This window comes from Danio aesculapii, chromosome 8 (genome assembly GCF_903798145.1).
Source record: "Danio aesculapii chromosome 8, fDanAes4.1, whole genome shotgun sequence".
Lineage (NCBI taxonomy): Eukaryota > Metazoa > Chordata > Actinopteri > Cypriniformes > Danionidae > Danio > Danio aesculapii.
The window spans coordinates 4353519-4425607 of record NC_079442.1 but is presented as its reverse complement, the minus strand read 5'-3'; the positions used below and the strand labels follow the sequence as shown (position 1 = coordinate 4425607).

General features: G+C 36.5%; 1 protein-coding gene across 1 annotated transcript; it reads right to left on the bottom strand.

Moving 5' to 3' along the window:
* Positions 1 to 20942: 20942 nt before the first annotated feature.
* stc1 (stanniocalcin 1) lies at positions 20943 to 50032 on the bottom strand. Its single transcript, XM_056463041.1, has 4 exons — positions 49775 to 50032; positions 31719 to 31861; positions 30492 to 30703; positions 20943 to 28746 (listed from the first exon to the last, which is right to left on the bottom strand). The coding sequence occupies exons 1-4, from the start codon at positions 49887 to 49889 to the stop codon at positions 28464 to 28466; spliced, it is 753 nt and encodes a 250-aa protein (XP_056319016.1). The 5' UTR covers positions 49890 to 50032; the 3' UTR covers positions 20943 to 28463.
* Positions 50033 to 72089: the final 22057 nt, after the last annotated feature.

Below are 72089 nucleotides of genomic sequence, written 5' to 3'. Positions count from 1 at the left end.
AGCGCTACTTCAGTTAAGATGCTTTTGGGAAACACATTGTAACATTAAGGTCAGTTGTACAACCACGCTTACAGTCTACTAAGGCTTACAATGAGTGCGATTGCTAATGTTGCTAGAGTTTAAAGGGCACCTATTATGCAAAAAACACTTTTATAAAGGGTTTAAACCAGTTGTATGGCAACAGTCTGTGAATATATCCAGCCTTTAGTTGGTAAATATTTATTAATTATTTTTTAGATTGCTGTAAATTTCTTTGCATATAACAGAAACTCCCTGGCAAGTTTATATTCCAATTCACTTGATGGAAAATCAGCTGAACTCTGTTGCTGTTCGTGTATCAGCCACTAGATGTCCCTGTAAGGCTTGGTAAAGTATATCACTATAAAACAGAACCTGATCCTGATCAAGCCGCACAGAACATGCTTATGAAATGTGTACAAATACTATAACTTGGCTTACTTCGATGGATAATTATTATTTTGGTAACTGCTGTTTTTAATTATATTTAACAGGATCCTTTGACTTACTCTTTGGAAACAGGTGGAATGGCTTCACAAAACACTGACCTCTGCTGGTAAACCTGTGTGTTTTACTTCTAAATAAGTACATATATTGGGCGGTACGGTGGCTCAGTGGTTAGCACTGTCGCCTCACAGCAATAAGGTCACTGGTTCGAGCCTCGGCGGGGTCAGTTGGCATTTCTGTGTGGAGTTTGCATGCTCTCCCTATGTTCGTGTGGGTTTCCCCCACAAGTCCAAAGACATGCGCTATAGGTGTATTGGGTAAGCTATAATTGTCCGTAGTGTATGTTTGTGAATGTAAGTGTATGGGTGTTTCCCACTGGTGGGTTGCAGATGGAAGGGCATCTGCTGTGTAAAACCTATGCTGGATGAATTGGCGGATCCTAAAATTAGCATTTTTGTCAGCCTCCTATGTTTATGTTGTTATTTCACCTTGAGGGCAATAAAAGAACGTATCCGTAACTATTAAGGTAAAATTATTGAGCATACACACAGGAGTCGGAGAAAAAAGCTAATTTTAGAAGAAAATATCAATTGGCATTTAGAGGTTTTTGCATCTAAACTCTTCATATATATTAGCCCCCCTGAATTATTACCCCCCCTGTTTATTTTTTCCCCCAATTTCTGTTTAACGGAGAGATTTTTTTCAACTAATTTCTAAACATAATAATTTTAATAACTCATGTCTAATAACTAAATAATTAATAATTAAAATAATAATTTTCTCTTTGCAATGATGACAGTACATATTATTTTACTAGATATTTTGCAAGACACTTCTATACAGCTTAAAGAGACATTTAAAGGCTTAACTAGGTTAATTAGGTTAACTAGACAGGTTAGGGTAATTAAGCAAGTTATTGTATAACAGTGGTCTGTTCTGTAGACTATCAAAAATTTAAAACTGCTTTCTTTCATTCTAGCCGAAATAAAACAAATAAGACTTTCTCCAGAAGAAAAAATATGATCAGACATACTGTGAAAATTTCCTTGCTCTGTTAAACATAATTTGGGAAATATTTAAAAAAGAAAAAAAAAAAAACATTCAAAGAGGGGCTAATAATTCTGACTTCAACTGTGTGTGTGTGTGTGTGTGTGTGTGTGTGTGTGTGTGTGTGTGTGTGTGTGTGTGTGTGTAGTAATTTATATATTTATTTATTTATTTCAATGTTGCAAAAAATAATGCAATTTTCTTAACAAAATGGTCATAAACAGAAGATTTTCCTTGATCTTGTGAAATATAATAAGAAGTAATATATATATATATATATATATATATATATATATATATATATATATATATATATATATATATATATATATATATATATATATCGTCTCCTTAGAATTATAAAGTTCTATCTGCATTCCGAATGATTCTGAGATATTGAGCTTCAAAGTTTTTGCATTCCATAGAAAACAGTATGTGTGTAACATTTGTTTTGTAAAATATAAAGTCCTAAAATGTAAACAACTTATAAAAAACATCCCATAATTTGTCATTTAATAAGAATATGTCAATAACTCAATTTTGACAAAAAAGTCAGATAGAACCTTATAATTCCAAGGTGACGATATATATATATATATAGGTCTGTACAATAACAGAAAATGTACTGTGAGATTATTCCCAGGTTTTTGTACTGTAATTTACATAACCAACCCAGACAATATATCACTTAAACTTAAAGTAATAAATCCAATGCATCATTTCTTTCAGTGCAGCGCAGATTAAGTGCTGCATTGTCACAAGTTAAGCCAAGCCGAGATATTTGACAGTGTTACAGAAAGAAAGTGTAACGTGTCGAAAAAGGCAATTGAGGAGATAACACTTAAGAAATCCTCTCTCCGGTTTCAGGCAGATGCCAGTGATTTTAACAGATAACAAAGCATTATCTCTCATTACGCCTCTTGTCTGCGTCCCCCGCGGCTCGATGCTCTCTGCTGCTGATCTGATCCATTTCCATCACAATATATGTGCGCAGATGCTCTCTTAATCAATCACACACTCTAAAAAATGTCTGTGAGTTAACAGTTTGCATTTTGGTGTTTTTGGTTTACTTAGGGTTGTGAATTGCATTATGGGATGTTAATCTCTGCTCTGTTAACTTTTGATGTTGAAAATTCAGTTTAACAAAGTGACTTTTATTTTGACATTTTAGTAGTTTGATATAATATAGTGCATAGAAATATTATTTAGAGAAATAATAATTCTGTAAAATACCAAAAAATGTACTGTACAATCATTTTAAACTAATAAAAATGGTCATAAAAGTCATCTTTTAACGTTTCAAGGTCAAAAGTTTTTGGCAGAAAGATCAAGGTCCCATATAATGCACTTCAAAAGCATAAATAAATGAGGAGAAATAAAAATACACAAAATATGGAAACTTGTAATTAAAGGATATTTTTCACAGTGTATTCTGATGGGTTTTTTATTGCTTAGAGAACATCTAAAAGAAGGTTAATATTTGAGCAAGATGCTAATGGTCTAATCTGAATCAATGATCAATGCTAAGCTAAGCTAAAAGTGCTTCCGCCAGACCGGGAAATCGGGCGAATGGGTTAAGAAATGGTAAAACTCTAAAAATTACGTAATAAAAAAGTCATGACAATGTATGTTTTAAATTACTTTAACTTATTAAGAAATTTAATCAGGTTTCAACTTATTTTTTTTAAAGTTTTTTCAGCTTTATGTAAGTTAAAAGTTAAAGATGTTTTGACTTGTAAAGTTAAATTGGGTCAACCAAACAATTTAAGCGAGCAACATATTTCTTACAGTGTGATCAACTGGGAGTTATAAAATGAGCCTGAAAAGTGGATTGTTCCTTTAATTTTTACATAACCAACAATACATTTCACATAACAATTTTACATATTTTACATAACAATACGTTTTGAGGTGTATTGCATCACTGATATGATTTTTAAAAAAGTTTAAACCTGTTTAAAGGGATAGTTCACCCAAAAAATTAAGATTTTACTCCAGACAGCAATAGGATTAAAATGGGAGAAAAGGGAGAGTTTTTGCTTGCGTCTCCTGCTTCTCAGATGCTTCTGATAAGAGACTGAGACCAGTAATCTCTCGTCTCCTCTACAGTTTCAGAGGAGATCTTAACAACATCTCAGATCAGATTCACTGAGACTCCAGGAATTTAATGTAATTTCAACAAGGTAGGAGACTTATAATAAAATTAACGATCAAATTAATAATAATAATAATAATAATAATAATAATAATAATAATAATAATAATTATTATTATTATTATAAAAATCTAATCTTAGAGCAAAAACATTCATCTACTAAAAATGCTGGGTTCCACACAATTCATTCATGTTGTCACAACACAAATCGAGTTAACTCAATTGTTTTTTTTTTCAAATTTAAGTGGATTGAACATAAAACAATTAATATATCCCCCAAAAAACTCAAAAATTGTGTTGATTCAGCTCATTTTAAATAAGTAGTTTGAACAAGCAGCAAAAATATATATTTTTGAGTGTATCTTAACCATACATTTAATTTAATTCTTGTAAAAGTTAAGTTTGTCTTTTTTGTCCAACACTGTAAAAAATATCTGTTAACAGTTTTCGTATTTTGTGATTCACAAGTGTTTTCATTTATTAGCGGTTGTAAATTGCATTATGGGATGTTGATCTCTGCTCTGTCGACTGTTGTTGTTGAAAATTCCAACACAGGCTCATTATTGATACGTACTCCTGCATACATTTCTGGACCGTGCCAAATATGTCTCAGGAGAGACTTTTTTTGCAGTTTTTGTTTTCGTGAATCCACCAGAGGCTGCTATGTACGCTTTTGAGAACTCAAATTTCTCTCGCGAGTGACATTTGCGCCTGCTCTTCTTGCTTAAATCCAAAAGAGGCCGCTGTCGACGGACTGACGGACTGACCGACTGACCAATAACCCCACCCACCCCCTTGCCTAAACCCAGCCGATAGTGTTTTCAAAAGTACTGATTGACCAGCGCCTACCCACTTCCCTAAACCCAACTGACAGTGTTGTTGCTAGATCAGATACGATTGCGGCCGGAAGAATGAGAATTATTAATATTATTCATTAAATCTCCCATTAATTGTATTTTATTAACGTCTACCCCACATCCTAAACCCAACCAATGCTGGAAAAAAACAGCCAGTGACATCCATAGTAGGAACAAAAAGTACTATGGAGCTCAATGGCTGTTGTTTTCAATGCATCAGTAATTCTTCCTTTATGTTCACCAATAGAAAGAGTCTTAATTGGGTTTGGATGATGAGTAAATTACATAAATAAAGGTTTTTGGCTGAACCATATCCCTTCAGTGTTTTTGCATTTCAAGGATATATGAAATACTGCTATTGAAAATGAAACACAATCTAGTGAACATAAAGAAGACTGCATTGCTTTGCAGGAGTATTGGCTGTGGCTCGACTGTAAGTGGGGTGCAGATGACAGCTTGTTGTCCAGTGTGGCACCACAGTTTTTGGCTTTCTGTGTGGGTGAGATGGTTGAGTTGTCTATTGAAATGACAAGGTCTTGGCGAAGCTTTTCTTGGCTGGAACAAACAACCACTCGGTTTTTAGATCAATTCCGCTTCGGATGGTGCCTGTTCATCTAAGCAGAGATGTTTACCATGTATACAGCCATTAGATATTATAACCGGTTGTGAGAAGAGAGTATTAGCTGTATGATTTACTTAATTTTAATGACATAAAAGAATACTGCATAAATAATTAGTAAATAACCCCAATTTATATTAAGTAACTACACTCAAAAAATTAGGTATTTTTTCAAACTACTTATTTAAAAAGATCCAAAACGACACAAATCTTGAGGGATTTTTCGGATTTTGGAATTTGATTTTGGATTTTCATGTAATTTAATCTGGACTCGACTCACTCCATCGGGCTCACCTTAAAGGGAGACTCTACTTTTTCAGAAAATAGGCAAATTTTATGACTACCCTATTGAGTTTTACCATATTTTAATCCATTTAGATGATCTGGCAGGAGCACTTTTAGCTTAGCTTAGCATACATCATTGAATCGGATTAGACCATTAGCATTTCGCTCAAACATGACAAAAGAGTTTAGATAATTTTCCTATTTAAAGCTTGACTCTTTTGTAGTTACAATGTTGCACCAAGACTGACGGAAAAAGAAAAGTTGCTATTATAGGCTGATATGAGTAATACCTATACTTTTATTTTGGCAAAATAATCAAGAAACTTTGCTGCAGTACCATGTCTGCTGCAGGCACAATGATATAAAACAACAACTAAAAATCGGTTAATTTTTTTAGCAAGATGCTAGTGGTCTGATCTAGTTCAATGATCTATGCTAAGCTAAGCTAATATTGCTTCCGCCAGACCCAGAGATCAACTGATTGGATAAAAAATGGTAAAAGTCTACTGCTCGACTCGTTCTCCAAAAAAGTGGAGTGTTCCTTTAAATCTACCCATAACACCAAACCTGTCCCCGAATTACCCGTATTCCAACTTAGTAGCACCAGAAATGTTGTGCAATACAATAAGTACATTGCTCTTAATTGTATAATGTTAGTTCCTTTACTCAGTGAACATTTATATCTGATTTTACCTTGCATTCATTTTTAAAATGTTGTGTGATTAGCTTCATTTAAACAGTATGGCGAAGAATAGCTGTTTCTCGTTCAGTTGTTACCTTGTCTCTAATGAACAATTTGAGAGAATCTCATGACTGATTCTTACACATTTCTATGGTGTGACCTAATGGAGGCCAGGCAGGAGTACTGGAATTTTTTGTTCATATTTAAAATGAATGACAATGAATAAAAATTAATTATTGTAATTGTACATGTACTGTTATACATGGTCTCATGCCATTTATTTAGTTATTTATTTTTTTAAATAGAATTAATGTTGAATACTAAAAATAAAGATTTTGTACTGGTAATGTAATATTTAAATAAATGACATTAAAAGCACTGTAATGTAATAATACTGTAAAATTAATTACAGTAAAAGTACTGTAATAATACCGTAAAATTAATTTGCGTAATTGATATAAATTACAGTAAAAGTACTGTAATATAATCATACTGTAAAATTTATTTGCAGTAATTGATATAAATTACAGTAAAAGTACTGTAATGTAATCATACAGTAAAATCAATTTGTGGTAATTATTATAAATTACAGTAGAAGTACTGTAATGTAATAATACTGTAAAATTAATTTGCGGTAAAGGTATATTTATCATAAACAGAAACTGTGGTTAGGGAATACTATTGTAAAACACACCTACGGTCAAGCTACTGTAAACAAGCTATTCTGTAAAATTTAAATAAATTACAGTAAAATTAATGCAATCATACTGTAAAATTTATTTGCAGTAATTGATATAAATTACAGTAAAAGTACTGTAATATAATAATATTGCAAAATTAATTTCCGGTAAAGGTATTTTTATCGTAATCAAACTGCGATAAGGGAACACTACTGTCACCTACAGTCAATCTGAAAACAAGCTATACTGTAAAATTACAGGATTACCTGTAACCAGGATTAACCAGGATTAAAATGACCTGTGCTGCCAGTAAGTTACCAAAAAAAATGCATTAAAAAGTCTTAACAGTGTCGTTAAGGCCACTTAATATAAAGTGGGATATAAGTGAATTAAGCACTGTTTATATTGAATGTGTTTAAGAGAACAAAAGTCATACATCACATGAAATGCGTGCCAATTATTCATGAATCAAATTGAAGTTAAAAGTTAAGATATTAATAATGACACATGTACAAAAATAAATGCTGATCATGTGAACCCGTCATTTTAATACATTTGAGATTTTTGGAGCAACTAAAACAACATTTGATGTGATTCGGTTGAGATCCGACAACTGGATAATCGCAAGCCAGGCTCATTCTTAAAACGTCCCCCATATACATTTATGGAGAGCGCCAAATACATCCCAGGGGGTACGTTTTTGCAGTTTTTGTTTTCACGAGCCCATAAAGTTCGCACAAGTTTGTTGTTTTCAATGGAGGTGCGCGGCTTGCTCTCGCAAGCAGCGTGACACGCTCCCGCCTTCCAGACGCACACAGTAGAATGAATACCGGGAGCGCACATGACAAGAATTGCCCGATCAACTTCAACTTGTATGGAATAAACACATTTCAGTAGACTAATTACCTCAGACAAACACAGAACACCCACAAACACTGCAGTGCTTTGAAATTTTCTCCATAAAAAAAACTTGTATCTGAGTGACAGCAATGTTTTGTCAGCTTGTCATCCACTGAGAAAAAGCATAGCGACCTACGAACCACCGACACTGCCAACCCCACTCTCCCCCTCCCCTGTGCCCATCCAGTCCTCTGTAAAATTGTGAAGCGCTGACCGATTCGCGGTGAAAGTCGATCTGCTTCATTCAAACTTAGAATTTTTTTTGGACTTTTTAAAATGGTTTTATTTTAGATTATTTCCCAGAGCATACATAAAGATTTAACTGCTTAAACTATTACATTTTATTTTGTGCGTAAAGAATCTGCGACACGATGGTGCAGTGGGTAGCGCTGTCACCATACAGCAAGAAGGTCGCTGGTTCAAACCCCAGCTGGAACAGTTGGCATTTCTGTGTGGAGTTTGCATGTTCTCTTTGTGTTGGCGTGGGTTGTGTTGGCATGTCAGTCAAGACATGTGCTATTTGTCAATTGGGTAAACTAAATTGTATGTGTGTATGTCCTGGTCCTCCAGGTTGGGGGTTGAGCGTTGAGCTAACAACCCACCTCATGAAAAACTAGATGTTATGAAACACCAATATGATGTGGCTTAATATCAGCTTTGATATAATCAGCCCTGGGAGTAAGTAAGTGTAAAGAATCATCAAATTATGCTTCTGTGACATTTACAATGCAATGAAAACGTCAAATAAAACCATCAAATAGTTTAAAGACACACAGTAAATATGAAGCAAGTTCATTGAAATTAAATGTGTGATTGCAATTTAAAACCCAGATGACTTTTTCTTTAATACTGAACACAAAACCATTTTATACATACAATAAAAATCAGAGTACAAACCAACAAAATGGAGAACAAACTGACGTTTTTAATGTTTTCTCTCGCGCGCCAAGGGATAAATGAAAGGGTCAGAGTGACATGCGGGTGAACGACCAACATTTTTCATTTTATTACTCCAGATTTTTTGGGCCGCTTTCAGCTATTCGCGGCATATTTATTCAACAATTAAAAACAACTATGCAACGTCATTGTGGACACAGACCTTTCTCTATTTCAGCTGTGCAATAACATCTCCGACATGCATTTCTACACCTGTTAAATGCGAATAAGAGACTTTGTTTCTCAGTATTCTTGGCTTTTCTTCTGTAACATCTGGAAAGAGTGTTGCATAATTTCACAGTCCCAAAAACAGAGTTTGTAATAACCTACTTACTGTTTTTTTTTGTTGTTGTTGTTGTTAAATGAACTGGTTTATGGACTGGTTCCAGTGTGGATCACAGTTTAGACGTATGCATGTTGTTTTTTGGGGTTTAGTTGAACCCTTGAGCTCTTCAATGGTACAGGGGAAGCTACATTAGATTGTGAGCACCGAGACATTTTGTTTAGCCACAAATAGCAGTGTGGTATTAATGGTTCAATTAGATGCTGTGACTGAACCCTGGATTGAATCCTCGGGTCATTTTTTACTACTGCCCTCTCTGCACTCTCATTTTATAAAATCACTGTCTGCACTGTTGCCAATTTAAGCATTTTAATTTTGAATAGGGCATACATAGACATATTTGAGACTATATGTAGACGTGAGGTGCGGAAATGGAGATCAAATCACATTTGTGTGTTGTGTTATATAACGTAAAGCTGTAAGAACGTGATAAACAATTGAAGACTTAGTGTTTTGGCAGGAATTATTGCAGAAAATATAATTCATCTGCTGAGAAAGTACATTTTGTTCGAAGCCCTGCATGGTTTCTTTCTTTTTTTATATAATTTAAAACATGTTTTGGGTTGATTTCAGAGGTCTAAGTCAATTTCCCATCGGGGATCTTAAAAAAACATAAAAGCATATGTCAAAAATGCAAATCCCAGCGTGCTACTTGATGTCAAAATTGCATCAAATTGACATCAAACATTCATTCATTAATATTTCTTCAGCTTATTCTCTATTTTAGAGGTTGCCACAGCGGAATGAACCGCTAACTATTCCAGCGTATGTTTTACGCTGCGTATGGTCTTCCAACTGCAACCCAGTATTGGGAAACACCCATACACTCTTTTTTTCTACGCACTATGGACAATTTAGTTTATTCAATTCACCTATAGCGCATGTCTTTGTGGGGGAAACCAGAGCACCCGGAGGAAACCCACACCAACACGGGGAAAACAACTCCACACAGAAATGCCAACTAGTCCAGCTGGGACTTGAACCAGCGACCTTCTTGCTGTGAGGTGACAGTGCTAACCACTGAGCCACTATGCCACCAGACATCAAGTGTTATGTAAAAAAAAAAAAATAAATAGGGATATTTCACGGCTATTCATAACGTTTTGCTTTAATGGCTAATTCGTATTAATTTGTACGATCTCGTTTGTACATTTTAGAACGATTTGCTAATCCCCTAATGATGGCTGGGATAGAGGGCGGGTGCCACAGGTGTTTGGTGCCACGCCTCCTTCTAAAAATTTTACATTTTCGTACAACTGAACTTGTATGAGTTACGTTGTTTTGTGAAAAAAAAAATGCTAATCCATTATATGTCAAACCCTTGATGTTCATTTGACATCCAGACATTGATGCGCTTTTGATCACCAGCATAACGACACTAAAAGTACACTACCTGACAAAAGTCTTGTCGTCTATCCAAGTTTTAAGAACAACAAATAATAACTTGACTTCTAGTTGATCATTTGGTATCAGAAGTGGCTTTTATGAAAGGCAAAGGCCTCTAGATTACGCTTATTTGACCAAAATAAAAAATATTCATACCTTGATTTTAAATTATTTAATTAGGACAGTAAGGTCTGACTTTGCTTAGACAAAAGTCTCGTCACTGAACAGAAATAATGTCCAGTATAGAATATAAAGTCATGCTACAGTGGAAACAGAATATTGTGTCTGACTCCATCATGAGCTTGGAGGACTGCATCCATACATCTCTGCAATGACTCAAATCACTTATTAATAAAGTCATCTGGAATGGCGAAGAAAGCATTCATGCAGGACTCCTAGAGTTCATCAAGATTCTTTAGATTCATTGTCAATGCCTCCTCCTTCCTCTTACCCAAGACATGCTCAATAGTGTTCATATCTGCTGACTGGGTTGGCCAATCCTGGAGCACCTTGACCTTCTTCGCTTTCAGGAGCTTTGATGTGGAGGCTGAAGTATGAGAAGGAGCGCTATCCTGCTAAGGAATTTGCCCTCTCCTGTGGTTTGTAATGTAATGGGCAGCACAAATGTCTTGATGCCTCAGGCTGTTGATGTTGCCATCAACCCTGCAGATCTCTTGCATGCCCCCATCCTGAATGTAACCTCAAACCATGATTTTTCCTTCACCAAACTTGACTGATTTCTATGAGAATCTTGGGTCCATGCGGGTTCCAGTAGGTCTTCTGCAGTATTTCTGATGATTGGGATGCAGTTCAACAGATGATTCAGCAGAAAAAATGAGCTTCTGCCACTTTTGACTAGAAGTCAACATATTATTTGTTGCTCTTATAGCTGAGAGAGACGACAAGACTTTTGTCAGGCAGTGTATTATAACACAATAAAAGTTGTATTAATCTGAAAGCTTGAATTTCAAATGACAAATTTACTCTAGATTTTGTATCCCTACAATGCATGTAAAGTACCTTGATGTCAAGATCAACCTGACATTGCCATTTTGACTCCAATGTGTAATTTAAATTTAGTTTACATGCATTGATACAAATCCAGTGTAAAAATGTGGAATTGAAGCTTTCAGATGAATACAACTTTTCACATACTTAATATATAAATTCACAAACAGACAAATATATATTCATCTTTATATACAGTTGAACTTAGAAGTATTAGCCCCCCTTTGAATTTATTTATTTATTTTTTATATTTCCCAAGTGATGTTTAACAGAGCAAGGAAATTTTCACAGTATGTCTGATAATAATTTTTCTTCTGGAGAAACTCTTGTTTGTTTTATTTCGGCTAGAATAAAAGCAGTTTTTAGTTTTTTAAAAACCATTTTAAGGTCAAAATTATTAGTCCCTTTAAGCTATTTTTTTTCTATAGTCTACAGAACAAACTATTGTTATACAATAACTTGCCTAATTAACCTTACCTGCCTAGTTAAGCTAATTAACCTAGTTAAGCCTTTAAATGTCACTTTAAGCTGTATAGAAGTGTCTTGAAAAATATCTAGAAAAGTATTAGGTACTGTCATCATGGCAAAGATAAAATAAATCAGTTATTAGAAATTAGTTATTAAAACTATTAAGTTTAGAAATTTGTTGAAGAAATCTTCTCTCCGTCAAACAGAAATTGGGGAAAAAATAAACGGGGGCTAATAATTTGGCGGGGGAGGGGGTGGGGGTAATAATTCTGACTTCAGCTGTATACTGTGTAAAAACAAATGTCAGATTCAGATATTAAATGTCAGATTTGCATACAGAATATATTGAAAGTCTGAGAATTACACTCGCATACTCAGATATACATGACACATTCGTACATACACATACATTATGGCACATTCATAAATACAAAAATCTTTGATTCAAATACAGTGTATAGAACATTTCATATTCATGAAGACGGTGTGCAGAAATGGGAAATGCGATTAATATCAGATTTTGATAAAAATGCTCTGATTTACAATGATTAGAAAATGTAAGATATAGTCATTATTTCAGATTCAGATATAAATACTGTCAGATGCACAAATATATATATATACCAGATTCACTTAAAAAAATAAGATTAATATATAAACAAAAGGGTGGCTCAGTCGTTAGCACCGTGGCCTCACAGCAAGAAGGTCACTGTTCGAGTCCCAGCTGGGCCAGTTGGAATCTCTGTGTGGAGTTTGCATATTGTTCCCAGTGTATAATAGGCTATATGTCAGATGTAAATACAAACATGATGCACATTAGTAAAGATGTCAGATTCACACATATAAAAGTGATTCATAATCATGGACCATTTCATATCGCAATTTATTTTCAGTAAATGGTCTTGGCGGCCTGGAGAATCCTCCTTCTGAACAAGTGTATCAATAGTTACATCTGTAAAACGCAATGGTGAATTCACAAATATCAAAATTAACATTCATAATTCACAATAACTCATAATTTATTTATTTATTATGATTATAGCTGTCTTTAAAAGCCAATGACAGAGCTCTGCCAGCTGGCTACCTTCTAACTTTCTGCATTCACTGAACACTTCAAGTGTGTGCATAAGGCCATGTGTGTGTGTGTGTGTGTGTCAGATATGTACTAGCCTACTAACTACAGCATTTATTTATCTCTTGAGTGTTTGGCTCTTTTGTTAAACACTGGCTTGGGATCCAGATGTGTTCTCCTTGGGAAAATAAAGAACATTTGTTTTTCCTGTATGAAAATACAGTTTCAGAACCTGGACTTTTTATTGGACGTAAGGCTAAAACAACAGACAAATGTGCTGCTATTAAAATAAAGCATTTGAAATAGACTTCAAAATTTAACTCCCTCACTCGCTATCCTTCGGCCTGATTCATCAGGGGTCGCCACAACGGAATGAACCGCCAATTACTCTGGCATCTGTTTTATAGACCCTAAACCTTGTGTAATGTATAGCCATGGCTACAGGTTTCTGTTTCAATTCTGTGCTGTTTGCTTTGACCAACAGAGGGCGCTGCTCGCCACATGCTTCCTACTCTCTGTGCTGTTTTTTTCCCTGTGATATCCGTGTGAACAATTTAGATTTCATTATGTAATAACTCAATAGAGTCATTTTAGGTGATCACTTATTTGTTTATTAGATTACAGATGTCAGCATCAGTCATCTAGCATTAGTTTGAGATTAGTTTATTCATGTTCTTTTCGTCTCAGCCCCTGTATTAATCTGGGGCCACCACAACGGAATGAACCGCCAACTTATCCAGCAAATGTTTACGCAGCGGATGCCCTTCCAGCTGCAACCCACCACTGGGAAACATCCATGCACAGTTTAGCTTACCCAATTCGCCTATACCCACATGTCTCCACACTCCACACAGAAATGCCAACTGACCCAGCTGAGGCTCGAACCAGTGACCTTCTGGCTGTAAGGCGATCGTGCTACCCTATGCGCCACCGTGACGCCCTTATAGTCTCAATGTTTTTATTTATTTTACTTATTTACTATAGTTCATAATACTTCTCTGTGTTCAGTAGTTACTATTTGGATAATCATCCTTGAAGTAGAAATGCTGGCGACACTTTACTTTAAAGTGACGTACATAATTACTTACTATAGTAAACTAATTAAACATAATTACGTGTAACTAAGCCTTAACTAACCCACATTTTAACCCCAGACATAGTAAGTAGTAAGATAGTAAGCACATGTAATTAATATTACTCAGTGATTAAATACATTCATTCAGTCATTAATTCATTTTCCTTCTGCTTAGTCCCTTTATTCATCAGGGGTCGCCACAGCGGAATGAACCGCCAGCTTATCCAGCAAATGTTTTACGTTTTACACAGCGGATGTCCTTCCAGTTGCAACCCAGTACTAGGAAACACCCACACACACTCATTCACACACATGAACTACAGCCAATTTAGATTATTCAATTCAAAAATGTGTTTGGACTTGTGGGGGAAACCGGAGCACCCGGAGGAAACCCACACCAACACGGGGAGATTATGCAAACACAGAAATGCCAACTGGCCCTCTCCGCGTCTCAAGTCTGCCGACGTACATGACGAGCTAACAGGGACAAACTGGTTTCAGCGGGAAAGCCGTCCATACAGAGGTAAGCGGTCAGCTGGTAAGCGCGAAAAGGAACAGCGTCACACCGCCCCGTAGCATTTTTTTTAAAGATAAAATGCAGCCATACGTACCTTCGCCTACGGAATACGCTGTCTCCGTAAACGTCCACAGGGCTACGTTTTCACAATGAGCCTGTGTTGAAAAAACATAGCTCCTGGGACATATTTGGCACTCTCCAGAAATGTATATAGCGGTACGTTTTCAGAATGAGCATGGGTTAAATACGGCAGTAGTTATTAGTGGGAATTGGTACTTAAACTAAAGTTTTACCAACATTTTTTGTCACTTATAAAACGTAAAAAGTTAAGTTTAAAAAAAAAACTTTGCTTGCATTCAGTACGCTTATGTTTATGAAATCACTACTGCAAATTTAATTGTGATGTCGAAACCAAAATGGGACGCCTCATCTTTGACAGATTACAGATTCACATTTATAGAAAAGCGCATGTTCACATACGGCGCTGCAGGGATGATTTATTTTTGGACAAAACCATGAAATCAGTTCATGTTTGATCTCTTCCGATTTCATCATGCTGAAATCAGTGGCTTTTTGGACAAGGTTTTTGCTTAAATGCCTGAAATTAGGTTTTGCGCGAGGTCAAGATGTACGTTTCCTTCTAATACTTCGGTCAAGATGTCTAATGCAATTACCAGTCTGGAAAGGTCAATCGATGATTCGTCATGCCAAACACTTACCATCATCTGCTCACTAATTGCTCATGTGTTTGTAAAAGATCTCTTGCGAGCTACTCTCTTTAACGAAAAATATATATTAAAATAAATATACATACATATATATATATATATATATATATATATATATATATATATATATATATATATATAGTAGTTGTTGTTAATATTATTATTATTAAGAATTTACTAATTAATATTATCATATGATTTTCCACTATTTGGTTTATATTTGATTATTAAATGTTTTTTTTTCTATTTTATTAAAATAGGTCTGCAAGTATACAAAATTAAGTAATAATATGAACTTTGAAGTTGAAACGGGCTGCAAAAATCAGCAAAACAAAAAAACATTTGCAATACTTCTTAAATTAGTGCTTTATGATTGTAGCAAGGTTTGTTGTTGAGGGAAGAAGAAGACAGGGTCGGCGATTTAGGTAAGCAATAAAGTTTTAGTTTGTTTCCAGGTAAGTGCACAACACCCGTAGTTGCGTGTGTGCGCTCTCTCCCTCTCTCCCGGCTGCTCCTTCTGTTCTCCTTAAGAAGGGTGTCTCTCCGGCCCAATCACTAGAATAAACAGGTGTTATTTATTATTTCTGATCGGCCTGCTGATTAGCCGCCGGGCTCCAAGCCTGCTCTCCTCCCTCATTGGGTGTTCGATCATGCATAAGCTGCGGTCACACTTGACTTTTTCTCCCATAGACTTCCATTCATACGCACACGAATACGTCAGACCGGAAACGCGGGGTCATGCGTTAAGTTTCGCAGGTTGCTGCGGTGCAAAGTTCAAGCTTGGTGAAGTCAGACCTGCGAAATCGCATCACTTGACTGTGTGAGACCAATCGAGGATCAAAACATGACCTCTCTGGACAGAAATTTAAAGCATGGAGCAATCGCTCGCTTTTTTAATGTCTAATCATCTTGTTTAATCCCGCCCCTTTTCGTAGCGCCACACGGCAGATTTTCGCACACACAAAGCCCGGTGTGACCGTAGCTTTACCTCTCCACAATGATAAATACTTTGAATAGGGGTTTACATTTTAAACGTTTCTTCTCTGACCATAAATCCCTAATGATATCTTTAAAATCCATGCTTTTAATATCTGAAATATTGTGGTCTTCTGAGTTACAGAAGGCTAGCATCCTTATTTTATTTAATTTATTTGTATTTGCATTTATTTGTCTGATGAAAGCCACCGCCAATATTTCATTGCTCCATATTATTACTGTCATTTTCATAAAAGGGGCAAAGTAAACCTTCATAAAAAAAGTTTTCCTTCTAACTAGTTCAGTTTGACTTACTGTAAAATATAACCGAGTGTTTTTACATGAGATACACACTCTGCAGCGATGGACACTTTGATAACTGCTTGTGTAGGCTATTTGATTTGTTTGCGCACTGTCTCGGTTATAGATTGTGTTGAACGGATTGTGTGGGCGCGCGCCGGTTTATTGAGTCCAACTGTAACCTTCGCGCAGCCAAGACTGCGCTTCAGTTATGAGTCCATTTAGCAGCCTGATCTCACGAGAAAACGTAAGTATTTTACGTTTTGTCAGTTTAGTGGCTAATTCGTACGAATTCGTACGAGTTCAGTCGTACGAAATTGTACGATTTCAAAAAGGAGGCGTGGCACCTAACCCCACCCCTAAACCCAACCGTCATTGGGGGATGAGCAAATCGTATGAAAATGTACGAATTAGATCGTACGAATTCATACGAATTAGCCACTAAATCAAAAAGTTACGAATTGCCGTGAGATTGTATTGCATTTAGTTATGAGTCCATTCAGCATGACTCCGCCTATCCCAGCCTCTGTTACTACACTAATCAATCATGGGGACTGTTTGAATTTTATTTTTTGTTTTACGACGAGCTTGGTTACCCTACCTTTGACTGGACGGTTCTCGCGGTAGAGCCGAAATAAGGGGCTGTCCTGGGAAGATTAAGATATCTGATCACCCTTATGGCTGACTAATAAGGGCTATTCAATATTCTGATTGGGCTACAGCCACTCCGAGCCCCAGTTTAGTACCGGCGTCACTGTTTTTGAACAGCAGCGAACCAAAAGGAATACTTCACATTATCAACGAGAGAAAGTATTACGCAAAGAGTCGTTTCCCGCATCATAACGCAAATTAATACTTCAGCCAATCAAGGGCCACCTTCTTACGTGGGCCCTGGGGCTTCAGCCCCACCTAGCCCTTATGTTAATCTGGCCCTGTACGCAGTGCAGTGTCATTAAAGTCAGCACCGGTGGGGTTAAATGTCAACTCTATTCCAGAACATCCAGAACTCTGAGAATCAAATGCATGCAGCAGCTTTCATGAAGCTTGAGTCGCTACTAAGAGTTGTCGCTCCTGGCGTGATAATCTACTTAGGACTGTTTGCAAGTGAGTGAGTTAAGTGAATGACTAAATAAGTGGAACACGACTGAATCAATGATGAGCCCAAGCTGCCGCATCACCTACTCCTGCGAGCTTGTGCAGAAAATGAGAAAAACCCTTCAGGACTCGTCCAAATTACCATGAAATTATCTCGCTCCCCACTGCTAGAGATAGCTCTGCCTCGCTTCGGCTCCTTTCCTCAGGCCTCTTCAGAGAACTGAACCCAGCCACTCTGCAGTTTCAGCGCGTTTTGTGAAGTGAGTTTAAGAAAGTTCATTTGCGAAGGCATGAACGCTCCTTGTCTCTCTCTCTTCTGGGACAGTTGCGGATTGGTCACACTTCGGCACGTATTTCAAGCCGATTTCAGAGCATTAAAAAAGTGTGACCCGGTCCATCTATTTTTTTTCTTACACGACTGCACTGACACCAGATCTGTGTGTTCTTGTTGAACATTTACTTTCAGAAGCGAAGCAATTATTCCTTTTCTTTAGCCATCTTTTATTCCTCAGATTTGAGCATTGTGTTCAAGATAAACATTGTTCTTATGATGTTTTTCAACAGGAGGAAAACGCGAATTACTTCCAAACACTTCAATTATGGTCTGTGTTAGTAAATGCAAGACTATTGATGAAATCCAGCCATAACACTGTATGACAACGCTTCAGATGACTGTTCTAGAGCCTACAGCTAATCAATCTGTCAGATTCTGGAGGGCATTACAGCTCTAAAGAACATCATAAATGATAAATGATCTTAAATAAAACAAATACATTTATAGAGATGGTATTTAAGTATATAATTTCACTCACCAGGGAAACGGAGGTCATGTGAATGGTTTTTGAGCACAATTAAGTGCACACAGCATGCCACATCATCTAATAATTGTAGGAAATAATCCCAAAAGGCAATTGACTGTGTAAAGAAACATTAACCAACACAAAAATGTGATGTATATGCAGAGTTCATCAGCTAATTAGCCATAATCAGCTCAGATGACGAGACAGCGAGCAGCGAGACCTAGGTGTCACTCAAGTGGCCACGCCCTTAATTATACAGACTTAATATAACTTAATAAAATTAAACAGATGAGTTATAAAAAAATTCACCCCCCTCACAGTTGTCATGAAGGTTAATCATGGCTATATGCACCAAAGCCATCTTTTGTAGCAGGCTGTACGCATGTTTTTATCAGCTGTAAAAATGGCCAATTTCCCATTGCAGTCAGAAATGACCTGGACTTCCTGGAGCCAGCCCCCCAAGGCGAGTCGATGAATTGCAGTTTTAGTTACTTCCGTATTGGCTTCCTGAGGGAGAGCGGGAGGTTGCTGCTTGGTTTTTACATCTTCCATTGTATTTTATTACATTCTTTAAATATTTTCATTATCAAAAATATTTCAGTTTTAAATCTATTTGTCATTGAGTCTTATACATATTCATTCATTCATTTTCCTTAGCTCAGTCCCTTTATTAATCAGCGGTCACCACAGTGGAATGAACCGCCAACTTATCCAGCATATGTTTTACACAGCAGATGCCCTTCCAACTCAGTACTGGGAAACACCCATACACACTCATTCACACATACATTACAGCTAATTTAGTTTATTTAGTAATTAGCCAGTAAACTGACAAAACTTAAAATACTTACATTTCCTCATGAGATCAGGCTGGAATTACTGAATGATTGACTCTTTAGTTGAATGAAGACAAGTGGTTATTTAATGGCCCGTTTCCACTGAGTGGTACGGTATGGTTCGGTTTGGTACGCTTTTATAGCCGTTTCCGTTGTCAAAAAGCGTACCGAACCGAACCGTACCGTACCACTTTTTTGGCACCCTTTCGAAAGGGTACCAAACACGAGAAAGGGTATCAAAAGGCGGAGCCACACGCGTAGCTGAACGCTATTGGTTTACAGAGAGGCGTCATTCGCTTACGCAACAAGCCAGAATGAAAACAAAAAACCGGCCATGTTTGAAATACACAGCCGACGAGCAGAGACATTACAGCAGAATGATTTATACATATAATAACGAGCCATGGTCGACCCGGGCTCAAACAAACCTTGTCGTCGTCTTGATAAACAGCCACAAAGCCAAGAAGAAGAGCAGATTTACCCTGTGCCCCGTAGTTTTTTACGAGCCAGTCTGAGGCGCGAGCGGTTTCGCTTTCTTGCTTACGCGCGTCTAACATTATATCTGAAATAACAAACTTCTTGAGCTGATGATAATAACGTGCGCTTGATTATTGACGTGCTTTTGAAACCCGATCCTGTCAAACACTGACAAACGCGAGAGTGAAGCGTGAAGAAACAAAGGAGTAGCCAGAAAAAAGGAGCACATTATTATTCAGCAAACATGAACAAAATGCCATGATTAACTTATTATCTTCACATTTTGGACTAATATGAACCGGGAATGACGGAATTACTCTCTAACAGAGGCTACATATGCTGCTGAAGATTACAGACACAGATGAGAGGTTTACACTGACTGTAGGCTCTATTTTGTGTTGTTTTGAACCTAAATACTGACGAAATGTCTGCTGTGTGTAGTTCTTCTGTATTTGGTAACATATCGGAGACTGTAAGGGGCTGTATGTGTTTATATATGTTCATTTATTTAGTTATTTAATATAATTACAGACGTTACAGTAGACTGTTTCGCACTGTCATTGATCTGCAGTTATAATCAACTCATGTTCATTGAGAAGTTAGTAATAAACATTTCTACACAAGTATTTATGTGTATGAAGCATCTGTGTTGTGAGAAATGCTCCTCATATGATATGTAAGTGACCTGTACAGCTTTATTGTAGACATTTCCTCGAGCTAGAATGACGTCGACTGAAACTTTCTGTCATACACCACGCCCACAAAAAGGGTACCCTTGTTAGTGGAAACGCAAGCCTGATAAAGGTGACCCGTACCAAACCGAACCGTACGGTGCCGTACCAGTCAGTGGAAACGAGCCATAAGATTTTTCTAGGATTATTATTATTAGTTTGAATCTACTCTACATTTTTCGATAAAATATGGGTTTTAATAGGAGACACAAACAAAAATATGCAACCATTGAAATCAAAACACAAAATCAGAAACGATATGCCAGATCTGATCATAGTTTATTATTACACAGTAAAAGACACATAGTTGATGTATTTGTATCTCTCTTTTTTTTGACCTGTCAGCACAGAAAGAAACCCCAGACATATACACAGATATATATATATATATATATATATATATATATATATATATATATATATATATATATATATATATATATATATATATACATATATATATATATATATATATATATATATATATATATACATATATATGGGTTCAGTGTAAAGTGCAAATCAATCACAAATAACCATCACGTGTAACATTAGGGATCCCCGAAAAAATGCCTTGAGAAAGATGCTTTGCAAAACAATCTTTTCCTATTTTGGTTTCATGTATTGAAAGAGCAAGAGAGATATTCAAAATAAAAAGAAACATTGAGTCATCTCAACATAAACAGGAATATGAGCGATATATAAGTGTTTTCAAGTTTTGAGAGGAGAGAGTACCATACAGTTTAATGGCTTGTGTAGCCTATAGTCCTCAGGGCCCTGGATCAAAGATAGAAATCACCAGCTTTTGGTGAATCGGAAACAGCGGAGGATCTGCTTGTAGACAGATCGCTTCGGTTGTAGTGCATTCAGATCTCTCTGTTATGATGCTAAATGATAATAGTAACTAAGCGCTAAAACTAACTATGACAATATGATCACACAGAACGTCGATTTTCCAATCACTCCCATTCTACATTCGACACTATTTCTAGAACGCAGGCAAAATAGGTTCAATTCAATACTAAATTTACACTGTTAAAAAATCTAAGTTGACTTGACTTAAAATTGTAAGGCAACTTGCACTCAAAAAAAACTTGTTCGAACTACCAAATCAAAATGAGTTCAAACAACAGGATTCTTAAGCTTTTTTGGAGACAGCTTAATTGTTTTATGTTCAATCTAATTAAATTTGTATAAACAATTCCGCTAAATTAATATATTTGTGTTGGGACAACATGAAGGAATTGCAATTAATTGCATTTACTACATTTTTTTTAAGGCAAGTGGTTGCAAACAGTTTATATAGGCTGATTTTAAACAAACAAATAAAGTTGAACATTACAAAATTTAATTTGTTTAAATTCAGCCCATATAAATTGTTTGCAACCACTTACCTTAAAAAAATGTGTAAATCCAATGTATCATTTTATTCCAACATAGGCTCATTCTGAAAACGTAGCCCTATGTACATTTCTTGAGACCGTGAATTATGTAACCAGAAGCAGGGCTGGAGCAAGCTGAACTGGCGCTCTAGACGAACGTCGATCATGCTGCCCTCAACCCGAAAGTAAAAACGAAAGTAACCGTTTAGCAAAGTGAAGTCCGGGGTGGGGTTGGATTGGGTGTTGGATGCGCCAGAGGTATGTATGATCTTTAAGACGAACGCTACGGGCCGGAATGATGCCATTTCTTTTTGTGCTAGCAGCTGACTGATTACCTCCATTTGGACGACTTTCTGCTGTTACCAGTTTGTCCAGTGGTTTGGCGCGTACGTTGTAGGATTTGAGATGCAGAGCGAAATTGACCACGACGACAGGGTTCGAGCCTGGCGAAGAACGGTTCCAGAAAGTGGGTAAGACAAAAACAAAAGCCAAAAAATAAAATAAACAAGTAAAGAACAGGGTGAGAATGTGCCGCCAGGGCTTTTCTTTTTCTGGATTGCTTTTTTTGTGGGTGGGTGCTGGTCATTCGGTGCTTTTTTAAAACACTATCGGTTGGGTTTAGGCAGTGCTTAATTTGTAAATTAATTAATTAAAGGAAATAAAAGTTACAGTGACTGACGTCCACCACACAATTTCAGGTTTCCAGAAACGTGACGTCATTAAACGGTGATCGCGCAAAACAGAGCATCACATTTCTGACCGGTCTTCAATTTTTTTGTGACATAAAATGTTACAGGTGAGTCATGGATAATAAAACATGTAGCTACAAACATAAATCGTATGAACAATCACTTTTCAGTTCACTATTATGTGAAGAAATAATTAAATGACTCACTTTGGTCACGTTTTCTGGCGGACTTAAGATCGCTTTCCTGATCCATTTGCGCAGTTTCACCTTCTCAAGATCTCTTTTGATCAGGCTGATTATCAGATTTACTCATAGTTTTTAAAAAAAGAAAATATGCGTGAAAATTCTAATATTATTTAAGTAGGCCGCTATGCCATTATTTATTTTCGCTGCTCACTGCGCGTGAAACAATCACCAATCAATGAGAGTGATTGTAAACATAAGAAAGCCAATTCAATTGGCTGAAAAAATTGTTAAGGGCCTATAGTGACTTTTGCTTTAACTTGCGCATAGTGACTACTTTCAGTTGTGTGGCACACACAATTTACACAGCCTTTGCTTGCTCATTCACATTTTGCCTCTCTCTCTCTTTCTCTCACACACACACACACACACGGACAAGTTAATCCAATAAAATAAATACCAGAACACAAAACTCGAATATCAGACATTTTCCGGAACAGGATCTGGCTCAACTTCCCTAAACCAGTGCTTAAGATCTGGCTCAAGTTAAGCACTGGGTTTAGGGAAGGGGGAGGGTGTGTCAGTCAGTCAGTCGACAGCGGCCTCTGGAGAATTTACGCAAGAAGAGCAGGCGTGAATTGCACTCGCAAGAGAAATTTAAGATCTCAAAAAGCGTGCACAGCGGCCTCTGATAGATTCGCGAAAACAAAAACCGCAAAAAAGCATTCCTCCTGGGACGTATTTGGCGCTCGCTAGAAATGTATACTGGGGTACATAATCAGAATGAGCCTGGGTTGATTTGTTCATTGATGAATTGACTGTACTTGGGTTAAAAGTTGAGTCAACTCAAAAAAACCTGGTCGCCTTACAAATTTTAAGCTGAGTCTACTTTTCTTTTTTTAAAGTGTAGAAGTCAAGATGTTTCCTTGAGGCAGTGGTTATATAAACTTTAAATTTGGCAACAAGAAAGGGTCAGTCTTCAAGCTCATGCTAATCCTCCGTAAATCGCGATAAGGACACAATGCTGTTCAAGTCCAAATGGGCTGCGTGAAACTTTCAGCGCCCTCTTTGCACCAAATACAGACATTTGATAAAATATACATTCTCTGAAGTGTACAAAATCCATTACATTTGTGAAAATCCTCTGAATCACAACGGTGAGCTACTTGAAAAGGGAACAAAAAGGGGGACATTTCCACATTTCCACAGCAGTCTAACAAATGCAATGTAATAATTTAACAAAATAACACACATTCACACTGATATTACCCTCCTGAACAGCTTCAGCTAAAAAAAACCTTGAATGCTACTTGAGAGTAGGTAAAAAAAAAAACACAAAATGAAATGTCTGCTGTTTCTCTGGAGATGATACACGGACACCTTGTTGCTGAGATACCAGAACTGCGGTTGAAAAATGATAATGCATAATCGAGTTTCTGGTTCTTTAGTTTGAAAGTGCTCATTGTGATTCATGAATGTTGGACAGCATCGATGGGGTTTTAATAGCTTTAGCATAACACAGTGGGGTGGGAAAAACGGTTTTAGCAGCTTCGTTTGGTACAGGTACTTACTTGGTGTTTAGCAGATTGCCATATCATACCATATTTGTCGAACAAAAACAAAATCATCCTCACTCCTGCAACCACATACAGCAGCTATTCTGGTGTTTCTGAGCTGATTATGCTTCAATGCCCTTTTATAGTGGTCCTAAGAGACGGAAAGTGCATATATTATTATAAATACACACATACACAAACAGAGAACTAAATTTTGGCCAGAAACTATAAGGTAAGATAAATAAAGAGATCGGGGAAAGCTAAAGGGATACTGGGGTCTGATTTCAGGGGTGAATAAGATATAAAGGGGAGACACTTTAGTAGGGGCATGCATATTATTACTGTTTATTAGTACTTATAAAGTACATATTCTGCATGATCTTAATATACATCCCTAACCCTACCCAACTACTACCTTATTACTTATTGATAAGCAGATGTAACCCCACCGGTCCTACGCCACCCAACCCGCTCCAAACTGGTATCGAACCGGCGACCTTCCGCATGGGAGTCAGGTACTCTACCAAAGAGGCTAAAGACCATGGCCTCTAGCGTCTGTCGCTAGAGCACCTTTAGAGGTTTACCTGCACAGCACTTACTAGCTGGCCTCTGTTACACACCCCCCCCTATACCTCACTCCCATCCGGGGCACGGTACCACTGTAACCCTGCCGGTCCTACACCACCCAACCCGCTCCGAGCTGGTATCGAACCGGCGACCTTCCGCATGGTAGTCGGTTGCTCTAAAAAGGAGGCTAAAGACCATGACCTCTAGCATCTGTTGCTAGAGCACCTTTAGAGGTCAGAGGAGTGAGGTTTACCTGCACAGCACTTACTAGCTGGCCTCCGTTGCACAGAGAATTAGGAGTTTATTGAAGTAAAACTCAATTGTTTGTTTGTAGCGAGAATTGAACTGTAACTTAATAAAGCGTGACCCCTACCTACCCCCAAAAAAGCTACTGCTTGGGTCTCCGAAATTAAACAGCCCCATTTCCGCATAGGGCTCAGTAGTGTGGGTTTTTAGTTTGAAACCTTTCTAGCGATTATTGCATAGTTTGGTGAATTACTTTTAGATTTTCAGATCATTTGGTTCAAGAAAAAACAGTCTTTCTGCCCCTCATCTCGTCACTCTTTGGGTCCAATTCAATCAAACTGCTGGATTATCACCACAGGCCCATTGTTATTCAATTCGTTTAAAGGGGTGGTCCACTACGATCATATTTTAAACTTTAGTTGATGTGTAATGTAGCTGTGTGAACATAAACAACATCTCTGAATGTAATGCTCAAAGTTCAATGCAAAGGGAGACATTGGCTTTTACAGTGTTAGCTTAGCAAAGCCTACAGGGAACTAAGTTTGGGGACTACAAAAAAATACATCAGGGTTAGTAAGATCACAAATGCTTCAGGTTACGCGCATACACCCTGCGCAGCAAAGGGGCATGGCCAGAGGCGCTGTAATGTTACAGTAGACAAAACTAAAATGGCGCCCAAATGCTGCTTTTCCACAGAGCTTTTTCTGTTTATGTATTTGGGCTTCCAAAGGACACGACACAAAAAGATAAGTGCTTACAGTTTAATTTTAATAATGTTCCAGAGAATTATATAAAAAAATATATAGCTAGAATTTGACAAAGGATAGCTTACAGAACCCAGTTATTGCTGGGTTGGGCTTTAAACTCCTCAAAGAAGGAGCAGCTCCAACCATACTAGACGAAACTGTGGACCGTGAGCCAGAACCTGTAAGTGTTTTTAGTTGTTAAAATTGATCTATTACATGCACAGTCTCTAGTATTAAAGGTATGGTGTAGCGAGAACGTAAACATAGACGTAAACAACGAGAAATGCTGTTTGGCACTGCTATTTTTAGCTACAAATTTATATTTATCCATCAAACCGCTGTAAACATCCACAATTTTCAGCAGCGCTGCAGTGTCTCTCTATGCGGACGCTTTCCCTGTACTACATCTCAAACAACAAACTCGCAAAAAAGATATGTGAACGTTTCATATTACCTGCACAAGCTTATTCCGAATAAATGTGAAAGACGCTTGTCAGATTTTCTTTTAGAGAACAGGCATGAGGTTCAGCTGTGTCCTCTTCATTTTCTGTCAAACCGATATGGCTTATAGCTACTCTGACTGACAGTATTTACACAGCCGAGGCACAGCGCATGCTAGTATAGGCGTGACGCTTTTCCTGGTGACGTGGAGCCGATCTGCAAATCACAGCACGTTATGTAAGCTGACCAATCAGAACCTTTTGAGGGCGGGCCTAGAAAATATGACGTTATATATACGTCGTTTTCATGTTAGCTGAGTAGCTGTAAATAATCAATGTAAAATATATGAAAAAAAAAAACATTATTTTTTACAAAAGAAGCATGAGCACACATCACTTTGCATTTTATAAACACAACCAAGTCTTAATTATACACTCTGGACCACTCCTTTAACACTTTTAAACGTACATCAAGGGATGCAGATTGGTTGTTTTAATAGTTAAATCACTTTATTTGTGGACGTGGCTAGTCAAAAAGTGGTTTAGTGGTAGTTTGATTGGATTTAGCCCTGCTTCTCAGTCCTCCCCAAGCCAATCCCTGCCAACGCTAATCTGAACTTCCCCAAGAAGCACTTATTAAGAGATCCTCCCCCATTCACCCTGGGTTAAAATAGGCCTTTCAGAAACGTTGTATATTGCATAGTGTCGAGAATGGCTCCGGAAAACACTTTGCAGTGACTGCCCCAAATTAACCGCTTGGCGTTAACCGTGCGCTTCACCTTCAAGCGCTATGACGATGACTCTGTTAAAGCTAGCGATAAACTCTATATAGCTGATTGAACCTGAATGTGTACACAGCATGTGGCAATGCTCGATAAAACTTTTGACAAAGTTTGCATTATAGTGGTCCCATATAACATTCGCCTGACTCAAATGACCAGCGTGTTCCCCCATGACCAGCACAGAGTCATTACATGGGTCTTGTACAGTCAACTAAGAATGACTACTGAATAAAGCGATACGATTAAATAAGTTTCAAATAAAAACGGAGGCTTAAGTAATTCAAAAAAGCAACTGATGCTTGCTGAATGAACTAATATCGCCCACAGAAATGTAATAAAATAAACATTTAAATAATATAGTAAGAAAATAAATATTAATAAGTCATTTTAAATAGACATATTTGTGTTTTCTCTTCTCAGCAACGCTAGGAACAGCGTGCCTGAACTCACTTCTGTATGTCATATTCACCAGGGAGTCATTTGTTCATCCAATAAGTTGGCCAAAAGAAGATGTTTATATGTAGCGCTAATAATGCGCTCAGGGCTTCGAATTGAATTTCCTCTTGGAGTTTATTTGTACTGCGCTACTTGAAGAGATAATAAGTAGAGGGAGAGAGAGAGAGCGAGACGATCCAAGAGGCTAGAGAAAATGTTTTCTAACAGTGGGGGGAAATAAAAAAAAAGCCGAAGGGATCTGAAGAGAAGACATCCGTCCCTTCCTGTGCTCATAAACAACGATTGGTCGTCCAGTGTGTGGATGGCTGACATCTACTGTTGCTGTACTCGACGGTTTTTTGGTATCTGATGAATTCCTGCACGTAGATTTTTAAAGATAGCTCTCGCCAAATGGGAGAGTTTCACAAAAAGGCTAGTGGCAATTTGAGATAAACAGCTAAAGTAGTAGTAAAATATCTGTTAATAAATAAATAGTACACTCTTATCTGTTTTTTTTTTCTCTATAACACATGCCGACTATTTCACATCAACGCTAGGTTCAGTTTATATACACATACATTTTCTTTGCTGTAATCTCTGTAAGATATATTTCATATACAAATGGCTATTTGCTGTTTTTTTTTTTGTTTTAAATATATTTACCTTTCATGTCTAGAGATATTTTCAAGGAAATAAGTCTATCTAAGAGCTCTCTACATTATGGCCTCTGATTGGATTCCTCCATGACCTTCAGTCTGGAAATCAGGCCGATTTCTTCCCCTGATAATGCATTAAATTCGTTGAATATGAAGTGATAAACATAGAATTTGACATTCGAGATGTTTTCGCACTGGTGCATGCCTTTTTTTTTTCCAGTTGAGAAGGAATGTGTCCCTGTATAGCTTGAGAAAATAAACCACTGTTTTGTTTTGCTTTTTTTTTTTCTTTCAATTTGCGCTTATGTATGTGTGCTTGACGCCAAAGTTCAAACTGCTCTGAAGTTAAGAGCTGTCGCCGATGTTGCGTTTCTTGCCAAAGAGATTGGAGGCATCTCTGTTGCGTAGATTTGGCTGGTTCTTGTATCCGTTGGGACTGACGGACCACCGCCACCCACCACGAGTCTCCATTCCAGTAGGTACCGCAGCAGACGGACACGGCTTGTTCTGCAGTAGTTGGAAGAGAATGGTGATCTCGGGCCCTAATCGGGTCAGCAGATTTGCCCTCACCAGGTCCACCGTCTCATCGTCACACTCCATCAAACTCTGCAGTAGTTTCCCATAAAACCTGCGGCGAGATAGAGAAGAGTCACACTGAGCTGGTGTGTCCACAAATTAGTGCATTGAAGCTGCAGAGAATGCTGCAAATGCTTAGTAAATTCAAAGCAAAACCTGATTAAATTGATATAGAGACCCCTTACAAATCTCTCAATTAGATTCATATTTTATTATATTTGTGCATATCCATTAGTTTAGTCATTGTACAAGACAAATCTGGAGCTAATCTATCAAAGTAACTTATGATACTGGTCCAAAATTAGTACACCCAAATGTATATGCTAAAAATAATAATAAATAAATAAATAAATAAATAAAATTCAACAGAGAAACTAACAATTTATAAAATTTTGATGATAATTTTTTCTCTTCAAAATTTCACATGAATTTAAATGTAGTATCTTTCTATTTCTAAAGATGTTCGGTGACTAAAGTATTATTGTAAAAAATATATCCGTTTAATAAATCTGTTTTGTTCAAATGCGGCAAAAAATATTACCTACTCTCACTGGCCATTGTATTAGGTACACCTTACTACTACCGGGTTGGACCTCCTTTTGGCTTCAGAACTGCCTTAATCCTGCGTGGCATAGATTCAACAAGGTACTAGAAATATTCCTCAGAGATTTGGGTCCATATTGACATGACAGCATCACACAATTACTGCAGATTTGTCAGCTGCACATCCATGATGCGAATCTCCCGTTCCACCACATACCAAAGGTGCTCTATTGGATTGAGATCTGGTGACTGTGGAGGCTAATTGAGTATAGTGAACTCATTGTCATGTTCAAGAAACCAGTCTGAGATGATTTACGCTTTATGACATGGTGCGTTATCCTGCTGGAAGTAGCCATCAGAAGATGGGTACACTGTGGTCATAAAGGGATGGACATGGTCAGGATCAAAACTTAGGTAGACTGTGGTGTTGACTTGACGGCTCATTTGGTACTAATGGGCCCAAAGTGTGTCAAGAAATTATCCCCCACACCATTACACCATCACTCCCAGCCTGAATTGTTGATTCAAGGCAGGACGGATCCATGCTTTCATGTTGTTGACGCCAAATTCTGACCTGACCATCCAAATGTTGCAGCAGAACTTGAGACTCATCAGACCAGGAAACGTTTTTTCAATCTTCTGTTGTCCAATTTTGGTGAGCCTGTACAAATTGTAGCCTCAGTTGTCTATTCTTAGCTGACAGGAGTGGCAGCCGGTGTGGTCTTCTGCTGCTGTAGCCCATCTGCCTCAAGGTTGGATGTTTTGTGCGTTCAGAGATGCTCTTCTGCATACCTTAGTTGCAACGAGTGGTTATTTGAGTTACTGTTGCTTTTCTATCAGCTGGAACTTGTCTTGTTGTCACATCTTTTATTTTGTAGTCTATTTAAGTCTTGTCTTCTTATTCGTTTGTGCTCACTTGTGTGTGAAACATTTTTAAAGCTTCGAATTTATCAATTCATTTTGATCGATTCATTTGGATTCATCGATTGATTGTTTCAGCCCTAATCAGAACATAACCCTCACACAATTAAACACATCGCAGGAAACATACGAGGAACAGCAAAACAAGACTTGACTAGACTACAGAATAAAAGATATGACATCCAAAAACGCATGCTACAAATATCTGTATGCAAGCACAGTACCCAAGGACATTTAGTTTTTTTTTTCCATCAACAAATCTACCTATCACTTTAAATCTAATGCATTGAACACTTGTCTATGTATGCTAAAAGATTTTTTATTCCGTCTTACCTGTTGGGAAAGTGGCTTGGCAGCTTAGCCACCTCTGCAATGGCCTCTGGGTTTGATTTGGCCACTGTACAAATGTCCAACTTGCTGTAACACTCCTCTTGAACTTCTGAAATCATCCTCTGGAAGGTGGAGCACCGTCTCACTGTCAGAAAGATCTTGGAAGTGATGCCATTGGCAATACACTTCAAGCTTTCTTTCACAAAAGCCTTGCCCTGTAAAAGCAACAGGAAACCCCATATAGTTCAGACTTGCGTGAATTGGGGTTAATTCATTTGTTCAAACCAGTACTTTTTTAATGGGTCTCTCTCCTCAGGTATGGGTTTACATCCATGCAAGGACTAAATCCCTCTACTTTCCTCATAATTTACACTGCCATGGTTTTACCTTTCTGAGACCTTACTCTGCTCTGATTGGTCAGATTACTCAGTCTGTTGTGATTGACCTACTGCTAACAGTGAGTGTCAGAAACCAGTTGGAAATTTAGCTAATTTATAAAAAATTGATATAGACTTGAACAAGAAGCTAGACTGGACTTAATGACGACTTCTAGTTGATCATTTGGAAAAGAGGCAGAAGGTAGATTTTTCAGATAAATCATCTGCCGAACTGCATCCCAATCATCACAAATACTGCAGTAGACCTACTGGAACCCACATGAACCCAAGATTCTCAGAGAAATCAGTCAAGTTTTGGTGAAGGAACATTCAGAATGGGGGTGTGCGAGAGATCTGCAGAGTAGATGGTAACATCAACAGCTTGTGGTAGTGACAAGACTTTTGTCTAAGCAAAGTCAGACCTTTCTGTCTTAATTAAATAAATAAAAGTCAAGGCATGATGATATTTTATTTTAGTCAAATAAGCGTAATCTAGAGGCCTTTGCCTTTCATATAAGGCACTTATGATACTAAGTTATTATTTGTTGTTCCTAAAACTTGGATAGGCGACAAGACTTTTGTCAGGTAATGTACAGAGCACCAGTCATTTACGACTGCAGTTATGAATCAATCTGTAAAAAAACTGAAAACAACAACTCATTCACAGCTATAGTCCAATCTCAGTGGAATTGAGCATTCAACATTCATTTGACGGGATTCATCCAATCTTGTTGTTTCTTCGGTTCTTCCTGTCTGCTGAAAAGGCACCTTTTGAATAGGATATTGTGTGTCTATTGGTGAACTGATATATCTCTATTGTACTTCGACGTCAACTGTATACAAATGTACATACCTGAGTGTCAAATTTAGCAGCACTGTAGAGAAAGGACTTGCAGATGTCGTGCATGCCATCTGTGTCACACGTTGAGTTTTCGAGACAGGCAAAGGCACCGCAGCCCACTTGGAGCGCACTGTTCAAGCACCGCGCCACATCCGCTGCAGGAAAAGAAAATCTCAGTTAGATATTACTAGAACATTTCAAGAACCTGAAAGCATTCTTGAATACATTTCTCCTCATTGTATTGTAATGTCAGTAGAGGTTGACATTTTTTCAGGAGTCCCACAGGTCACGGGAATCCCACGGGATGGGAAACAAAATCACTATTAATCACGTGATTGGGAAAAAAATGTCAGCAGAACTGGGCAAGATCATGAATCTTACTTACTCTTGCTCCCAGGGCCGTTCATATCGAAGTTGATATTTAGCTGCACCACAATTTTTACAAGGTGGGTCATTACCCAAAACTCAACCTGCAACCTAAAGGACCAGGACATACACACTCATACACTACGGACAATTTAGTTTACCCAATTCCCATATAGCGCATGTGTTTGGACTGTGGGGAAAACCGGCGCACCCAGAGGAAACCCACGCCAACACAGTGAGAACATGCAAATTCCACACTGAAATGCCAACTGACCCAGCCGGGACTTGAATCAGTGACCTTTTTGCTGTGAGGCGACAGCGCTACCTAATTGTACCTAACTTTATACAAAAATATACCTTTTATATACTAAACCACATACTTGATTTCTATTGTTTGCTCTGTCTTTTTATTTTCTTCTCCTGTTTGCTTTGGTATGGTAGATTCAGTGAACGATGGACCATTTGGTGAATGTAACATTTGGTGTTCATTTCATCATCGAAAATATGAATAAAAATGTTTGTTGCCTTAAGTTTGACAGACAGAAACTTGACAGATCCTATCCTATTCCAACCCTAAATCGTCCTGTTACAATAAGCTTTTGTTTTGTTTTTTTAACGTGTACACCTACAGTACTCCAGCCTGAAACCTACACCTTGCAGTAAGAAATATTAATGCCACCAAAGATTATATGCACTTTTAAGTTCTCAATAGCCACAGCTGTAACTCTTCTAGCACTAACCTACTCTTGGAATAAGTTGGAGGTCTCCAAGCTGGAGCGATGTAATGTGTATTATGGCGCATTTACAATGTGTGTGGCCATACACCCAAAGCACTTTGCAGTCATGAGGGGGGTCTCTCCACACCACACCAGTGTGCAGCATCCACTTGGATGATGCGCTCCAGCCACAGGACAACAGCGCCATGGGGATGATTGGGAAGCCATGATTGGTAAGGGCTGATGGAGGGTTTGGACAGGACACCGCGATTACATCCCTACTTTTTACGAGAAGTGCCAGTGGGATTTTTAATGACCACAGAGAGTCAGGACCTCGGTTTAACGTCTCATACAAAAGATATATATATATATATATATATATATATATATATATATATATATATATATATATATATATATATATATATATTTGACCCAGGGACACCCCTTCATGACAATGGTCTACCCTGGTAAGTGGCCTCTTTTAGCAGATTAATGCTCACTCACACACTGTAGATTGTTCAGGAGTGTTTTAAAGGACATGATCAATGGTTCAAGTTGTTGCCTTGGACCTACAGCTAACCAACTGTGGCACGTGCAGGACCAACACATTTGATCCATGTTGGATCCACCTTGCAACCTACAGGACTTAAATGATCTACTGTTAACATCTTGGTACCAGATACCATCGAATACCTTCTGGGATCTTGTCTGGGAGTCTATTGCATTAGCAGGTCAATGCAGTTTTGGCAGCACACAGAGGACCAAAATCTTTAGGTGTGTCTGTTTTATTGTTGGTGTCTAGTGCAGTATTAGTATCAGTAGCACTAGCAGCAGCAGTAGTTGTAGTAGTAGAAGAAGAAGATTAGTCTTGCACAAACAAGTCAACTGGTTGATTTTGAATGCTCTGACCAGTGGCGTAACAGACAGGCACGCGCCGACCCCCCCACCCACGGGCTTCAGTTTGCGTGAACATAACTCACCTCAGCCTTAACACCCCCTCCAAATAACTCACTCACTCGCGCGATAAGCACCCCCCTGCCCTCCCCGATTTTCACTTCTGGGAGGGTTCCGCCTGTACTCTTGTTGGTGGGCCCATAAATTTTGCACTACGCCACTGGCTCTGACATGATGCTCTTTTTTAGGGGTTTTTAACCTTTAATGGATAGAATAGTGCAGAGAATTGACATGAAATAGTTGGGAGCAGAGAGAAGGAAAGAGTTGACAAAGGACATCGAGCTGGGAATCGAACTCGGGTCACCGTGATAATACAATATATGTCGGCGCACTTAAACACTAGGCTATTGGCGCCGACAACAAGATGCTCTTTGAATGATGTTGTGCATAAATAATAGATGTCAAGGTCGATTTGCATTTTTGATGTGTTTTTTAATGTCATGCTTGATGTCAGTTTCTTGTTGTTTTGACATTACTTTGATGGACGATCTACTTGCATGACCGTTACCAACACAGCTTCATTGTGGATACACACCCAGGTCTACATTTCTGGAGAGCATGAATTATGTAGCCAGAGGTACGTCTGACTGCATTTAGTCTTTAAAACAAACGCTACAGTGCAGTATGACGCCGCCAATGGCTTCTGTTAATTTTAGTGCTACCATCTGACTGATTACCTCTGTACGGACGTTTTTTTCAGTGTTACCAGTTTGCCTCATAGCTTGCCACGTATGTTGGTGGGCTTGGGATGCGAGCGGAGTTGACAGACGGATCTGGCAAAGAACGGTTCCAGAAGCCAGATAGAACAAAAGCAATAAATAAATAAATAAACATCAGGCTTAAAATGTGGTGAAATCACACGGTTGTGACGGCTTTTCTTTTCCTAGATTGCTTTTGAAAACACAATCGGTTGGGTTTAGGGGGGTTGAGGGGGTGGGTGGGTCAGCCGGTCAGTCTGAGTCAGTCATTCGACAGCAAGCTGGCCTGGATGGCTGAAGTGTATATTGCGCCCTCTGGTGGAATTAATGTAGAGAAATGTAGCCTGGATTGACCGTTACACTCACACAAATGAAGACAGCCTATTTTAAAAAGAAGTGTCAAGTTATAACATATGGTAATGTTCATCTATGTCAGTTCCAAAGCAGTGGACCAATAAGAAGAATAGGGCAAGCATTGCTACTTTCTGTTTACAAAAGCAAGTTCGCGGCAACATAGCATAGCACTCAGAAAAAACATTCCTGAGGGCTGCGTCTTGTATTTTTAGATGCAAAGACACAATGTGTGTGAATGTCCCATTAATCTGTGCTCCAGACACAGTCGGACATAGGAAATCCAACAGTGAAATGTCCCACCTTTGACCTCAATGTGTTCCAGTCATTCGCATGTGACAGTCGCAAAACATTTGCACATTCAATGCCATTCAATGTCTAATCGATTCAGTGTTGTACATGTTTAGCCATGTTTAGTCCAATCCATGGACAACTTAGGTCGTACGATCTCAGAGAGGAGGGACCTGGAGAAAAGCATTCAGGGTTGTGGAGGGAGACGCTTTGGAGGTATGGCGCAGTTAATGCTGGAACACAATCTCATGGGAAATGATTTAAGCAGAAACACATTGTGCGTAGTAGCAGTGAACTTGTGAAACCATTTAGGCAAGATAATTAATTCCTCACCTTGCTTACAAGTGAACATGGGATCATTTAAAGGGGACACGTTCTCATTATCACCTTCCAGCCCACGGGAGGTTTAAATACCACTCCGTCTGGGGGAACTGTTGGGTTTTATGTGTGACTTGGTGTGAGTTTCCATTCGGTTTTGAAATCTGGCCAAATTTCGGCTTAGGATGACAAACAACAACAAGCTTGACTAGCCACTTGACACCTTGAAATATATAAAAACCGAGCCAAGCACTGGCGTCATTACTCCACTCCAGACTCTGCCATCAATTTTATGGGTATTCCAGCCATTTTTTTCTGTTCATGGAAATGTGATCCAGTGAAAGGAGAATGCCCACAGCAGGCCTTGTGGAGGTCCTGTGGTAGTCTGGGCATTCTGTGCCCTGTGTTTGCCCCCTGACAGAAATTTAGAGATATTTAAGACTTTTTAAGACTATTATGAATGGAATTTCAGACATAAACAGGTCTAAATGCTAAGGATTTTTAATAATGGCCTGGTTTTGTCAGCGAAAAAGTCTCATTTTAAATAAATGTGTCAAAACAAGCTTTTTTCAACATTGATTTTCTTTAAATAAAATTACAAGCGAAATATAAATACATTTACATGGACACAGGAAAACTAAAACACATTTAAAATGATTTAATACCTACAAGCCATTCTTTCAGTAAATGTAAGACTTTTTAAGGCCTAAAATTATTAATTTAAGACAATTTAAGAGTTTTTAAGACCCTGCGGACACCCTGGAGAAAGGGGTGTAGGCATGCTGTATTGGGTTCTGCTGACTGTCTCTTTTGGTATAAACCCATTGTTTCCATTACCCTTACATATGATAAGACAGTAACATTCAGAAGGGTGAGTAAGAATGCTAAAAAGACCTCCAACAGTTCTGAGCAACCCACGCTCATTCTGAAAACCTACTGCTATATATGTGTAGGGTTAGGGTTAGGGTTATCAACGTGAGCTCAAACATCTTTCATCAAGTGCTTCCAAAACGAAACGATCTGTTCTGCGAGATGCATTTTTATATTGTTCGTTTTATTTCCGCGTTCAGTCCTCGAAAGGAATTTGAGGAGAATCCTCCAAGACAAAGTTGATACTTTCAGTGGAAGACAACTGAGAGCTTAATTTCGTTTCCTAAGCTATGAAAGAGTCATAAAAATGATAAACATCTTGGTTTTAATAGCAAATGCAAATGTTCCTACACTTGCTGTTAAGCCTCGGGTCAAATAATGATGAAATGCTTCCATGACTGAACGCTCTTATCAGTGTTTTTTGTGTTAACAGTTTCCTGTGTAAACACACAAGTTGAATTTGATTTGGGTCATACTTTATTTTGATGGTCCGTTTGTGTAATTTAAGTTACATTACATCTTCATGCTGACTAATTCTCATTAGATTATAAGTAGACTGTTAGGTTAGGGTTAGTGTAAGTTCACATGTACTTGCAAAGTTTCTTATAGTCAGTTAAATGTCTGTTTAGCAGCAGTATCAACAGATATTAAGCAGACAGTCTACTAATACTCAAATGGACCATCAAAATAAAGTATTACTTTGTTTTGCTTCATTTATCATTAACAATATGCCATGTGATCTAATATGAAGTGTTCATGCTAACCCATATCTAACTTTTGGGGTGTTTTAGGGCTAATACACACCAAACCAATGATAAACAACTTTAATTTCGGTTCAAACTCCTGTTTTGGTTTTACTTACAAATAAAATGTCACTTAATTTAACTTAATGGAACTGCCCCTTTTAGGCGTTGATTCTAATTGTGCCATTTTAGTGGCTGTCGCTTTAAATTTAACTGAGATTGTGCTCTTTTTAAAAGAGGGTGGGGCTATAAGTGCCTGTGTGTCAGCATAGTGGCAGATTAAAAAACAAGACTGGCTTTCTATGCTAATGAGGGAGAGATGGTCACTAATGGGCGGGGCTTTCCCCCTCTGATGACACGTACAACTGGAAAATGTCAGTCAAAGTGTTTCGGCAGGCTGTTTTAATCAAGCGTGATTATAAAAAATACAATGAATGCATTTTTACCATTAGAAGCTGATTATATTCACAGATGTTAGCCACACAACTGTTCAAACCCCTTATAAAATTTATTATTGCATAATAGATCCCCTTTAAAGACAAAGTTTCATTAAGTACACTTGTTAATAATAATAATAATAATAATTAAAATGTCCATTTAGGTTTTACTTTCAAGTACAGTAAGTTTTTGATAATCATTTATCATGCTTTAAAAACAGTACACTCATTTTGAAGTGCTGACTAAAGTATAAAGCACATGCAAATAATTGATTTAATTCAGAATTTTTTATTTATATGTTAAACTGCATCACTACCAGTGTTGGGTACATTCCTTAGAGTAATTAGTTATAGTAACTGCTTACTTCTCACAAATGGTTTCAAAATAGTTCTGCTTTTGCCACCGTGTGGATTAATACTGAATGTGTGTCACTGTTTTTACTTATGATTAGGGCCAGACGGAATCTGCTGACATTTTTTTGCTATTTCTGCGCAGAATTTTGTTAAAAATCTGCGGATTTATGTGGAATGATTTTGGGAGTATCATAACTAAAACTTTAATATATGAACAAAAAAGTAATACCTTTTTAACTTGTATTTAATGTTTACAGTGCAAATCCAATTAGATTCACTATATTTGGTAAACAAAGCAAGTCTTCTATACACTGTAAACAATAAATCCGTAAAATTCACGGTAAAAAAACGGCAGCTGTGTTTGCCAGTATTTTACCGTTAAAAATATGGTACAAACCGTAAAAGTAATTTCTAATTTTTACGGTAAACTACCGTATTTCATTAATTTATAGATGTAATATGTCTGTGTTTTGAATTACCAACATCTACACATCTTTTGTTACACAGATAGACACGTTAGCACAGCCATAAGCAGGTGGTGATGAGACAGTTACATAATGAACCAATAGTCATTACAAGCAACTTTTTTCACAAGCAGAAAAGTGTATCAGTGTCGTTCTGTCACGATCACCAGCGATCGTAACTCCCTAGATGGCTGGTTTGGACATATGGACTACAATTCCGCCATTTCTGGACTACATTTCCATACATGCACTTCACTCACACACATGCTTCCTCTTTCTGACTGATTACACTTGCACCACCTGAGGATTGTCAAAGACTGATTACACACACTATTTAAACAGCACACTCACTCATTCACATCGCAGAGTCTTGTTATCTGTAAAGTGACAATTCAACGTGTTTCCTTAGTCTTGTTTCTCCGTGTGTTTACCCTAGCCTTGTTCCTAGTTATCCCTGTATGCCGCCTGCCTTCCGACCTCTCGCCTGATACTTTTGACTACGATTCTGGACTGCCTTTATACATCTGTTTGCCCCTGTGTTGACCATTGCTTGCCTGACTACCCAATAAACCTGCACGTGGATCCACACCTCAGTTGTCTATGTCACTCCCCGTGTTAGACATTCACTCAGCTTTCAAACACCAGTATGGTAACATGCATAAAATGAAAGTCATGAAATAAACATTGTTAATCAACATTAGATGTAACAAATCTCTAATGTACATGATGGGGAAACAACTAAAGAGATCCATAGTAATGTCAACAAAATGCATAAAAAAGTAATGTGCCATGCAGGGAATTCTGGGAAAGTCAATTTACGGTTATTTGCCGTATTTATTAAGGAAACATACAGTACTTTCAACCAGGTTACGGATTTTTACTGTAGGATTTATACAGTTTTTTACCATTGAAATCACGGCCATATTTTACAGTGAATACATCTACTAAAAGACTGAAAATATTATTTTACAAACTGTATTGTGAATAAATTATATGAACATTTTCATATTAGTCAATATTATTACTGAAATTAATTTAAAAACTGAATGAATATAAATTTATACACATTTACACAAGTAAATAAACAGAATTAATGATGGGCTGAAATTCTGCAGAATTATGCGCGCGCGGATTCCGTGTGGGCCTACTTATGATTAAGAATAGAGCAATATGCTGGTGTCAAACTGCATTGTTTTAATGCACTCCTGCATTGGGCTCGCACATACACTCTGCGCTCTGACTACTTCAACAATGTTGATGAGCCATGGTGGCCGATTCTCTCTGTCTAACGATGAACACAGTCGACCCATAACAATAGACTGGGTCATTGGATCAAACAGCGCAGATCAGCATCGCGCTAAGGAGGGGTTCGGGAACAAATGAATCGCTGAACGAATCATATGGGAGTCATTGGGATAATTAGGTAAAAATAAATGCTTATTATAAGACAATGAAAGTGTTTTTTGACCTTGCATGCAGATCAGCCTGTTGTTGGAGACCCCCAAAACCAAAATATGACATTTTTAAATGCAAAACAGGGGCTCTTTAATAACAGTTGTCATAAACATGCATAGGTTTTACCAGCCTGATCTCACGAGAAAACGTAAGTATTTTACGTTTTGGCAATTTAGTGGCTAATTCGTACGAATTCGTACGAGTTTAGTCGTACAAAATTGTACGATTTTAAAAAGGAGGCGTGGCACCAAACCCCACCCCTAAACCCAACCGTCATTGGGGGATGAGCAAATCGTTCTAAATCGTACGAATTAGATCGTACGAATTCATACGAATTAGCCACTAAATCAAAAAGTTACGAATTGCCGTGAGATTGTGTTGGTTTCACGACAGTCTTATGAACACCCCTTCAAATAAAGTATTTTTAACTGAACTGCATGACGAAGCCAAATCACATTGTGAAAACTGGGACTGTCAAAAAATAAATAAATAAAAAATAAAATATGGGAAATTACATATATTGCTGCTGTTATGGGAAATGTGTGTCGCCCTGGCTTTTTTGTGTGTATCATCAGACACCCCATAGACGTCATCAGTAACTTTACAGGAGAAATTGAGATGAATCGGGCCACACAGTTAAGGGGCTGTCCCTTCACTTATACAGCACACGGCTGAATATGGGCTTGATATTGAGTTTGAAGCTTTCATAGAGCACTTATTGTACTGCAGTGGGAAAACAGGCGCAATGATTAGACATATTGTGACTAATGAAACTTGAACACGACTTGGCCGACTCACTCTAATAATTCTGAGCCAACCGTGATGGGCTCTGACAGGTCGGGACTCATCTGAGATTCAAGAAAACGCATCAATAGACAATGCACAGTCTTGTGTTTGCTGTGAAAAAACTGTAAAACCTCAAGCGGGTACGTTATCAGAGCCCCTACGTATGCTTCTCCACAGGTGATATTACACTTTTCCACACAGACTAATAGGATGAATTGTCAGAATGAATAATTCATTTCTACACTTGCATAGCTACCTGTTCAGATTTCAGCTTGTGGAGTGCGTGACCCCGAATTGAACTCGTGGCCCTTGTGTTTCACATGCCTGATTCGGCAAGACTTTGCAGAGCTGGAGAAGACTGCCTTAATGTGTCAGGTAGAGTTCATTTAATTAAAATATATTAAAAATATATATATTTTTAGATCCCATTCATGGTTTTAATAAATTATCATACACTGTATATAATGATGGGGTAGCACGGTGGCTCAGTGGTTAGCCAACAGAAGAAAGAAACTCAAACATGATGTAAACGGATGAGTAAATGATGACAGAATTTCACATTTTGGGTGAACTATCCCTTTAAAGAAACTTTTATAACAGGGCATGCCGTTTTAAAAGCTATAGATCTATCCCTTGACTAATGTAAAACCAGCTTTTAGTCATTTTTCAAACCAATCAAAAGGCATTGCTATAAAAACCGAGCAAAGAGGCACATTTTCAGGTCTTCTGGTATCAATAGGCTTCGCCAAACTACTTCATTTTCTACACTGTAAAAAAAATCGGTAGTTTTACGGTTTATTTTTGGCAGCTGGGGGCCCGAAAAAAAAGCGAAAGATAACGGCCATTAAATTACAGAAATTTACTGTAAAATAAAGGACATTAAATTGGAGAAATTTTCTAAAAATGTAAATTTCTGGTAAATTTCTGTAATTCAACTTCTGTGTTTTTAACAGTAAATTTCTGTAATTCAACCTCTTTTATTTTACAGTAAACTTCTGTAATTAAACCTCTTTTATTTTACAGTAAATTTCTGTAATTCAACCTCTTTTATTTTACAGTAAATTTCTGTAATTCAACCTCTTTTATTTTACAGTAAATTTCTGTAATTCAACCTCTTTTATTTTACAGTAAATTTCTGTAATTCAACCTCTTTTATTTTACAGTAAATTTCTGTAATTTAACAGCCGTACTTTTACAGTTTATTTCCGGTACCCCAGCTGCCATAAATAAACCGTAAAATTGTAGATTTTTTTTTACAGTGTACTTTAATTTTTACATTTATATTAACAGATAAAGTCAAGACCAACCTTGCATTATGAAGTTCTTTTACTATCACGTTCAATGTGGCCATAAGTCTTAATTGAAGACTTTGGACACAGACTTAAATCAGACTTTATTTATTAAAGACTTTGACTTCACTAAGGTCACCTAGAAGCCAACACTACACACTAAAAATGATTAATTGGATTTACTAAATTTTTAAGGTATAAGTGGTTGCAAACTATTTAAATGGGCTGAAATTAAACGAACAAATTAAGTTGAACATTACTAAATTCAATTTGTTTTAATTCAGCCAATATAAATTGTTAGCAACCTCTTATACCTTAAATTTAGTAAATCCAATAAACCATTTTTTTTGAGTGCACTGGCTGTTGCTGCCTTATTTAAAGGCACAGTATGTCATTTTTGCCACTAGAGGGTGTATGTTCACAACAAACAAAGGCATAGTTTGATGAGGCCGTGACTGAGCGTGGAATCATGGGAGTTTGGTCATATCAGTGGCGCAGTAGGTAGTGCTGTTGCCTCACAGCAAGAAGGTCGCTGGTTCGAGCCTCGGCTGGGTCAGTTGGCGTTTCTGTGTTGAGTTTGCATGTACTCCCTGCGTTCGCGTGGGTTTCCTCCGGGTGCTCCGGTTTCCCCCACAGTCCAAAGACATGTGGTACAGGTGAATTGGGTAGGCTAAATTGTCTGTAGTGTATGAGTGTGATTGAGTGTGTGTGGATGTTTCCCAGAGATGGGTTGAGGCTGGAAGGGCATCCGCTGTGTAAAACAAATGCTGGATAAGTTGGCGGTTCATTCCGCTGTGGCGACCCTAGATTATTAAAGGGACTAAGCCGACAAGAAAATGAATGAATGAATAATTCACACCCTCTCATGGTAGGTACGCACAATGTATACAGCCGTGTGGCTGCAGGTGCCACTGCTCTCATCCTTCCAACAGTTCTAATACATTGTAAAAGCCTTTCCTGCTCATTTAAATTTGTAATTAACAGTGAAAACAGTTAATATAGGCTTCTATGAAAATGTGAATATTTTACTTTAATTTTATTTAAGCTAGATTATTATATTTTTTTAACAAACCAACACAATCTCACGGCAACTAAATCTTACGGCTTGTTTTGAAGCACTTCACTCCAAAGGTTATTCGTTATTCTTTTTTATCTAGTAGTTAACTGGCCAACGAAAATACATTAGAATTAAGATACAAATTATAGCTAACGATATTGGTTTCAAAAAGATATTTTTTTTCCAAGAAAAATATACAAATTATATTTTTGTTTGTGCCTGTCCAACTGTGTGATGATTTGTTCCGCTCCTTGGAAAATATGGATTTAATTAATGCTTCACAGCTGAGGGCAGCATGTTCAGGCGAAGTGTTTAATAGCAACATTGGCTGGAAAATATACATTAAGATTTCAAAGAAAATATCTTAATATTAAAAAGGAATCACACGTTTGATCCTATCAATGCCATGCCTTTAAATAACGTAGCCTAGTTGTCTTTTTAATGATTAATGAAGGAATTATAATGCTTTGTTTCATTGTTTATATTTATTTACAAGTAACAGAGTATTTACAGCTAATGTATAGGCTATTTCTGTCCGTTCGCATCCCTTTCCTTTGTACCACCTGGCGGCATAGTCTCAAACTGCGGTCATACCTAAAAAACACGTTCTTTCTCCTTTAGAGCAGCGGCGGTACAAGGTGCGGCGGTAATGACCATATTAAAGTATCACCTACTGTACAAGTTTCACAGCTTTAAACATCTTCCTCACTATAAATGCAATAGTGTGTTTGTTTTCCAGTCACGATAATTGGCAGTCATGCCTAGCGCCAGACAGAATCTGCAGACATTTTTTGATATTTCTGCACAGAATTTTGAAAATCGGTGCATTTATGTGGAATGATTTTTGGGAGTATCATAACTTAAAAACTTAATAAATTAAATTACAAAAATAATACATTTTTAAGATTTATTTCACATTTACAATGCAAATTAGATCCACTTATTTGGTAAACAAAGCAAGTCTCTTATGTAATATATCTACTAAAAGACAGAAAATATTACTTTACAAACTGTATTGTAAATAATTCATACAGACGTTTTCATATTAGGCAATAATATTACTGTAATTAATTTAAAAACTGAATAAACATACAGTTGAATTTCACAGTATGTCTGATAATATTTTTTCTTCTGGAGAAAGTCTTATTTATTTTATTTCAGCTAGAATGAAAGCAGTTTTTAATTTTTTAAAAGCCATTTAAAGGTCAAAATTATTAGCCCCATTAAGCTAATTGTTTTCCGACAGTCTACAGAACAAACCATCGTTATACAATAGCTTGCCTAATTACCCTAACCTGCCTAGTTAACCAAATTAACCTAGTTAAGCCTTTAAATGTAACTTTAAGCTGTATAGAAGTGTCTTGAAAATAGTTAAATATTATTTACTGTCATCATGGCAAAGATAAAATAAATCAGTTATTAGAAATGAGTTATTAAAACTATTATGTTTAGAAACGTGTTGAGAAATCTTCTCTCCATTAAACAGGAATTGGGGAACAAAATTAACCGGGGCGGGCTAATAATTCTGACTTTAACTGTAAATTTACACACATTTACACAAGTAAATAAATAGACTCAATGATGGGCTAAAATCTGCGGAAATCTGCGTGTGTATGACTGACAAGTCTTAAGAACACGCCTCCATAAATAAATAAATTTATTTAAGGTTTTTTTTCTTCACTTCCGCCTTTAGTGAAGTTTTTTTCCCTCTCCGCTGTCGCCACTGGCTTGCATGGTTCAGGATCTGTAGAGCTGCGCATCGTTGGATTTGCTCTTCAGTATTTGGACTCTCAGTAGTGATTATTAAACCACACTGAACTGAGCTAAACTGAACCGAACTTAAACACTACAAACTGAACTACACTGTTCCTATTTACTATGACCTTTTATGTGAAGCTGCTTTGACACAATCTACATTGTATAAGCGCTATACAAATAAAGGTGAATTGAATTGAATTGAATTGAATAAATCAGAGCTTTTTCAGGAGTGACTCAAAATGATACATGTGACTTTCTATGTGTGTGCGCTTCTAAAAACGTATCATCAGACCCCACAAAATACAATGACACCTGTAATGAACTGAAACGTGTAAACAAAGGTTTCTATGTGTTCAGTTTTGTGAAGTATAAACTGTTCATTTGCTCTTTTGGAATTATCGGTGCACCACTGTCTCTTTGTTTCAAAGCACTGAGTCAGTGTATCTCCCTGGCAACTAAGTACAACAGGAAGTTATGCAAATACCAAGTGGAGTTTGACAAAGGTTTTCACGTCCCGACCAGAGTCAGAACGGAACTGAGTGTCCCACACCACACACACAGATCCACTTGGACAAGCATTTTTTTTCTCTCTCTGCAGCATATTAATTACTGACTTCATTTCGAGACAAAGGGAGAACCTTTTGTTACACTGACACCAGATCTTCAGTTTCAATATAACAAGCAGCAAGTCGGAACAATTCGTCATCTTTAATAGTGTTAGGGCCTTTCAGGTACACACAATGTCATTTAAAGGCAGCCTTTGTGTTTAAACAGTGTAAGTGACCCTCTGGTTCTCTTTTAACACATATGTCATTTACTAATAAACCTGCAGACCTCGGTTAGCTGGTTCAGGTGTGTTTTTTAAGAGCTGGAAGGTGAAGAGTAGAATGACCTCACCTGGGAAAGCCTTTTAGGTATTGGATCTACATTCTCAGAGAAGAAAAAGGTACGCTGTCACTTGGGCGGCACCATACACTTTCTAAATAGTATGCATTTCTATTTCTATGCACCTTTAAAGGGAGAGTTCACACAAAAATTACAGTTCTGTCATCGTTTACTCACTCTTGTTTTAGTTTCTGTTCAAAACAAAAGAAGATACTTTGAAGAATGCTGGAAATAGTTTTTTTTGGTTTGTTTTCATACTATGAAAGTCAAGGTTTCCAACTTTCTTTTGTGTTCAACAGAAGAAAGTACTTCATAAATGTTTTTTGACCACTTAAGGGTAAGTAAATAGAGAGTAAATCTTCATTTTTTTGAGTAAAGTATCCCTATAAGGTGTCAATATAGACACTTTAGGTGTGTGTACCTATTGAAAGGGTACCACAGTGATTGTCATATTTCTGAGAGAGTACCCCTAACTTTTTCACTGAAACATTATTCAATAAATCACTATCTGTAGTGATTTTAAGTTTATGCAGTGTTTAAAACCGATAAAGATTATCTTGCTTTAAAGCTATGGTTATGTTTGAACTGCTTTAAAATAGGTTACATATATACTATCTGACAAAAGTCTTGTCGCTAATCCTAGCTGTAAGAGCAACAAATAATAACTTGATTTCTAGTTGATTATTTGGAAAAGTGTGAGAAGGTCGATTTGTCGATCTGTTGAACTGCATCCCAATCATCACAAATACTTGAGAAGACCTACTGGAACCATGGACCCAAGATTCTCAGAGAAATCAGTGAAATTTGGTGAAGGAAAAGTCACTGGAAGTCTGCAGAGTGGATGGCAACATCAACAGCCTGAGGTATCAAGATATTTGTGCTGCCCATTACATTACAAACCACAGGAGAGGGCAAATTCTTCAGTAGGAGGATAGCGTTCCTTCTCATACTTCAGCCTCCACATCAAAGCTCCTGAAAGCGAAGAAGGCCAAGATACTTCAGGATTGGCCAGCCCAGTCACCAGACATGAACATTATTGAGCATGTCTAGGGTAAGATGGAGGAGGTGTTGAAAATGAATCCGAAGAATCTTGATGAACTCTGGGAGTCCTGCAAGAACGCTTTCTTTGCCATTCCAGATGACTTTATTAATCAGTGATTTGAGTCAGTGCAGAGATGTATGGATGCAGTCCTCCAAGCTCATGATGGAGTCAGACACAATATTCATTCTGTTTCCACTGCAGCATGACGACATATTCTATACTGGACATTATTTCTGTTCAGTGACAAGACTTTTGTCTAAGCAAAGTCAGACCTTACTGTCCTAATTAAATCATTAAAAATCAAGGCTTGATCATATTTTATTTTGGTCAAATTAGCATAATCTAGAGGCCTTTGTCTTTCATATAAGCCACTTCTGATACCAAATGATCAACTAGAAGTCAAGTTATTATTTGTTGTTCCTAAAACTTGAATAGACGACAAGACTTTTGTCAGGTAGTGTAAGTTATTCGAATTAAAATAAAAATATTTTTTAGCATCACTGAATTAAATACATTTATATATACCAATACATTTCATTTAGTTCTGGTTTAAAATATCTAAATGGTTCTTTAATGCCATTTAATGTGACTGTGAAGTTTTTATATGACATTAGTTAACCTACCCATCTAATATGATGAACACACACACAGTATCCTAATAAAATCGTATGCAGAATTAGCAAACAAACAGTAAACCATGCAGTGATTAATGATATGATGTCTCTACACCAATAATTGTAACCTATATTGAAACGTATGACGGATCATTAAAATTGGCAACTGTTGCTAATAAAAACATGAAAACAGAAGCAATGTCACCCACACAAATGCAAAACACCATCCGACTAACACACAAAACAATCAAATGATCACACAAGCAGGAATGATGTAGTAGTGAATAACAGCATGACTGATTACTTGCAGCAAAGCTGTGTTGATATTCAGTATATTTGAGGATGCTAAAAATAAGAAGTCCATATTAAAGCTACAGCTATGCTTTTATTTTCAAAGAAAACAAGCCAATTAAAAGCTTTGCACTTTGCATCCCACCGAGCAAACCAGAGAAATCTAGTTAAGAGTCCCAGTGCTGTTATGTAAAATATGAACACTCTTGGTGCCATGTTTGACCAGTCAGATTAAAGGACTGTAAAATCTGAACAAATCTGATGAGGCAGGAACAAGTGGATGGTTTATTTTGAATACTGTCTCTCAGATCTCACAGGAACATGAAGGAATTCATTAAATTTATTAGTTTTTTCAAATTTAAGTGGGTTAAACATACACTGTTAACAGTTTCCTGTAGAATCTACAGTAACTTACTGGGAGCAGTTTGCTAGTAACTTACTGTAAACCAATTACAGTAAAAATACTGTATTTACATTTGCAGCACCAATTGCTGTATATGCATTTACAGTATAGCATATCTTTACTGTGGAGTATAGTCATTTCACAATGCAACTTTAAAATACAGTAATATACTGCAAATCTGTCCTGCAGTAAAATTCAGTTTATATTACAGTTAAATACTGTGTAATTTTAAATAAATCGTCTAAACAACTAGTAAATGTCTGTTTTTTATTGTAATTATCATAAATAATAGCTAATAATAGGTGATTTTATCTGTAACATGGTAATAACTGTAATAAAACAGTTCTGAAAGGAGATATAAAAAGCTTTGCATCAGCAAGCCAAATAAATGTAGTGCTGTTATACAAAATATTGGCACTCTACACTGTAAAAAATGCTTAAATCCTTCATGTCGTTCCAACTTAAATCGATTAAATTAACTTAATTGTTTTCAGAAATTTAGGTAGATTGAACTTAACTTCTTTCCGAAAGAAGAAGCTTTGCATCAACAAGCCAAACAAATGTAGTGCTGTTATATAAAATATTGTCACCCTAAACTGTAAAAAATGCTGAGATCCACACAAATCCTTCATGTCGTCCCAACACAAATCGATTAAGTTAACTTAATTGTTTTAACAAATTTAGGTAGATTTACCTTTACTTCTTTCTATAAGGAAGGTAATTAAAGCTTTGCAAGCCAAACAAATGTAGTGATATTATACACAACATTGGCACTCCGTAAAAATGCTGCGATCCACACAAATCCTTCATGTTGTCCCAACACAAATTGATTAAGTAAACTTAATTGTTTTCAGAAATTTAGGTAGATTAAACTTAACTTCTTTCCAACTAGAAGATAAAGCTTTGCATTAGCAAGCCAAACAAATGTAATGCTGTTATAAAAAATATTGTCACTCTGTAAAAAATGCTGAGATCTACACAAATATTTCATGTTGTCCCAACACAAATCCATTAAGTTAACTTAATTGTTTTTTCAAATTTAGGTAGATTGAACTTAACTTCTTTCCGTAAGTAAGATAAAGCTTTGCATTAGCAAACCAAACAAATGTAGTGCTGTTATACAAAATATTGTCACTCTGTAAAAAATGCTGAGATCCACACAAATCCTTCATGTTGTCCCAACACAAATCCATTAAGTTAACTTAATTGTTTTTACAAATTTAGGTAGATTGAACTTAACTTCTTTCCAAAAGAAGATAAATACAGCTTTGCATTGTAAAAAATGCTGAGATCCACACAAATCATTCATGTTTGAACATAGAACTATTAAGTCACCCCCCCCCCCCCCCCCAAAAAAAATAAACACACACACACACAAATTCAGCTCATTTAAAATAAGTTGTTTGAACAAGCAGCAAAAACTAACTAACGGCGACAAGCACAACTTTGGATTTGAATACTACATAACTGTATGATTAGGCTTATAAATGCTTTGCAAGATTATTCATACTTAGTTTAACGTCAGTAACTGATGGATTATTTTTCTAAAATGTTACCATATCAGCTATTTTAGAAATTGACGGTCTTTTTTAACGCATTTTTTACGCTACGCGATAAGGTATCCAATTAACGGCTTGACCACCGAAGCATTTTCCTCCCCAGTCTAAAAAACTCTTGCTTTCGAGGCTGAAAGCTCCGTCGGAGGAGGAATCAGCATTCACATTCATCCATCGCGCTCAATGCATCAAAAGAAGCTCATCATGAGCTATGATGCATGCAGGTCAGAGGATGAACATGATATACTGAGTCAGCCTATAGCCGATACATCAGTCACAGAGCAGGTCAATAGAATGCGTCGAGATGACAGCAAACCCTCCACCAAATGCATGCGTCGATATCCCCGGTTGCTTTTCCCATACTTACAGGGGCTGTTGTGGGAGAAGCGTGCTCTCCTGGGCGAGTAGGATTCGTTCTGATCCAGTTCGTACGCGGAGGCGATGAGCACGGCGAGCAGCAAAAGTCCGGTCCTCGGCGGCATATCTCTTACTGGATGATGCTATTACGAAGGGCAAGAAAAAAGGATTTCCTTTACGCCTTTATGCGCGTTCTTGGCGACTTGGTTGAGGAAATGCGCGCGCGATGTGGGCAGTATCATGAAGGCTCCGTCTGTCCGGCTGATCTCTCCGGCAGTTTCTTCTTGCAGCCGCGTGCATGACAGGTCGCCCTTTATATGTGCCCGAGCATCACGAGCTCGCATCACAGCCCAATCACATCACAGCAGGCGCTCTGAACACTCTGCTTCAGCTCAAACTTTCATTCATTGATCCGTAGCATGTAAATGGGCACCTCATATGGCGTAAAGTTTGCGCTGATCCTTGTAACTTGGGGAAAACGCTCACATCCTGGCACCGCTGTTGTTATATACAAATACGCTTCAAAGAGATTGTCGCATATTTGCTAAGTACGAACGTCACGGTAATATATGTGCTTTTGCTTAACTTTACACAAGTGAAAATAATGAGGATTTGCTTGATAGGAACGGAAAGGCGCAAAACACAATGATTGTTCCACATTATTGATTTGAGTTAGGACAACATGAAGGAAATAAGTTAATTTGTTCGATTTTTACAAAATTAAGTGGATTAAACATAAAACTATCGAGTTGTCACTTTTAAAAAACTCAAGAATTTTGTTGTTTCAGCTCATTTAAAATTAGTAGTTCGAACAAACATCATTTTTAATGTAGACTACACTGCCAAAAGTTTATTATTTAGAGTTTTCTCTTGTTTCTGGTCCAAATATGTAAAAAATCTTTATTAAAGAAGCATTTCTAGACTAATAAAAACATCTTGTTATGATTACTGAAATACAAGTCAAAATTAGGTGAGTTTTGCTTTAAAGTAAGCAATAATCTGCCAAGATTTGCATTTGAGTTGAGTTTATCTTGCTTACCCCACAGGCAGATTTACATTTCTTAATGTAAAACTCACTTAATTTGCACAACCTATTTTAAAAAATAATAATTAAAAAATAATATATATATATAATAATATATATTACTTGTCTGCACTGTAAAACACCCGCACTGTAAAAAAAATACTGGTTGCCTTAAAGTTTTAAACTGAATCAAATTACCCTTATGAGTCCACTGAACTTATATTATGTTAAACTGACTTAAAACATCTTGCGTAACTTGTAAAATTAGGTTAGAACATGATTAACTTAGTTTAATGTGTTACAATGAACTAAAAAATGAAACTAAAGAATGAAAAAAAAAAAATACTAATTGATCATATAATTTTTTACTTGTCTAGAAAATGTAAGAATTTTAGATATTTGAACTGGAAACAACATAAAAACTTTTAAGAAAAACATTTGAGTAAATAATGTAACGTTACATCATTATGTCTATTAATGCAACTCACAACCTGTACAAAATAGTTGTGAAATACTCAAAAGTGGCCAAACATCCTTTAAAGCACTATCACATCACGTATTACGCATGCATGTCACTTTAAATTTGAACACTGGTCCATATTTAATAGGTCTGAACAATGAGATCTCGTTTTTCCTTATCTTTATGTTTCATCCAGTAATCCTATTTCAGCTGTCTGCAAAAGCGTCCCCCCTGTCAGATCACCAGGATTGCGTTTTAGTCAAATGCATCACGCTCTTTGTTTTTCCTTAGCCGTCTTTGAGAAATAACATTTGAAGTTATTCAAATCACTCGCATTTTTATCGCTTTGGCATTTTGACGGACCCTTTACAATAATGGCGCTATTGTTGAAGCAAATGCGGAATTGTCTCCGTCTGAGAGATAAACGACGCAGTTATTGACACAAATCGTGTAGTAGAGCATCACTGTTTACTTTGCGCGTCTTGCAACGCGCGCTCTCGAGCTCGCGCACGGCGCACGTGCAGAAGCGCACGCCCGATCTGACACTCAAGTCTGTGCGTGAACAATTGCCAAATCAGCAGTCATGGTTAAATAAGAAATCTGCTTATTTTTAGCCCCGAAGAAAGGAAAGACCACGGGAGCCTTTAATTGTTGAATGTACTTTAACCTATATCATTCACGAGGCATCTTAAAGGGACAGTTCACCACCCCCACCCAAAAATGTTCACCCTCAACTGGTTATGAGTTTCTTTCCTCTGTTGAACACCAAAGAAAATAATCTGAACGAAGATGAAACCCGATTACCCTTGACTTCAGTAGGAAAGACAAATACTATTGAAATCAATGGGTACATGTTTTTTTAGCATTCTTCAAAATATCATCTTTTGTGTTCAACTAAACAAAAGAAAGTCAAACAGGTTTTCAGCAAGTAAAGGGTGAGTAAATAATAACAGAATATTCCATTTTGAGTGAACTGGCCCCTTAAAGTCACATGCACAGACCATAATCATTTAATTTTAGTGATAATAATAATAATAATAATAATAATAATAATAATAATAATAATAATAATAATAATAATAATAATAACAACAACAACAACAACAACAACAATAATAATAATAAGAAGAAACTAAATATAAAATTGCATAAATAATATAGCTATTAAAGGGCAGCTTACCCCATACCAAGTTACTTCATGTCCCAGGACACAAAAGGTCAGCATGATGTGACTCATATTGGGGAAATTGTCATTTAATGTCACTTAATCACAATACAATAGAGCCGCATGATATAAAAAAATTTAATAACTTTCAATAAATGGCTATGACTATGCCAACGGAATCTGTAAAAAAACAGAAACAGGTGCTGGTTATTTTACGGGATGACATTTCCTTTACATTTGGGGTGATATTTCCTCTACTCCATTGTGTTGTAAAACACAGTTTAATGTGTAATTCAAAATGCAATAAAATAAAAGGTAAATAAAAATGTTTAATGTATATGATCACATGATGCACACTGTTAAAAGTTATTATTTTACTCTACTTAAAAAAGTGAGTAAACCTGTTGCCTTATAAATGACAAGTTGACTTTACTTAAACAAGTAATTTATTTATTTTTTAAAACTTATTTGTTATTATTTACCTTATTTTTTTATGTTTAAGCACATATATTATTTACTTCAAATATTAAGGCAATGACTTTACTCGCTTTTTTGAGTAAAGTCAACTAATAATTTTAAAAGCAACAGGTTTACTCAGTTGACTAATAATTTTTACACTGGAAAATGTTTAAAAAAAATTGTGTTTTGCATTTCTGGGCCAGTCACTTTGTGAAGAAACAGTATATATATATATATATATATATATATATATATATATATATATATATATATATATATATATATATATATATATATGTATATATATATATATATATATATATATGTATATATATATATATATATATATATATATATATATATATATATAGTTTGCTGCTTGTTTACTTTAAAATGAGCTTTCACTTAAAAATTAAGTTTTGGGGAAACTTCATTGTTTTTATGTTTAATACACTTAAATATGTTAACTGGGCTCATTGCGAATATGTACCTAGGTCCATTTTTTGGGGACAGCGAAAAACGTAACTGGAGGCATGTCTAAGTACACGGCCAGAGGCCATTGTGTACACTTTTCGATGACCTCAAATTTCTCTCACGCGTCCTCTTCTCGCATAAATACACTAGAGGGTGCAACATACACGTCAGCCGACCAGGTCAGCTTACTATCGACTGACTGACTGACTGACCCACCCCTTCCCTAAACCCAACAATTGTTTTCAAAAGCAATCTCCAAAAAGAAAAGCTGTTGCGTGATTTCACAGCGCTTTTAGCCTGTTGTTTCTTTATATATATATTTTTTGCTTTTGTTTTACCTGCTTTCTGAAACCGTTCTTCGCCAGACTCAAACCCCGTCCTCGTGGTCCATATTATAATAATAATGCAAAAATATTTAAAAAATACAACAACAACAATAATAATAATAATAATGATAATGAAATATGCAATAAAATAAAAATAAAATAACAAATGAAATGAAAAATTAAGAAAACAATATATTAAAATATATAATATTCATTGATAGGAAAAATCTGAAAATAGAGATATTTAAAAACAGAAAAATAAATAAAAAATAAAAAGGATAAAATATAATAATAATAATAATAATAATAATAATAATAATAATAATAATAATAATAATAATAATAATAATATGTTGTGCAATACAATAAACATAAAATAAAAATTTAAATAAAATGAAAAAATTGAAAGGTTATAATAATAATAATAATAATAATAATAATAATAATAACATTAATAATAACAACAACAATAATAATAATAGCAATAATAATAATAATAACAATAATAATAATAACAATAATAATAATAATAATAATAATAATAATAATAATAATAATAATAATAACAACAACAACAACAACAACAACAACAACAATAATAATAATAATAATAATAATAATAACAATAATAATAATAGCAATAATAATAATAATAACAACAATAATAATAATAACAACAACAATAATAATAATAGCAATAATAATAATAATAATAATAATAATAATAAAATACTATTACTACTACTAATAATTAAACAAAAATAAAAAACTATAAAAATAACAATAATAATACAAACAATAATAGTAATAATAATAATAATCATCATCATAATCATAATAATAATAAATTATGCAATAAAATTAAAATAAAATAAAAAAAAACAAAAAAAAAACCAAGCAATAAATAAAAAAAATATTTCAATCAATAGGAAAAACATAAATAAGAGTTTAAAAGAGTAAAAAATATGATAATAACAATAATAATAATAATAAGAAGAAGAAGTATTATAATAATAATAATGGTGATGATGATGATGATAAATTATGTAATAAAAATAAGTAAAAATTGAATAAAAAAGATAAAGCAATAAATTCCATATACAGTATAAACACCAAGAGTACTTGACAGCCATAGTAACAATAGTGAAATTGCCTATTGGCACGAATAATACAGCGGCTTAGATCATTCTTTGCAGATTTGTGTGACTATGAATTGCTTTGATACCATTGCATGACTACAACATTTCCATTTTTAGTACACGTTTGCCCTGTAAATGTACCCTTGAGTCTTGAGGCCCAGTAACTCACACTATAAGAAATAGTAAGAGAGCAGACTCCATTAAACAGCAGAGCTGGATTCCTCCCAAGCCTCTTTTCACTTTGATTTCTGGAACAAGCTTTTAAATGATGCTTTAAAGCCTTGTAGATGCAGTTTATAGTAGATCTGTACCCAAATTTATAGCAGTAACTTTGAAAATGAATACATTGGCCTTCTCGACTTCCAGTGACCTGCTTCATCAGTCAATTATATGACAAACATAAAATAAAAATCAGGCAGAGCACTCAAAATCTAGTCTGCTACTTCCACTTATGAAGTTTATTTATTAATATACGTCTTTTAAACAGAAAGAATAAGAAACTTTTATGTACTTCTCTGAAATATGCTTAAGTATACTTTACTTATTCGTTGAAAAACTCCATAGTAGTAAAATCAAATGGAAGTCAATGGTTACAGGTTTCCAACATTTTTCAAAATATCTTCTTTTGTGTTTGAAATAAGTAATGGGTACGTAAAGGATGATAGAAAACATGTGAAACCACATTTCACACACGGAACCCCATTCAAATCAGTTTGTAAATCAGTGAATCATTTACTGGAGACTCACTCTGAACAGATAGTTTGAATCATGGAGTCAATAAACAGAGACTTACTTTGAACAGATCATTTGAATCAGTCAAATCATTTAGTGCAGACTTGATTGAACAAATCATTTGATTCAGTGAGTCATTTACTGGAGACTCACTCTGATCATCATTTGCATCAACGAATCATTTACTAGAGATTCACTCTGAACAGATCACTTGAAACGACAAATCATTTCCTGGAGACTCACACTGAGTGGATAATTTGAATCAGTGAATCATTTACTGTAGATTCACACTAAACAAATAATTTGATCCAGTGAGTTATTTACTGGAGCCTCAGTAAGCGGATCATTTGAATCAGTCTATCATTTACTGGATACTCACTCTGATCATCATTTGAATCCATGAATCGTTTATTGGAGACTCACATTTGAATCAGTGTATCATTTACTGGAGACTAACTCCGAGCAGATCATTTGAAACAGTGAATCATTTCCTGTAGACTCACACTGAACAAATAATTTAATTCAGTGAGTCATTACTGAAGACTCTGAACAAATTATTTGAATCAATCTATCATTTACTGGGTCATCATCTTTACTTGATCATTTGAATCAGTGAATTATTTACTGCAGACTCACTCTGATCAGATCATTTGAATCGGTGAGTCATTTACTGGAGACTCACTCTGATCATCATTTGCATCAACGAATCATTTACTAGAGATTCACTCTGAACAGATCACTTGAATCGGCAAATAATTTCCTGGAGACTCACACTGAGTGGATAATTTGAATCAGTGAATCATTTACTGTAGACTCACACTAAACAAATAATTTGATCCAGTGAGTCATTTACTGGAGCCTCACTAAGCGGATCATTTGAATCAGTCTATCATTTACTGGATAATCACTCTGATCATCATTTGAATCAATGAATCGTTTATTGGAGACTCACATTTGAATCAGTGTATCATTTACTGGAGACTAACTCCGAGCAGATCATTTGAAACAGTGAATCATTTCCTGTAGACTCACACTGACCAAATAATTTAATTCAGTGAGTCATTACTGAAGACTCTGAACAAATTATTTGAATCAATCTATCATTTACTGGGTCATCATCTTTACTTGATCATTTGAATCAGTGAATTATTTACTGCATACTCACTCTGGGCAGATCATTTGAATCGGTGAGTCATTTACTGGAGACTCAGTCTGATCATCATTTGCATCAACGAATCATTTACTAGAGATTCACTCTGAACAGATCACTTGAATCGACAAATCATTTACTGGAGACTTACACTGAGTGGATAATTTGAATCAGTGAATCATTTACTGTAGACTCACACTAAACAAATAATTTGATCCAGTGAGTCATTTACTGGAGCCTCACTAAGCGGATCATTTGAATCAGTCTATCATTTACTGGATAATCACTCTGATCATCATTTGAATCAATGAATCGTTTACTGGAGACTCACATTTTAATCAGTGTATCATTTACTGGAGACTAACTCCAAGCAGATCATTTGAAACAGTGAATCATTTCCTGTAGACTCACACTGAACAAATAATTTAATTCAGTGAGTCATTACTGAAGACTCTGAACAAATTATTTGAATCAATCTATCATTTACTGGGTCATCATCTTTACTTGATCATTTGAATCAGTGAATTATTTACTGCAGACTCACTCTGGGCAGATCATTTGAATCGGTGAGTCATTTACTTGAGACTCACTCTGATCATCATTTGCATCAACGAATCATTTACTAGAGGTTCACTCTGAACAGATCACTTGAATCGGCAAATCATTTCCTGGAGACTCACACTGAGTGCATAATTTGAATCAGTGAATCATTTACTGTAGACTCACACTAAACAAATAATTTTACTTAGTGAGTCATTTACTGGAGCCTCACTAAGCGGATCATTCGAATCAGTCTATCATTTACTGGATACTCACTCTGATCATCATTTGAATCAATGAATCGTTTATTGGAGACTCACATTTGAATCAATGTATCATTTACTGGAGACTAACTCTGAGCAGATCAAATTATTTGAACAAATTATTTGAATCAGTCTATGATTTACTGGATCATCATTTAAATCAATGTATCTTTACTTGATCATTTGAATCAGTGAATTATTTACTGCAGACTCACTCTGGGCAGATCATTTGAATCGGTGAGTTGTTAACTTGTGAACAATTTATCTGCTGAGTGCAATTTGTGAAGTCATCTAACAAGTGAACTCTTAAAATCCAGCGTGCTCACAAACGAAACAGCATCTCATCTACTGTAAAAATGCTTAGTCACTGCCCACCACTGCTTATACATAATATTAGCACTCACTTTTTTCCACACCGGGGACAGAGAGTTCTGAAACACCACATTTAACACAACACCAACTATATTTTTATCCAGAGTTTGCCGGTGTGATGTCAAACTTTCTTTGAGCAGTGGCAAACTTTTTAGTACAAAAAGTGAGTGGAACAATTTGCAACCATTTCAGAAGTCACCAGGGAAATGTTTAATAAAACAGGTGACTCACGACTACTTTTGAGTGCTTCTTGACTGTTACTGAGGTATTCTTTCTGTGAGAAATGTACTGCAGGAAGACTAAATTCACCCCAGCAAAAAAAATTATGAAAATGATATTATAAAATCCAATTTTCTGCAAGAGCGACTCATGCAGTGTTTAGATTGTGGCGATGATTTCAATCCAGCTGTTCTGGGAAACTTATCAGAATTATAGTTGTCATTAAAATGACTCCTTGAGGGCACAATGATAAAAGACTATTATATATTTTTATTAATATTTTTTACTTTTGAGACCACTCCTTACAGAGTTTTGAGAGCAAGCATTATGTAGAGCAAGAATTATATATACAGTTGAGGTCAGAATTATTAGCCCCCCTTTGAATTTATTTTTCCTTTTTAAATATTATATAGGAAATTTTCACAGTATGTCTGATAATATTTTTTCTTCTGGAGAAAGTCTTGTTTTTTATTTTGACTAGAATAAAAGCAAGGTTTTAATAAAAAAAAAACATTTTAAGGTCAAGATACCCTTTAGGCAAATTGTTTTTCAAATGTCTACAGAAACCGTCGTTATACATTAACTTGCCTAATTACCCTAACCTGCCTAGTTAACCAAATTAACCTAGTTAAGCCTTTAAATGTCTCTTTAAGCTGTATAGAAGTGTCTTGAAAAATATCTAGTCAAATATTATTTACTGTCATCATGGCAAAGATAAAATAAATCAGTTATTAAAAATTTGTTATTAAAACTATTATGTTTAGAAATCTTCTCTCCGTTAAACAGAAATTGTTGAAAAAAATAAACAGGAGGGCTAATAATTCTGACTTCAACTATATATATAATTTAATTATAACTATATATATATATATATATATATATATATATATATATATATATATATATATATATATATATATATATATATATATATATATATATATATATATATATATATATATATAATAATTTGACTTGTAGTTGATCATTTGGTATCAGAAGTAGCTAATATGAAAATATGAAAAGCAAAGCCCTCTAAATTATGCTTATTTTACTAAAATAATGATTTTTATTTATTTAATTAGGACAGTGAGGTCTGAATTTGCTTAGACAGACTTAGAAGTCTTGTCACTAAACAGAAATAATGTTCAGTATAGAATATAAAGTCATGCTGCAGTGGAAACAGAATGAATATTGTGTCTGACTCCATCATGAGCTTGGAGGACTGCATCCATACATCTCTGCAATGACTCAAATCACTTATTAATAAAGTCATCTGCAATGGCAAAGAAAGCGTTCTTGCAGGACTCCCAGAGCTCATCAAGATTCTTTGTATTCATCTTCTATGCCTCCTCACAAATTAATCAATTCGAGGTGTTGGTTAGAAGAAAACTCCTTTTAACATGGAGAATATTCCTGTCGCGTGTCTTTGCTTTTATCTAGAACATGATTTAAATCAGCCTTAGGCTTGATAGTCAGACTCGCTCCTGTTTGTCCTCAATCTGGCAACCTGCGCTTGCATTTGTTTAGATCCAGGAATGCAATACCTATTTTAACCACTGAGTGTCAAACTTACATACTGCACCATCAATGGAAACTTATTGTAAAGTACACATCAGTGAAACCAGCCTGATCTCACGAGAACACGTAAGTATTTTACGTTTTGACAGTTTAGTGGCTAATTCGTACGAATTAGTTCGAGTTCAGTCGTATGAAATTGTACGATTTTAAAAAGGAGGCGTGGCACCTAACCCCACCCCTAAACCCAACCGTCATTGGCGGATGAGCAAATCGTACTAAATTGTACGAATTAGATCGTACGAATTCGTACGAATTAGCCACTAAATCAAAAAGTTACGAATTGCCGTGAGGTTGTGTTGGTGAAACACAGATCTACTCTTTGAGAACAAGTTACAGGGATAGTTCACGCAAAAACGACAATTTACACGTCATCCAACCCAGGCTCATTCTGAAAACTTTTGTGAAATTGATTAGAAATTCCTAATTCATCTTTTTTTTTGTTATAACCAGTGGTGTAAAGTAACTAAATACAAATACTCAAATTACTGTAACTGAGTAGTTTTTAACAGGAATTGTGATTTACTAAGTAGTTTTAAAAATGTGTACTTTTACTTTCCCTTAAGTACATTTTTATTGCCGTATCGGTACTTTGACTCCATTACTTTCCTTCAACCTGCAGTCACTACTTTATTATTTCTTGTCTATGGGGATTAGAAAAATCAGTCCTGTGATTCCTGTCCAATGAAATCCACATAGAAGGTAAATCGCATCATACCTCACAACCTCGAGACATGGGCGATTTATAATTGCAGCAATCTGTTTGGAAGCATTAAAAGTGTCCAAGATGTCCAAAATCTTTACACGCATTGACCCAGAGACTGTTTAGATGCATGTCACTGATCAGAAGATGATGAATGTTTACTGTATGATGACCCAAATGGCCTTAAACATCCATCAGGCACAAGACGTCAACATCACGTCAGATTGACGTTGTACCCTCATGCCATGGGGATGTTGCATTTTGTTTTGGAAATGAAAATCAGGTTGACGTAAAAACTCAACATCAGGGTGACGTCAATGTCCAAAAACCAACCTAAAACCAACCAAGTATCAACGTCTAATGATGTTACCACTATGACATCTATCAAATGTTGGATTTTGATTGGCAATATAATATGATCAATATAATGTTGATTTAAGATGTTGGCTCGACGTTGGATTCGGTCACTTTCTAGCAACCTAAAATCGACCAAATATCAACATAATTTGACGTCATTATTGGACATCAAAATAATGTCCTTAGATGCTGGCTAGACATTCAATTTTGGTCTCCTGACATCACAACCTAAATTAAACCTGATATTAACGTTTTATGTCATCATGTGCCTGCTGGGCATTAACTAGATGCACTACAGAATGTTATGTTTACACACACATGCACAAATTACATGTAAACTCATCAGCTTTTAACAGTGTAATACTCACTACTCACTACTCTCGAGTACTTTTAAAAGGGCTACTTTTTACTTATACTTTGAGTAATATTTACAGCAGATGGGCAAGTAATGGTACTTTTACGGTTGCAACCCAGGCTCATTCTGAAAATGTAGTCCCGTGGACGTTTCTAGAGAACGCAAATTATGTAGCCGGAGGTACGTATGGCTGCATTTAATTTTTTAAGCGAACGCTGCGGGGCGGCATGACGCCGTTCGTTTTAGCGCTTACCGGCTGACCTCTTACCTTCGTGTGGAGGGCTTTCCAGCCGCAACCAGTTTGTCCGGTTAGCTCGTCCTGTAAGTCGGCGGACTTGAGACACAAAAAGGAGCTGACGACGACGACCGGTTTTGAGTCCAGGGAAGAGCGGTTCCAGAAATCAGGTGAGACAAAAACAGAATCCAAGAAATAAAGTTCATAACAGGGTGAGAATGTGGTAAAAAAATCTGACGAGGTCTTTTCTTTTTCTGGACGGCTTTTGTAAATTGTGGGTTGGGTTTAGGGAAGTAAGCGGGTGGGTCAATCGGTAAAATTGGTTGGCTTCAATTATTCAGCCAGTCGGACGGACAGACGGTCGTTCGACAGCGGCCTCTGGTGGGTTTAGGCGAGAACAGCGTGGGCGCGTACGGCACTCGCGAGAGACATTTGAGAAGTGAAAAATTGCGCACAGCGGCCTCTCGCGGATTCGCGAAAACAAAAACTGCAAAAATACGTACCTCCCGGGATGTATTTCGCGGTCTCCAGATACGTCCATGGGACTACGTTTTCAGAATGAGCCTGGGTTGATTTTTCAATACTCTTTCCACCACTGGTTATAACCAAGTTTACAGTAGTGAGGCTGACTTCACAGTTTAATTTTATGTGTGTGTAATTCTCACAATAATTCATTGATGTTAATGTAATAAGTACCTAATATTCATTACATTGGTTTTCAATGCATTATGACCATGTCATTTATATTGTACCCACAAAAAAGTAGGACATCTAATCCAGACTGTACCTTTTCATTCATTTGAAGGAGAAAGGCCTACAGATTCAACAGCTGCACTCACATATGGACCGAATTGGTCCTTGGCGAGTTACAGAGGTAAAGTCAAATTCAGGTGGTCTCGCAGCCCAGATGAATGCAACCCTGGGGAATCGTAATATATCAGGCAAATGAAGTCTCCTCCTATGAGTGGTTAATCAGCGACGTGTTACTAGCAGAAATAGAAACATCTGGACGTTGGACGTGAGGAATTATAAACCTTTCGTCATTGTGAAGTCACTAATCTAGCCGAGTGTGTATGTGGGAAGGAAAATGAGGAGAGGGGGGAAGTGTGTGTGTGTGTGTGTGTGTGTTTGCTGGGCAAGGGTTCAAAGACAGGGCATGATGGCAAGCAAAAGTGAGCATTCTGCTTTGGCATGATACCACACGTGGCGTATTTGCATTGGTTTGCATGAAAGCAGTTTAACTGATTCTAAGATTACTCTCCATTTGCATCCTGTCCTTTTTCTGCCAGGAGGTCAAGCTGCAGCCGTGCACTATCATCATGTCAGCCAATTACAAGGCCTGGTTTTTGCTTAATAAATACTCGGATTTAAAGAGACACATCAGTATAATCGGTGAATAGCAGATATGAGAACGAGCTAAAGGGATAGTTCACGCAAAAATGACAATTTACGCATTATCCAACGCAGGCTCATTCTGAAAATGTACCTCTATATACATTTCTGGAGAGCGTCAAATATGTCCCAGGAGGTGCGTTTTTTTGCAGCTTTTGTTTTTATCGTGAATCCACTAGAGGTCGCTGTCTATGCTTTTTTTAGATCTCAGATTTCTCTCGCGAGTGCCAATCATGCCTGCTGTTCTCATGTAAATCCACCAGAGGCTGCTCTTGACTGACTGACTGAACGATTGACTGACCCACCCTCCTCCTTCCCTAAATCCAACCGATAGTGTTTACAAAATCACCGACTGACCCACCCACCCACTTCCCTAACCTCAACCAACAGTTTTCAAAAGCAATCCAGAAAAAGAAAAGCCCTCGCCTGATTTTTACTATGTTTTCAGATTTTACCGCATCCTCACCCTGTTATTTACTTGTTTGTTTTATTTTTGGCTGCTGTTTTTGTCTTACCTGCTTTCTGGAACCCTTCTTTGTTGAACCCGAACTTCGACGTCGTGGTCAACTCCTCTCTGCATCTCAAGTCTGCCGACGTACACGGCGAGCCACTGGAATCGGTAAACTGGTAATAGCGGGAAAACCGTCCATACAGAGTTAAGCGGTCAGCTGGTAAGCGCAAAATGCAACAGCGTCACACCGCCCCGTAGTGTTCCTTTTAAAGACGTATTAGTTAATTCAATTGTTAATAGTTAATTTAATTAATAGTTAAGTTAATTTGTGATCTCCAGAAACGTATATAGGGCTATGTGTTGAGCCTATGTTGGCACTATCAAACCTTTGAGTTTCTTTTTTTCTGTTGAACACAGAATATGTTGTTTGGAAAAAAAAGATGTTAGAAACCTGTAACCATTGACTTCCACCATAGGAAAAACAAATACTAAGGTTTCGTTAATGTTTATAGGCTTTCTGCATTTTAAAAAATATCTTTTGTTCAGCAGAAGAAAGTCAATCAAACAGGTTCGGAACAAGTGAATAATGAGTAAATGATGCAACATAGGCTCATTCTGAAAACGGAATCCTATATTCATTTCTGCAGATCTAGAGTTATGAAGCCTGAGCTACGTCAGCCAAAATTAATCTTTAAAACAAACGCTCCTGGGCGGTATGACGGCGTTCCTTTTAATGCTTACCAGCTGACCGCTTACCTCCGTGTGGACGGCTTTTCCGCTGTTACCAGTTTGCTCAGTGGCTCGCCACGTACGTTGGCGAATTTGAGACTTGAAATGCAGAGAAAAGTTGACCACAACGACAGGGTTCGAGTCCTGCGAAGAACAGTTCCAGAAAGCAGGTAAGACAAAAACAAGTGCCAAATAATGAAACAAAACTAGTGATAAACAGGGTGAGAATGTGGTAAAATCTGAAAATGTGGTAAAAATCAGGCAGCCGTGAGGGCTTTTCTTTTTCTAGATTGCTTTTGAAAACACTGTTGGTTGGGTTTAGGGAAGGGGGTGATAGGTTGATAGGGTGGGAGGTGGAAGAGGGCAGCAATGTGAATGTGCAGTTTTTAATATAAGAAGCTGCTTTTACTCTATAAAAATTTGTTTATATATAGTTGTATATAGTTTTATACAGTTTATTTGAAGTAGCAATTCACACTATTAACTACTGGCTTATTGCCTGCTTATTATTATGATATTAACTGGTTAATAAAGTATGACCTTATTCTACATCCCTAATCCTTCCCATTACAAAAACCCAACTACTATTTTACTAACTATAAAAAGCAGCTAATATTGAGTCAATGGACATTAAAATAAAGTGCAACCAAATTAATAATTAATTAAAATACATTTTAGTTTAAATCATTAATTGTAAGATCATTTTTAAGTTCTTAGTTTTTCTACATTGTAATTTTATAACTCGATGTTGCCTTTTCCTTGACATTTTTGTGAAATTGATTAGCAATTTCTAATTAATCTTATTGTTTGTTGTTATTGTTTTAACCAAATTTACAGTAGTGCACCTTTACATGTTAACTTTTTGTGTGGGTAATTCTCACAATTCATTACAGTGGAAACTATTTGCTATAAAGTCAGAATGATTCGCCCTCCTGTGAATTTAAAATATTTTCTTTCCCCAAGTGATGATTAACAGAGCAAGGAATCTTTCCCAGTATTTCCGATAATATTTTTTCTTCTGGAGAAAGTCTTATTTGTTTTATTTTAGCTAGAATAAAAGCAGTTTTTAATAAAAAAAAAAAAAACATTTTAAGGTCAATATTATTAGCCCCCTTAAGCAATATTTTTTGGATTGTCTACAGAACAAACCACTGTTATACAATGACTTGCCTAATTACCTGAACTTGCCTAATTAACCTAGTTAAGCCTTTAAGTTTCACTTTAGGCTAAATATCTAGAAAAAATCAAAATTAGAATTATTAGAAATTAGACTCAGAATCAGTTTTAATGCCAAGTATGCTTTACACACACACAAGGAAACTGTTTTGGCTACAGAAGCTTCCAGTGTACACTATTAACTATTAACACTATTAACTACTAGCTTATTGCCTGCTTATTATTATGATATTAACTGTTTAATAAAGTATGACCTTATTCTACATCCCTAATCCTACCCATTACAAAAACCCAACTACTACCTTACTAACTATTAAAAAGCAGCTAATATTGAGTCAAAAAACAGTAAAAAAAAAAAACTACACCGAGGCAGCCATCTGCGGCTCCATCATGGATTTGATCAGCTAAGAAATTAGTTCTGGAACCAGTCTGGCCATTCTCCTCTGACCTCTGGCATCAACAAGGCGTTTGTGCCCACAGCACTGCCGCTCGCTGGATATTTTCTCTTTTTCAGACCATTCTCTGTAAACCCTAGAGATGGTTGTGCGTGAAAATCCCAGTAGATCAGCAGTTTCTGAAATACTTAGACCAACTCGTGTGGAACCAACAACCACGCTACATTCAAAGTCTCTTAAATCGAAGTCTTCCCCATTCTGATGCTCAGTTTGAGTTGCAGCAGATCATCTTGACCAAGTCTACATGCCTAAATGTATTGAGTTGCTGCCATGTGATTGGCTGATCAGAAATTTGCTTTAACGAGCGGTTGGACAGGTGTACCTAATAAAGTGGCCGGTGAGTGTACCTATGGAATCCTTACATCATGTGGACCAAGTATAGCAATATACTTGTGTTTTTATTTGATGTTGGCATTGTTCCTATTGTTTTATTTTAATGTAACTTTGTCATTTGATTTGTTTGACCCCAGGAAGATTTACCATAAACACTACCAGTACATTTTAGGTCATTTTTAAGGTCCTCATAAGATAAACCACACAGAATGACATATGTATGTCCAGTGAGTGTTGGATTTATGGGTAGGGTTGGAGTAGGAGATAAATTATACAGTTTGCACATATAAAATCATTGCATTTATGAGAATTCCCTGTATGTGTATGTCAGTCAGTGTGTAAATTATTATAATTATTATTTCAATATCTGATTTAAAGAAGCTTTTCAGTTAACATTTCTACAAACCAACTGCGTCATCCTTCACTCATGTTGATTAAGAGTTGTGTGTCGAATCCTCAGATGTGTTTTCCTCCTGCAGCTCCTGTAGTGTCCACTAGAGGGTCTGTGAAGAGTGTGCGTCGATAACCAACAGGTAAAGATGCTCAGTTATCCTGCATTTGAGGCTGCATTGATTAAACTAGACGAGCAGCAATAGTTAGTGTAGCCCAACAGTTTATTAGCAAAAACCAGGCCTTTGGGTTTTTCCAGCAGACGTCAATATAGGAGCTTTGGCCCAAAGAATTCACATCCCAGAGGCTGCCAAGCGCATTAAATCTTCAGCGCTGACTTTTTAGGTCAATAAAAGTATAGAAGCAGGTCGGGAATGTGCGAATGGAGCTTTAATAGACTATATATTTCCATAAAACAAGCTCTGCATGAATCATTTAGTCTAAGTGTATTACAGTGTGTTGAGCCATGTCTTTGTATTCTTGGCCTGGCAGATAGCTTGGCTCATTTATATCGGAGATGTATTCAATTCTACACACACTGCTTTATAATAACTGCTTGTTCCTACATATTTCAGGTAAAAGATTTATGAAATTATTAAACTGTTAGATATATGGAGGCTTTTTACTGTGGCGATACATTGAACTTAAAGTGTCCGTATTTAAACCTTAAAGTGTATACGTTTTGCATCATGCTTAATGGACTGCTAGACAACTTCTACTGAACCCATTTATAAAGTTGTTTGATACATACAGCTGAAGTCAAAATTATTAGCCGTCCTGTGTTTTTTTTTTATGTTTTTATATTTATAACATTTTTCACAGTATTTCCTATAATATTTTTTCTTCCGGAGAAAATATTCTTTGCTTTATTTCGGCTAGAATAAAAGCAGTTTTCAATTTTTTAAAATAACATTTTAGGATCAACATTATTAGCCCTTTTAAGCAAAATTTTAAACGATTTTCAGCAAAACAAACCATGTTAACACAAAATTCCCTACCTAGTTAAGCCTTTGAAAATATCTAGTCAAATATTATGTACTGTCATCATGGCAAAGAAAAAAAATCAGTTATTAGAAATTAGTGATTAAAACTATTATGTCTAGAATAATTCAGAAGGGCTGATAATTCCGACTTCAACTGTATAAGTTCCAAAAAATTCCCTATTCATTAGATTATATTTCATTAGATTATACCAGATGTTTGCTAGTGCATACTTGACTCAAAAAATGTGAAAGAATAAGAAATTCCTACACCTTCAGAATTCAAACAAATGGAGAGTTCACATAAAAAAATTAAAATTGCTGTTCAGTTATTGACACTCTCTTATTGCTCCTTTTCTGTGCTTCGGTACGCTAAAGGTAAATCATTTCTGAACCCATCACTGAAAAAAGTGTTGCATGCAAAACTGTTGCAAACAATTTATTTGTGTTGAATTTAAACAAACAAATTCAATTTAATAATGTTCAACTTAATTTGTTTGTTTAAATTCAGCCCAAATAAATTGTTTACAACCACCTAACGTAAAAAAAAATTGAGTAAATCCAAGGAATCATCTTTAAATAGTTTTTTCAGTGTAGTACATAGAATACTGTACATATCTAGTCACTTTGACAGCTGTTAACTTTATTATATTGAGTAATGAGTAATATTATATTGAGTAATATGCTATATTGAGGCCTGATGTATATAATGCATGCAGAGACACACTGTAAAGCTCCAAGAATGAAATCCACATTTAAAAAACTTGGAAGGACTGTGGTAAAAGTATATGTCAAAAGTTTAAACTCTCAATATAGTGAAAATTAAAAGAAACCTGTAAGATGTTATCATTACACTGTTAACGATTCTTGTAAATTACCTGTAATATTAACTGTAATATTAACTGTATTTTACTGCTGGACAGTTATGCAGAATATTACTGTATTAATAACAAAAAAAGTCAGAATTTGGAGATAAAAACTCAAAATTCCAGGGAAAATGTAGGAAAAAATGACGATCTCATTGATTTTGAACCAGACAGAACAATAAGCAGCTGCAGCTGGATTAAAAACTGTATAAAAAAACCTGTATAATTGCAGGTTCAGTGCTCAACATATATGGGTACACCCCTCACATATCTCTCATTTAGATTCATATTTTCTATAGGAAGCTTTACAATATTATACACTCACCGGTCACTTTATTAGGTACACCTTACCTTACCAGTAACTGGTTGGACCTCTTTATGCCTTCAGAACTGCCTTAATCTTTCATGGTATTGATTCAACAAGTTGCTGGAAATATTCCTCAGAGATTTGGGTCCACATTGACAAGACAGCATCACAGTTGCTGCAGATTTGTCAGCTGCACATCCATGATGTGAATCTCCCATTCCACCACTTCTCAAAGGCGCCCTATTGGATTGAGGTCTGGTGACTGGGGAGACCATTTGAGTACAGTGAACTCATTGTCATGTTCAAGAAACCAGTCTGAAATGATTCGTGCTTTATGACATGGCGCGTTATCCAGCTGGAAGTAGTCATCAGAGGATGGGTACACTGTGGTCATAAAGGGATGGACATGGTCAGCAACAATACTCGGGTAGGCTGTGGCGTTGAATACGATGCTCAATTGGTACTAATGGGCCCAAAGTGTGCCAAGAAGATATCCCCCACACCATTACACCACTACCACCAGCCTGCACCGTTGATACTAGGCAGGATGTATCCATGCTTTCATGTTGTTGACTCCAAATTCTGACCCGATCATCCAAATGTTGCAGCAAAAATTGAGACTCATCAGACCAGGCAACGTTTTTACAATCTTCTATTGTCCAATTTTGGTCTGTGCAAATTGTAGCCTTCTGCTGCTGTAGCCCATCTGCCTCAAGGTTGGACATGTTGTACGTTCAGAGATGCTCTTCTGCAGACCTCAGTTGTTACGAGTGGTTTTTGAGTTACTGTTGCCTTTCTATCAGCTGGAACCAGTCTGGCCATTCTCCTCTGACCTCTGGCATCAACAAGGCATTTGCGCCCACAGAACTACCGCTCACAGGATATTTTATCTTTTTCGGACCATTCTCTGTAAACCCTAGAGATGGTTGTGCGTGAATATCCCAGTAGGTCAGCAGTTTCTGAAATACTCACATAAGCCCGTCTGGCACCAACAACCATGCCAAGTTTAAAGTCACTTAAATCACCTTTCTTCCTCATTCTGATGCTCAGTTTGAACTGCAGCAGGTCATCTTGACCAAGTCTACATGCCTAAATGCATTGTGTTGCTGCCATGTGATTGGCTAAATAGAAATTTTGCAGTAATGAGGAGGTGGACAGGTGTACCTAATAAAGTGGCCGGTGAGTGTATTTGTGCATATACATAAGATTAGTCAGCACCGAAGCCTAATCTAACAAAATAACTTATGATAATGGTCCAAAATGTATATGATGTTAGTAAAAAAACATTTACAAAAAGAGCAAAATTCGAGAGAAACAATGAATAAAATTTTGTCTAAATTTTGTAGGTTGTATTGTTTTCCAATATTTCACATAAATTTAAATGTATTATCTTTCTGTTTCTATAGATGTTCAGTGACTAAAATATTATTTTAATAAATATATCCATTTAATAAATTTGTTTTTGTTCAAATGCACCAACATATTACATTTATTCACTGAGAAATAGCTAAAAATATTGATTTTCAAAATGGGGTGTACTCAATAATGCTGAGCACTTTATAAGAGATGTGCTTTCTTAATTTGCTAAGAGAGATGAAGTGTGTGTGAACTGACTTGACCTTTTCTGATTTCTGAGCCCTGTGTTTTGCACGGTGGGATGTGAGTTTGACGCACAGACATGACGCACATATTCGTCACTGAAAGAAAAACTGTTCAGTGTACAACATGGAGTCTGACAGACTGTCAGCTTGAGACTTTAAATGTCACATTAAGCTAAATACTAGTATCTTAAAAATATCTAGTCAAATATTATGTGCTGTCATTATGGCAAAGATAAAAGAAGTCCGTTATTAGAAATGAGTTATTAAAATTACTATGTTTAGAAATGTGTTGAAAAAATGTCCTTTCCATTAAACAGACATAGTGGAAAAAACATGTACAGGGGCTGATAGTTCTGACTTTAACTGTATATACACTACCTGACTCCCTTGTTGATCTCAGCTGTAAAAGCAACAAATAATAACTTGACTGCTAGTTGATCATTTGGAAAAGTGGCAGAAGGTCAATTTTTCTGCTGAATCATCTGTTGAACTGCATCCCAATCATCACAAATACTGCAGAAGACCTACTGGAACCCGCATGGACCAAGATTCTCACAAAAATCAGTCAAGTTTGGTGAAGGAAAAATCATGGTTTGGGTTACAACTCATTCTCATAAGTTCCTGAAAGCAAAGAAGGTCAAGGTGCTCCAGGATTGGCCAGCCCAGTCACCAGAGATGAACATTATTGAGCATGTCTGGAGTAAGATGATGGAGGAGGCATTGAAGATGAATCCAAAGAAGCTTGATGAGCTCTGGGAGTCCTGCAAGAACGCTTTCTTTGCCATTCCAGATGACTTTATTAAGTGATTTGAGTCATTGCAGAGATGTATGGATGCAGTCCTCCAAGCTCATGATGGAGTCAGACACAATATTCATTCTTTTTCCACTGCACCATGGCTTTATATTCTATACTGGACATTATTTCTGTTTAGTGACAAGACGTTTGTCTAAGCAAAGTCAGACCTTACTGTCCTAATTAAATCATTAAAAATCAAGGCATGATCATATTTTATTTTGGTAAAATAAGCGTAATCTAGAGTGCTTTACCTTTCATATAAGCCACTTCTGATACCAAATGATCTACTAGAAATCAAGTTATTATTTGTTGTACCTAAAACTTGGATAGGCCACAAGACTTTTGTCAGGTAGTGTAGCAAATAAATAAATAAAATAGAATGGGAAAAAGCTGTTCAGAACTAGTCTATAGATGCAGAGGCAACTGAAAGCACATTTTGTCAGAATATGGAAATACCTTCGCTTCAGCAAGCTGTTATTTGAGAAACTTTTTATATTCTGCATATTCAGTATATTCACTTCAACAAAGAGCAGAGCAATGTTCTGCTTAATCATTTTTGGCCTTTCATAGTCTCTTCAGCATTTCATGAGGAGTCATTACTTCTCTGCTTTTAGTGTAGCAAAAGTACATCCTGGAGCTACAATGCCAGTACAGGCCATATTTCACAAATCAATCTTCAATGTGATTGGTCCTTGAGCCTGCTTTGCACACTCTGTACCTCATAACAAGTTTTCTTCCCAGTTATAGAAACCTGCATTACAGGACACAGTGTGCATTTTCAAGCTAACGTTCCTAGAGGACTTATGGCTATCTTTTTTTAACCCTAGACAAATCTAGATAGGATTTTAAAATATATGATACATAATTATTATGTGTTTCAGCAAGGATGCATTACATTGAGCCAACTTTTCTGGCATATGTTTTAAACAGCGAATGCCCTTCCAGCCTCAAGCCAGTGCTGGGAAACACCCATACACACTTATTCAAACACACACTCAAACATGCGAACTCCACACAGAAATGCCAACTGGGACTTGAACCAGCGACCTTCTTGCTGTGAGGTGACAGTGCTAACCACTGAGCCACCATTCCGCTATTATTTTGTTTTTAACTAGTAAAAAATAAATAAAAAAAGATACAAAACAGGTCACCAGGGAAATGTCTTTACACGTTTGAAGCTATGAGGTCTACATTTGGATCTTAAATGTACAAATTAGTAGCTAAAAACTACAATTGTAAACTTGATAGTTGCCAAAGTAACTCAGGCTCATTATAGATACGTACCCCTATATACATTT

Coding starts and splice junctions, on each gene's coding strand:
- stc1 (XM_056463041.1), bottom strand. CDS start 49,889: ATGCCGCCGAGGACCGGACTTTTGCTGCTCGCCGTGCTCATCGCCTCC. Junction 30,704..31,718: donor CTGCTAAATTTGACACTCAG/GTATGTACATTT, acceptor TTGCTTTTACAG/GGCAAGGCTTTTGTGAAAGA. Junction 28,747..30,491: donor CCAAGCCACTTTCCCAACAG/GTAAGACGGAAT, acceptor ATCTCGCCGCAG/GTTTTATGGGAAACTACTGC.